Raw genomic sequence first — 72,089 nt, 5'->3', positions numbered from 1 at the left:
AGCTTGTTTATATTTGTCATCGACTCACTCTAATACCAAGTGCTAACTCTTACTCCTTCTATTAAAATAATACAATCTAATAAGACAACATATGAACAATCTTTCAAGCCCTTAGATATTAGGTAATCTATCCATGTCCTTATAGGTTAATCTTTTTCAGTGGTGTCTTTTACAAGCCTTTTCAGTCTGTGTATTTTAAAAATATACTAGGGAACTTAACCTGAAGATCCCTTATTGGAATAATATAACACAAATAAGGTGGGTAATGAAGTATTCTTCCATAACTAATAAAAAATAAACTAGCTAGTAAAAACGACAAAAACATATATTATTCCATTACCTACAAATTTTCCTCCCAAACATTTTATTTCCTCAATATTTTGACACGGAAAGAAACATTACAGAGATTTAATGATCTGATATGCAACAAAACACCTATAGATTTTATCTCCCTGTTCGTCTCAAAACAAAACAAGTGGATATATACACGCCTAGCCCATAAAGGGGTAGCTAGGAACGATTTAATCAACCGATAAAAATTGTCGAGAGTCTCCGCTAGATGGCGGGGTCAGATAAGAACTGGCTCCTGCCGGAGGCAATATAACTCTTTGTACATATGTTTTTTTATGCGAAGGTACAATATTATACGCATTGTAAGCAATAACAGGGTTATCTCCATATAAATAGCGTATCTACATAATTAGCTAACGGTGGTAATAGACAGAGGTAGGAAAAGGTCAAATAGGTAAGTTAGTACTTAATATTGTGTGGTGGTGGGCGAATAGCAGGTATCTATATTTTCAAACAGTAACAAGTAAATGGTAATAAAGCAGGTAAAGCATAGGTATGCTTTTATTTTGACTGAAAGGAATGGAGCATAACATTACACTTAAATTTTCATTTAACATCCTACATTCGTAATTATTTTACTGAACCATATATAATTTACATTTAATTTAAACATTTGGATACATAGGTAATTGTCCCATGATATCATAGATTTACCTTTTTTAAAAAAAAATTTCGTTCATCATCGTCAGCGGCCTTTTTATCGTCTCACTACTGGGCACAGACCTCCTCTCACATGGAGACACTTTGGTAAGTACGTAAACCTACCATGAAACATCATTAACTTCAGCAGGACAAACCTACCTTTTATGTACCTAAGTATGAGAATCACCTGCTAATCTATACGGACACATTACTCTTATAATTGTGATAACCTACCCCATTGGCACCTGCTTCTAACAAAAACTATAGGTAAGGCAAGACAACTGTCGATTGACTGAAAAAATACTTTATTTCGTATTAAAAAGAGGTCGCCTCTTCATCCGTTTATTTTTTGGTAGGTAGGTATGGTGTTCTTATCCCTTGAACGAGGTTGAATACAGTGATTTAATGACTGATTTAACATTGAGTACAAGAAATGTATGTCTTAGCTACATCTGCCTGTCCTAGAGTGTTTTAAATAGAATCTGTTGAAAAGAAAGATCACAAATATTTAAATGTTATTCGTCTTGTAGGCTATGAGTAGGTAGGTAGTTATGTTGTTTTCAGATACTTTAATTGCACCTACTTATTAGATATTACCAATCAGCACTACCTAATATTATGAATTTCAATGTAAATCACTCCTCATTTATTGTGTGGAATATTCATATGGTATTTTTATAACTTAGTTATTGTTAGTCGTGGTGGCCTAGTGGGCAAAGAACCAACCTCTCGAGTATGAGGGCGCGGGTTCGATTCCAGGTCAGGCAAGTACCAATGCAACTTTTCTAAGTTTGTATGTACTTTCTAAGTATATCTTAGACACCAATGACTGTGTTTCGGATGGCACGTTAAACTGTAGGTCCCGGCTGTCATAGAACATCCTTGGCAGTCGTTACGGGTAGTCAGAAGCCAGTAAGTCTGACACCAGTCTAGCCAAGGGGTATTGGGTTGCCCGGGTAACTGGGTTGAGGAGGTCAGGCAGGGCAGTCGCTCCTTGTAAAGCACTAGTACTCAGCTGAATCCGGTTAGACTGGAAGCCGACCCCAACATAGTTTGGGAAAAGGCTCGGAGGATGATGAGTTATTGTTAGTTACTTATGTATAAAAAATGTGGAGCAAACACAATGTTCATGACTACACTTAACTAAAGTGATTAACTAAATTCTAATGGCTTCAGCGATAGGGGTAACTAAGTTAAATGGTCATTTCCTCCATCTTGTTAAAAGAACATATGGGCTAATTACTTTTTATTGGACCCTATAATAGCTTCATTAAAATATTTCGATATAATTTTCACTTTAAAAATAAAAAAAACAGAAGCTTAGCGATGAAAAATGAATAGTTATAGCCTGCAGGTAATTTTTAAAGAAATTTAGTTTCATGTACCTACATAGTTTAGCTTTAGCCAAATAATGTTGTTTACTTATTGCCTGTTACTTACCTACCTTATTTCCTCCATATCGGATTCTGAACGTCGAAGCAACAATCTGTAACAATAAAGAAATAAAATATTAAAAAAGGAATGTCTTGTTTTATTTTCATACTGAATTGCCCGTCATTTGTTTTAACAAAGCTTAGGAAATTGTTTGAAGTTTTTTCTGTCTTACTCATGTCGGCTTCATTGATGGTATACTACAATGAACGGTTTTGCGTAAGTTGTAAAACCCTTCTTCTATAAAAAGTACCGTTTGATGTGTCAGAAAAATATTTAGAAATATTTTTATTTAGTTAAGGTTTTGAATTTGAAAGTGAGTGTCAGTTTTGTGTGCTTATTATTTATCGTGAGTTTTAAATACCAATAAAAGGCTTATTTACTTAGATACTGTACCTACTTAGTTAAAAAAATATTATTAGGTATAAGGTAGGTACCGAGCAATGTTCAGTGCTGTGTAACATATTATGTAATTTTACAATTGTGTACCACAGATGCATTACTGCAAATTCTATACGTTATTATGGGTAAGGAAACGCTTATTATATTTCATATATTTCATAATATTTTTATCCCGAACTTAAAAATATTCAATCATTTTAACATGTAAAACAGCACCATCTATTGGCTACAGCTAAAATTACACTGACCATTAGGTCACTACTTGACTAAAACTTTTTTAAATGCCTGCCATCTATGGGCTTGCGCGCGCATTATTTGCACTCGCGGTGCACTAGGTGTGCGCTTAGTGTTGGGAAAATACGTAAGAGGTTCATAGTGTTGTAACAAGAGGACAAGAACATGTTCCGATATTCTGCGGCAGTTATTTATTACTAATGCATAGCTGAAGTTCCTAACGTCTTAGCGGACGAATGAGTAGTGCCTGTCCTGTTAATTCTGACACTTATTTCTTTCTTAAAGGTTGGTTGTTTTGAAAGGATTTGTAGCAAGTAGGATTAGTCTGATAGGTTTGTGTAACCTACTAATCAAAGTAACTAAGTACTAATTGCGAACGTAAGTAAATCAGAAGCAAGAACACTCAGTTTCACATGAATCAGTAAAATATTAGAAAGGCAAGCCTGTTAATAAAATTAAAGAGATGAGTACTAAGTAAAGCAGGCAAGGTGGCAGGCAAGTACCAATGCAACTTTTCTAAGTTTGTATGTACTTTCTAAGTATATCTTAGACACCATTGACTGTGTTTCGGATGGCACGTTAAACTGTAGGTCCCGGCTGTCATTGAACATCCTTGGCAGTCGTTACGGGTAGTCAGAAGCCAGTAAGTCTGACACCAGTCTAACCAAGGGGTATCGGTTTGCCCGGGTAACTGGGTTGAGGAGGTCAGATAGGCAGTCGCTTCTTGTAAAGCACTGGTACTCAGCTGAATCCGGTTAGACTGGAAGCCGACCCCAACATGATTGGGAAAAGGCTCGGAGGATGATGATGAGTACTAATTAAGGCAGGTTGTGCTTCCGTTTATCTTCTAAGGAAGTGTGTAAACACTTCAGAATAATTGTTATTGAGATTGCTAAAGATTTTATTCCTACTTCCCCAATTAAAAATCTATAAAAACTGGTAGAGTCACTCCGAATTCTTACAAAAAAGGCCACCAATAGATAACAAAATTGATGCTTTGTTTACATTGATGCAATAAAATAGTTACGACGTGTTGAATAATCGTTTCCAGTTTGAGTGACCATAAATTTGTGTATTTTTAAAGTCACGCAGTTTGGAGTCAATAAAAATTTTACGACTGCGAGGGTGCACGAATAAAATTGTTACGCAGTTTACGGTAGTTTTTGGCCATTTTTTGTGTTTTTCGTTCGCATAGTTAATTACTGTGGCTAATAAATAAGCTAGTTGGCGTCAAGAAACTTGTTTCTTAATCAAAGAAATGTTTTGGTAGTTTGATCCGATGATTCATTTGAGAATCTTGCCAAGTCATGTTTGTTCCTCGGGATCTTTACTTCCTATACCTTATTTTTCACGTATTGTAATGTCGTGACCTCATTTGACTGGTTACATAAACAACCCATTACACATTTTACTACCCTCGAGTGAGTTATGGTACTTACGCAATTCGGCACGCGCCCATAAATAGACAAACGCCAAGAAGTTATTCCTAACGTTCCTAAAAGTAATCTATCTCGAGGCCTCACCGCAATATCGGTTTCTGAACGATTAACAGAGGGCGTGCGTGCCCTTCGCTTTTACGACATACTTTTACGACGTCGTAAACTCGGCCGTGTAATGCCTATAATCTTTTTCCGCGAGGCTCCGCCCTGCGTTGATAGATGGCGCTAAACACAAAACTCCAAATCACTGTCACCGAACCAAATGTTAAAGTTTTATTGTGTGTTTCGCTAATGTGGTGTGAAATTAATAGGTAATAATGCTTTTATGGGTGCTTGTGAGCTTTATAGGGGCATAAAGTCCTGGCAGGTGAATGTAGTACCCAAAGTATTTGTTTTAAGTTGACCGCAGGTGTGTTGTGCTATCGTTTGATGGCATTTATAACTTTGTGGCATTATAAAAACGAACAAGACTTGTGTTTAGATAATAGTATACTTTTATGGCGACTTGAGCACGTTTTTATGTTCCCATTTTGCACAAGAAGTGCTGGTATGTTCCGCTCACTGAAAAGAACCGTTCGATAGGAGCACATTTACTTAGGTATTTCTCTATTTTCCTTTTTAGTGTTAAACTTTTGTATCTTTTGCGAAGACTTAGACAGTTTTGTATATTGTTACATGTAAGTACTGTGAAGTTTCATCGCAATATAAAATTAAGGGATGAAATTTTCCTTCGGCGTAAATAGGCCGAGTATTCCCTAGGCAAATGTAGCAATTCGCAGTTTAAGCACTATGTTGTATAATTATAACAATTTCGCAAATAGTTGGAGGTGAAATGACAATATCAGGCGAACTGCGTTGTTACAGAAATGAACATAAAACAGTAAGTGCTGTTTAAAACATTTAGGAAAGCTTACGAAGCTTAGGAACATACAAGTTAGGCAGTTATTCACCGAAAGTAATGGTGACATTGAAGAAAATTTTCTTTCAATTTAAGCACTTTACGAAATTGAAATACTTACATAGCAAAAATGAGTCAGAACCTACTGAAAAGAATCTGTTAACAGCTGTATTTCGATCACCTTACGTACTGTTTTATTCCTTACGTGTACGATTTAAATGACAAACTCTAAATAGGTAATCACAATATTTCAAATTCAAGCTCAAAACGTTCTACGGTACATAAGTTCTACATAGCAGTCTGAACGCAACTTTATGCAGATCCTCGTATGAATGTTCAACTTAAGTGTTATTACAATACATTCGCTCCAAACTTACGCCTATCATTCCTGACTTACAACTTACCGTCTAGACTCAAACTATTTCTCTATTACCCTCAATTACCTTTACTACTCTCCTCTCTTTCAAACATGAGGAAGAAGACAGAGATAAAACTAGCAGGGTGGTGCACAAAACCCCTTCGATTTTCCATGCAGTTGAATAAAAGACGTTACGGTGTGTCGACGTCACGGTAGGATTTTTATCGATACATCGAATCGAATGTAATCTGCATTCGATTCTTTCAATCGAATAGTGCTAACTTTTAAATTCCGAATATTATTACCGTCTAAAAGTGTCTATTGCACTATGACACGCGTTTTAGATCTCGATGTAAACGTAAGATAAAGTTTCCCATGTTTATTTTGATACATAGTGGGTGTTCTGACGTCGGCACTCAAGTTTAATAACATGTGGGGGGTGATGTACTAGTCAGTTTTCCTGGATTTCCTCTTTCGTCATCGTACGATTATACAAGCTCGTTTTACTTCAGTTTTGAATATTTATTATTTTCAGTAGACATCCAGACTCGCATAGACATAAACCACCATGATTCTTATTTTCTAATGAAAAACAAACATCGCATCTTATCTCTACCTATTAGTCTAACCATTCTCTAAAATGAGACTATTAAACCAGGCTACATTTTGCTTTCAACAGGAATCTTTCTACTAGGATAACCGACAATATGTCTACAATATTCACGAATAATATTCTTCCTTACTGAAACAAAGTTCACTCTATCGATATTAAAATAACTAACCCAACTACATGACTATTCAATTTTAGAACAAAGTCCTCCAAATTAACACACACAGACGCAACAATAAACACACAGCCACCGCCCACAATTCCGTCGAGTTGTTAAATTTCAAACGTATCCATGTTTTCGCACACACATATCGTAAAATTTTATTAAAATTAAAACAAAAAGCATTTGATAGCGTTAGCTGAAGCCCACGGGAGGTAGCGCAGCGAAATTTTCAGTAATGGCTGCGTAGCGCCCTCTGCCGTCGTTTACTGGCGGTATTTGCATTATCGCGGTATTAATACCCGGTATATGAACACCATAGAGTTTTTGTTGCGGTTATTGTTATGGGATTATGTATGTAATATCAGTATGAAAGTATCTGACGAAGAATTTTTTTATGAAGATAATTTTGTCTGGGTAATATAAATTGCGGTGTTATGAACTGGGCGGTCATTTCTACAGTATTGGTCTTATTGGTTAATAATTTGCGTGGATTGCAGCGTGCTAGGTCCTTATGGCACATGCTTAGTAGAAAAATCCTTAAAATAAACTTTTCTTCTTATCATGACTTATATGAGTTGCGACACGAATTTTGTATTACAAATGCCAGTTAATAATTAACACAATTTTATTTCTATTACCGAAAACCTTTAACAATAACACTCCCACTCTTATCGTAAAGACCAAAATGGAAAGTGGAATATCGTTCGTAACAATATCTTACGGTTTCATACTGTATTCGAGAGCTTATCCATTCGGCCCATTTGAGTCGATCAAGCCAACAATAGCTTCGGCCAGACAAAGAAAGCTAGCCCCGAACTTTCCAGCGATTTAATTCAGCGGAAAAACCCTTACTGATATTTTTTTCCAATTAGAGGGATTCTGAGAAGAAAGGAATTGAATTAAGCGATGATAGCCGCTTTTATGTTTAAGTGGCAACACTTTTGTAATATGTTTAAGTTAAATTGTAGGTTACTTGAAGTAGTTTCTTATTATATTCAAGGTTTATAGTAAAACTTCAACAGTCAGGTAGTTCATTTAGATGGATAATCTATACTTAACAGCTAAACCTTTGTATTTATCAATGAATAATCTTATTAGGTATTCATGCATACTTACCTAACAACAGCAAGGTGTATCTCAAACAATTAATTTCCCTAAATTTCATTAGCAACTCTTCCAATTTGCATTTAAAATGTGCGATCACGTACCTAGGTGCCTACACAAATACCTTCTACGGCAGACTAAAGAACCGTCCGAACGCGCCATTATTTTAATACCCTTATCAAAAAACAAGGCACATTACAAAATGGCCGCCATTTTCATGAGTCTGCGCGGGAAAACGCTCGTGAGCCAGCCTGGAAAATTATAACAAAAGGCATCTACCGCTATCTTTCTAATTATAGTAAATCACCTTGCTACGGGCGAGATAAGACTGTATACATTCTATTTACAAATGTCGTATGAGTACAGGGAATGTAGTGACTTACTGCCTTTTGGTTTTGAGCGGGACATTTCGTGGACGGTTAGATTGAGACAGTCGTAAGCGACAGGAAATTTGTAGCGAGTTGAGACATTTGTTTCAAAGAGGGATTGGGCGTATTTAGGAGGGTGAAATGGCGTTTGTTTGGCGTATGTAGGAATGTTATACGACGTTTCGTAGCAGAGAAGTGAACTCGTTCGATGAACGGACCCTCGTCTAGTACAATCGTATCGAGAAGTATCACATATTGTATTCCGCAGCGATAACTTTCGAGTTGGAAAAATCGGAAACAAAATAAAACAGGTGACTTAAATGTAGTTGAGTTATGCTCTTGCAAGTTTCTGTTGTGCTCGAAAGTAAAATTGTTTTGTTCAGAAATACGTACAATGTCGATTCTTCAAAACTTTCTTACGACTGCAACTTTTATACTTGAGTGTACCTAGTAGCAAAGTAAAGTAGGTAGCTTTGACTATGACTAAAAAGTTGAATATTACAATTTCAGGAACTGAAAGACCTTTTTGTATTCCGCTTAAAGCTTATCTCAAGTAAAAACCACTAGGCAGATCATATAGGTACAAGTACTTAATTGCAAAATAAAATAACAGCCTTAGATAATGATTTTCCTATGAACTGTCCCATTATTCTGTACCAACACAAATGTGAAGCGATGCACCTCACTCCCACAGAAACAACCCCACCTGTTTACACACTTGCACCCTACACACACATAGACATACCAAACAGTATAACGTGACACCCCGTCCCCCGCTTTGGTACAACTACTACAGACTAAAGAAGGGTATGAAGGCGGTCTGTCAAAGGTCTTGCAAATTTGGTTGGTTAGTGGTGGTTGCTTTAAGGAGCCTTTACTGATTCTTGTTACTTGCTTTCATAATGCAGTGTTGGTAGTGTCGTCCCTGTTTTGGTACTTCCTATAAGAAAGTTACTTTCTGTTGCTATAATAGTGGTGTGATAGTAAAAACATTTTTTTGTGTTATTTAAAATTCGGATTCAGATTTTTTCAGTAGTTTACGAAAGCATTGTACTTGTTATAATTGTTAATTAAAATTGGCAATTAAAATAGGTAATCAAGGTTAACATTTCAATCTAATACGAATACCGTTAAAGTCTACTCAAATTTCTTGCTTCCAGTGAGTTGCGCTAGTAAAGCTCCCATACAATTTCTTAAGCAATATCTGGAATTCAACAATACAGTCGCAGGCTTAGTCACTGTGCTTTATTTTGTAATCCATCGCGTTTAATAAGTTCTTGACACCCAATTCGAGCTGACTCATACAGAATGTTAACAATAAATCGTACAAATAATGTTCTGAACAATATCGGTTGAAGATTTGTTCGAATTTGAACACTTTACGACACGACAATGCTTTTGCAATAATGCAACTCTCTAATCAATTTCAAAGCTTAGACAAGTAGTCACAGCTACACAAATCCAATTGTCTAAGGAATTCTGGGCCTTTGTACAGTCAACCTAGTTTATGGTAACAAGCCGCATTAATAACCGAATTTGACATGAAACCGATTGCAAATCGATTCCATTACTAATTAATCGATAAAATCGATTTATTCATCGGATAAAATTGGAATAGCTTTATTCAATTTCTTATTCGAATTTCAAATGTGCTGACGAGTCACTCGCCCGGTTACTGGAACGCTCCAAACGCTGTCGGACACAATGCGAGTGGCACAACAAAAACGAGCTGGTTAGTCGTAACTCTTGGTGGATAGTTAAGTGTACGAATAACGTCCTATATTGCGCCCGCGGCTTCGTACCGCCATACACCACGTAATACGATCCAATTAAATTGCTACAAATTTATGTGCTTACACTACGCGCCCTAAGGTGTCCCTAATTTTGTTTGTTTTAATAAACGACCGAGTAATGCGAGTTACAGACGTTTTGTAATCGATATAGTACCGGCTGTGGATGCTTACTGATTAGAACGGAATCTGATATGGGAAGTGTTTTTACGTGTCTTAGATTTCGAAAGTTATTGATTGAACTTTGAATTCGAAGACTTCGTTTTATTTTTATAAGCTGGCCCACATAAAAATCTAAGCACATAACCTTTGATATTTCCTTTTTATTTCAATGTAGTTAACTCTAGCCGACAGTGCATAAAATTGCTAGAGTCCTCGAATTATTACAACCATCTCAATAGGAAAAGGACAATTCGACCGTTTCTTTCAATATTCCTGTATTTTCCCTCGGAAAACGTAATCGACCGAGGACAGTAATATTACATTTTGTTATATAATAACGATTTTCCTTCCCAATGGCAATTCGTCGTTATTGGACGTAAAGTAAGAACGAACGGTGGCTTCAGTCGAAACGAACATAGGTAATAATAATATAGTTATTGTTATACCTTCCCTTAACCTAAGCCTCGTATCAGGAGTGCCGATTTCGTGCAGTCACATCTACCGTTTCGAGTTTTACGGCTTACATTGCGTGCGTACAACGGGCAGTCGCGATTAAACTGCGCACTATAAGTTCAATAGACGACAATTGCAGCTATGCGGTGAATGGGAGCCCCATTCGGAGAACGAGAGGTAGGATTGTACACTCCGACCTGGCTTCTATCTGCAAAATCAATGTGGCCATTAGCAAGTTTTCGCGCAGTCGCAAAACGTTCACGGAACGCTACCGGTCAGAAGTTACAGCCATTCGGACCGACTTTCTATGCAGATGCTGCTGTTTTAAAATGATACGCGTTAAATACAACTATTCTTTTATAAATAGAATTTATTCTTCTTTTGTTTTATAATATTGAATGAATAAGACGTATCTTCTGTCGTTTGATCATTTTGTCGGTTTAAGAGCGTCACCTAATAAATTTTGCATAAGATGATGATACCAATAATAATATCATACCTGCTACGCATGTGATGGCATGTTCGACGATAAAAATGCTAATATTTGTACCTACAACAGAGTAGAGTCTTTGTTTTGTTTTTCCTAAAATATGTGAAAAGTTGTTCCTTTACTTTCTTAGCACTTGACTGTGTTATAGTTTATTTTACAGCTTCATTTATTGTATCTTTAAGTATCTACATAACTTTAAGGAAATATAGTTGCCATTTTAAAATTCTGATCTAAAAATTAAATCTTGGAAGAATTTTGGAAAATATAAATTTGTACCTCTTGAGTAATTCTTCTTATGAGACATTTTGTCTGTCAAGAATGAAATTAGAGTTTTATGTATTTGATGTCATACAATTACTTATTGGGTGCAGAAATATGTTGTTGAACAACTAAGTACTTATGTAGTTTCAAATAAGGACACATTCTCATTGAGAATCTGACGTTTGTTGATATCATGTTAGTATTATGTATTTATCGATGAGAGAATTTATACTATAATTATAAGGTATTCACATACTAAAAATATATGAAAAATTACGTATATTTTCAGGCTTTTAAAAATTTGCTTTTTGCCTTAAAATAAGAAGCCTTTTCTTCAGTACAACTTACAAAATACGGTCAAAAATAATTTGAACAACAATCAGAATTCTCTATAATTTCACATCTTTACCACTCAAATGCCTCAAAACCCCATTTTAAAGCAACTATCGATGTGTACACGTAGCATTACGTTCGTAAGGGAGTTGGCTCGTGCTTCGGAGGGATGTGGACCGGTAAACGATGCTTCAATCGATACTGCACGACGCTTTCGCTTTACTTAGGTGTGTTCGCACTAGTTTGCGGATCAGCGCTTAATTTTACAATGTCTTGTCATTGTTAGTTTGATTACTTGGAAGAAAAGGAAATATTTTCACTTGTAACTTTTTTAAAGAAAATTTATGTTATTGATGAAGTTTAATAGGTATAATCCCAATTTGGATAAGTTATTTAATTACAAAGAAGCAGAATATTAAGCTCTATACTATTGTACAGAAGGATGTGGACCGATAAACGATGCTTCAATCGATACTGCACGACGCTTTCGCTTTACTTAGGTGTGTTCGCACCAGTTTGCGGATCAGCGCTTAATTTTACAATGTTTTGTTACGTTTTAGTGATTTGATTTTTGGAAGGGTTGCTTTAAGTTTATTTAGACAAATTTTGAAAATTATTACGTGTAAAATAGTTATAATTTAAAGAAGTCATTTACTTAGGTACATAGAAGCAGAATAGTTAAGCACTGATGCTGGGTGTTGCCAATTTTTGAAAGTTTAGGATTGGGTATAAAGTATTTTGGATTAATTAAGAAGTTAATATAAGAACAGTACAAATATATACCAATATGGAATGGTAGACATAATACCATGTGGTACGTGAAAGTTATCATAAATAGGTATAAATTGTTTTAAGCTTTTACTCAAAAACATATTACCTTAGTTAAGTAGACCAATGTAAATTCCTATTTATTATTGTATTGTATTTATGTAAACATAAAACAATCACTTGCACATTATACATATTGAACTTAGAGTCACCAAATTCACAAACACATCCACTAAACACTGAAATAACTTAAAACCAAACCGAAGGTCTTGATTCAAAGAACAACCGCTCAACTATGAACAAAGAAAGAAGACATTCTCCAACCGACCCGTTTTACTCATTAAAGTTATCTCAAGTTTTTGTAACTCAATACATTTGTCTCCTCTAAACGGTTCGGTAGCAAAAAAACTGAGTCTAGTACCAATAAGTGCGTTCAGAAGAAACGTTGAAAGCTGGTCCATTTTTCATGGCCTTGTATCGGCGATAAGGAAATAGCAAGACTAGAAAAGTATACAGATATCTTTGAGTCGCAGTTTGGCGACAGTGTTTTGTTTTCTTTTGGAAGAAGTGTCTGTGTGACTTGTTCATCAACTCGCTCAATGTGGAATTTCTGTTAATTCTCGAATTACATGGACTTTGCTTTGTTCTTTAAATTCATCAGGATTTTGACTTATATATTTAGAGTTCAATCCCAATAATGTAATCTTTTTATTTTGACCAAATAGAAAGAAATAATCTGGGATTTTATTATATGCCTCATTACTTAATAAATATTAGATAGCTATCACAAAATATTTTTAATTTAATCTCATCACCATATTCCAGCCTTAAACTACAATAGCATTACTTATTCAACAAACGTACTTTCATACGTACTTTAGAAACATGAGTTGAAAGCATTCCGCTCGATCGATGTTTCCAAGTTCAGCAATGAGACAGCCATTCTCTTAGAACCATTTTAGACTCAAAATGTCACGTAAAATGTAGTTCAATAACAATTTCAGGCGACATTTATGAAATTATTGTCTCACTTCTAATAATAAAGCTAAGTAGATACAAAGAGATTAAGACAGAAGAAAGGAGAAAATTTTCTCATTAACAAAATTGCTCGGGGTTAACATTATTAACGGGAAATAAAAATAATGGCCGACGTTCCGAGCGGAATGTGGATTATCTAATAAGGTACGTTAAAGATAATGTCGGGAATTTGTGCAACATAATATAAGGAAGGAAGGAAAGGAAATGTGTTGCGTTCGTGTCTTATTGCGCATAATTCTCCGTACTGTTATTTTAGACCAGGACTACTACAGACAACATCTATTTCTTCGTTTTCAGCGTTCTGTATAATAATGACTTTAGCTGAACCATCCTTTGTTTGCTTCCTATTTCCTATCCCCTGTTTGCCTAGTTGTGATTCAATATGGTTAATCATACATATATTAAGCTGCTATCTACTTACCTTGTTTCAATTGCACACAGCACCACAGCACTTAGCACTATAACAATGTTATTCACTGTTTGGTCCACTCGACATAATTATGTAAGTCAATGCAAGGATCCAGCAGAAAACCAGGGTCAGGTTTTCTAACTGACACATACTAAACTGCAATGGTCTCCCTTCGATACAATCTAAAGACGCACTGTGACACTGCACCGCACCGTTAGTTTTTGTTGTACACTTTTTAACGTGCTCAAATATGTAATTTTATAAAGAATATACATACCCATTTTTTTCTTTGTCAATATCCTTGTATCTTTATTTATGCAAGAAGATTTCTTAAAAACAATACCTAATCTCATCAGTTTGGTGTACCGTATCAGCTTTTTGTAATTAACTTAAATTTGAACTAAAAAAAATGCGCTCTACTTATAGAGTTACCGACTTAAATCTAAGCTAAAGTCAGTATTCTAAATACGGTCTAACCAAAAAACTTTATTCGTATAGTGAAACGAAACAATTTTCTCAATAAAATAAAAACAGAAAAGGGAATAAAATAAAAGGATGGAGTTTTCTATCGCATCCGGAATAGTTTGCAAGCGGATCGCAGTCGCCATGTTCAATTCAGATGGGCTTGTATTACGTATCGAGTTGAAAGGAACATTTTGCAATCAAAAACCATCATAGAATTTTATGAGGTGTCATAAATTTTAATTTGCCATCACAAACGTTTGAAGTCTACGAAATTATTAATATGTAATGGATTGGCGAAGACATTTGTTATAGTTAATGAAGCTATATCCGATTGCAATAAATGTCGTGTAGAAAATCATGTTTTGTTGGTTTGCTATTTTTGGAAGTAGAGAATGACATTTATTGTATGATGTCATAGAATTTATATCAATAGCAATAGGAATTGAAAGGTGAAATTCGTGATACGTAGTGAGCAATCCTGATGCAGGGTGGAAGCGTTAGACCATGAAATTGGCCCAGTCTATGCCATCAGAGCAACGCATCCTCGTTTAATCGCCGACCAGTGGATAGGATTTCACCCATTTTCATATATAACCGAATTTAATACAGAGGTATTCATTTCCCGTCTATATAAAGTTAAAACTGAAACGTCAAATAACACGCTTACCAGTTATTTGGTAATGTAGTTTTTTGGCAAAGGCTTGGCATTCGAGGTAGCGTACATGTCTACCAAAGAATGTCTTCTTAATTGAATTCCAATGTTTTTTTAAACTTGTCTTCTGCGTGTGGTCTGAGAGCGTGAAACAGTATTCAAATGAAGTACTAAATTATCAATCAGTATTTGCCTTACGTATTCATAAATACAGGCTTAACAAGCGATTTTCATTAATAAACGTATAATAATACCAGTTCCCCTTGTTATACTTTAGCTGCCTTCAAACGGTCTTAATAGCTACAATGTATAACAATGTAACTGCTTGACAATTTTCTATTTCTATCGATTCTATATATTCCGCATAAGGAGTACAATTTCCCATAAAAGTTAATCGTATAGCCACTGAATTAGTTTTAGTACCAAGTTCCTTGCTATTTTAGTGAGCATTAATGGACATTAGAATTTGCTACGATAGCTTATAACAGATATAAGGCGCCATAAAGGTAATGTCGCAGATAGCACTTGAAAAAAACTATCAACAAAAACTATAAAGGCGAAGTATCAGATGAAAGGTCGCTGTAAAAAATTGTTTAGTATGTTGAGCCTAAAATGGGTTGCAATTCGGCGCGTTTGCCAGTACTTTTTGTATTAAAATAAGAGTGGCTTGCTAAGCGATTTTCGGTCCAGCGTCGATCGGTCCCACCTATTGTGAATGCCGTAGGTCTGAAATTTATTTGACAGCCCCAGTGTCTGTGGAGAATGGAAAATGGCGGAATGGCAGAATACATTATGGACATAACTCATGGTTTGTTTTTGGCGGGGATCCGACAAACGTTATTGGTATTTAGGGGCATTTAACTATTAGGGGTAATGTTTTTTTGTCTTCCTTATTGATATATGAGACAGAGAATGTTGTAGCCGACACAGGGCTTGTTAGTTACGGTGGGAAATTAATATTGTTTTAAGTGGTGTGACTCCTGATAAGACGACCGAGGTATCGTCAAAATGAGGTTTTAAACATAAGTGGTTAAATGTTATGTTATGTTCTTCACTTTCTAATATTTTAATGATTTATTTTGTGAACATAATGCCTGAAGTGCCTGATAATCACAAAATAATAAATACGATGCAAACTTTACTTACGTTATTGTTTCATGCTACGGGCACGAATTTTCATGATGCATCTGCAGAACTTGGTGAGTTGCTGTACGCAAAGAAAACTATGTACAAAGAAAATAAGTTCTCTTTAATTTTAGCTGTTCATGATCAAAATCTTAGGTCTATGTTCTTATGTACGATATTTTGTTCTCTATTGTTTCTCCCATTATCTCGCGTAACAGACGGACATAGAGACACTTACAATTTTAGAGACTATTTTAGTATGCACGGATGTTTTGCAAGCCTAGTGCGCCTAAAGGTGAGTTTTCCAAAATTACATACTTCTTATTATTGTTTTGTATATTTACTTGTGAAAGAATGTCGGATAGTTAGAAGTCACTGTGCCAGTAGTATGGAAATTGGGATGAGGGCCAGAAAATGATCACTATTTTGATGATACTGACTCAAGGAAGATGCAAGCTAACTTTGGAAATAATCGTTCAAGTTTCAACTTATATCATGGTTGGGTCAATCATATTTCTTCATCTGCCTCGACTGCCTCGTTGTTCTAGTGCTCGAGGTCTCGGGTTCGATTCCCGGATCCGGGCCGAAATCGCTTTGTGGGTTTTCTTAAACTTTCACAAAGCAGCCCATAGTTCTGGAAGTTGGTGATTGATTCACCCATGCATCGGAGAGCACGTTAATGTCGGTCCTGCGCCTGATCTCTTTCCGGTGGTGTCGGGTTGGCGTCCAATCGGGTTATGAGAGTGAAGGAATAGGGAGTGCACCTGTGTCAGCGCAAATGCTCGTGCACTATAATATGTCCTGCGCAGCTGGCTGATCTCCTTAAATGAGAACAGCCGGTGGGGGGCGAAATCGGCCGTGGACGCCATTATTATTTCTTCATCCAAGGCTGTACTTTCCGAATAGAGATCCAGTATAAGTCGAAATTCTAATGAAGTAGCTATGACTATTATTCAAAAAATAATAAATAAGCAATTACACGGATATGGCTCATATTAATAATAAATATGGCTCATATGAGTATTTCAGTGACAATTAGTCTGAATATAAAATAAAATCCCAGTCAATCTTTCTTTATCTTTTATTTATCTCTCTAAAATATGTTTTATTTGCTGTAAACTACTAATTCTTGTTCCTTGATTTCTTATTAAAGGTGCCTCATAGTTTCAAAGTCTAGACACAATTATCTAGCTTGTGATAAATTTTCACTATTTCATTTTATGTATCCGCTAACTATAATTGGTTGATTTGATTTATAAACGCAGCTGAATTCAAATTCGTATCAATAATTCAGTTAGGTAGCGTAGGTATAGACAGACTTATCGAGGTTAATCTAAAGTCAGGTATATGCTAATCAAGGCCTATTATATTATACATATCTATTACATAGTATATACTATGCCGCTTATGTATTCAGTAAATTGTCTGTCACGGATCTCAAGATATGTAAGCAAGATTTATATACTTATCATTTATTCCTTAAATGTTTGTAAAGGCTGTGTATTATGACTATGACCTATGTATATTAGATCCTAGATTATTGATCTTGGTAAATACTGTTCTAGAAATATATATATTCAGTTCAGTAATGTATAATTTGTAAGAGGAAATGATATGGAATAGAGAGCCTTTATTCTTTTGTTCTGTATTTTATAGGGTAGGTAACACTTGAAATAAAAATAATGTATTGCATTTTGTCATATGTATTTATATTATTTATAAATATCGGTCATAGAATTACATAATTATCTACTTTAAAATGTTTTTACGTATTCATGTTTGTAATTTAATTTCATAATTCAGTATCAAAAGCATTCGTAGCTAGGGTCTAAACAACAAAAATCAAAAAACCATACTTTTATTAACTCTTTATTCTCTTGAATTTTTGAAATTAATATTACAATATTGAATGCGGGCTTCATATACAACCACCCAACTATTTGCTTATATAACACGACACAGTCACGTTGAATCGTACCATTAGTTCACACTTGACCACGTTAATTAAGATTACCAGCGTACTGAAAGTTCAAGTTACATCAGACATTAAACGATTTTCACAATATCCAATTTAGTCAGACCTTTTCGTAACAGTCGCGTACGACTCACAACCATGTCGAAAAGACCAAAATATCTTGAACTCACATACTATATTGCTTATTAGGTAATCGCTGCACTTTAACATGGTCAAATTGCACATACATAGGACACATCTCAATACATAAATACATAACGTAAAACAAAAAAATATAAACAAAAAATAATGCGCCACATAAAATTTTCACGACTATTTACATTTACTTAACTTTTAAGACGATTTTAATAACTATATTCAAAAATATAGATATAGGTACATAGATACATAACTACATTTATATTAAAGATAAAAATTGATCGCTTCTTTAGGATAATAACTAATAAACGGAAGTCTTGTTATTCATAAAGTTAAAAGAACATACTAAAATGGAAATACTATAACTTGGACAACGCAACGAAAAATTTTATAACTAACAAAACAGATAAACGACAAAACGAAGTAATTTAATGTGACAAATTTGGAATACAACTGGGAAAGGACAAAATAACTTAATGTGAAAAGTTATTTTAATTAATATTAATATTGATATATAGTTTTCGGTTAGGTATATTAATACCTATAGTCTACAAAACACTAGTAATATGGCAAGACAGCATTATGGATGGAGGACATATATAATCTATTTAGCAAATTGCTCATTGTTTCACTGTGAATTACAGTTCTTTACGAGGCAGAAACAATAATGTGTACCTGACATAAATCATCGGACGTACATAACTACACACGAATATCGTTACTATGTTACAAGTTTTACCTATTGTTATACACGAAACTTAACCGATAGTTAAGAGGAAGATGCTTGACACTTCAAAATCTGTCGCCTATTTGCACAGTCCCAAACAATAATCAAAACTCGATAAAACAACTATCTAAGTTCGCAAACGCAGAAATAACAATTTAAGTCGTATACACACTTCGTGTAATTATGAGTTTAGCTTCGGTTCAGTTTGCAGTGTGTACGTCCCTTTCAAAGAAGCTTTTTCCATTCACCTTCCAAATGACCATCTACGAACGATACTAAATAATTTTAAGCGTTTTTTTAATTCAATTACTAACCATCGGATTTACGCTTAACTTTTATTACAAGTGTCTACGATATTTTTAATAACTATGCGTTTTATAATTTATAAAGCCTACTTAACTCGAAGTTACTTAAGTACATTTTGTTCTATTTTTCATTCTCGATTTTTTTATATATATTTAAAAATAAGATGGGATAAAGTTATATTACTAACGACAACCTTAATTGTACGTAATCTTAGGGGACTACGGATTTAATGAAATAATGGGGGTGAAGTTATTGCACTCGTACTAGGGAAAATTTAATGGAACTCAATATAAAATCTCATAATCTAACTACGTGTTCATTGCTTTACGTGCAAGACATCCAACCATTTTTAGCAATTACCGTCAATCAATGTATAGAAGTCGTCGAGATGATGTCGAATTGAGAAATTATCATTATTAGAATTCTGATGGCTTTTGAATCATAATATTTATAGAACATTATTTTGTTTAACATTACGACAGCATAATTTCTGATTTATTACCAGTTATTTTAAAACTAACACGTTTTTAGAATGTAAGCAAACAAAAGTAGATTGCATTTTTTATCACTTTAACTGTAATGTTTTAACTGGTTTACAAACGAATTAAGTAAACTCGTTTATGTCTAGTAGTTTTAAAATTGTGACCCGTAATTCAAATTTATAAAAATTATGGAACTTGAAACGATTGTATGAAGTTTTCATGATTTTATATCTACCGACGACTTAAACTTTTCCTAATGATATCACGACATAAAAATTTCATGCTGCCTTTAAACAGAGCCTACAGACATACATATTTTTTCCAAATAACACAGTGGACAGATATTGAAAGAGTGATTTTTACAGAAAATAAGCGATGACTCCAATTTTAATACAGTTACCTATTAATTTATCTTTTTAATTCTACCCTGACATTAATTTACGTATAATGGTGACTATCAAGACTAAGTTTTTAAAATTCTAATTTTTTTGCTCAGTTATTACGTATAGAGTTGAAAGAACGAAGAATTTGAAAACTGGTTTTTGGACGCAGAACAAATATTTCAATGTACGTGTCAATAAATTATTTTAATTATGTATTTTGGCACAACGTGGAATTGAAAGCGAATAAATGACGTGTGGAATAATTTCAAACCAGCTATGTTTTATAAGATCGCATTTTCGCGAAAAAAGCGTACAGTTTTATATTTCACCCGAGCTCAATTTTGTTATACCGTTTGTAGGCATTTTATGTATGAATTTACTGAGCTGGAAAATTCAAATATGCATATAGCTTCGTTAAATTGCAGGAAACATAATTTTGCCACCGTTTTCGCACTCGAAAACCGGTGTCTTTTAGTTCTCGTTTCAGAAAAGGAACATAATGTCATCGACTTTCCGCTTGATAAAGTGCGACCACTGTTCATTCCGTACATTGGTTTATTTGTAGGTACCTAGTCTTAGCAATACTTCATACAAAGTCGAACCTATTTACCTATGTATAATACACTTAAACTACTCAACTTTTAATATTACGTGTAAAATTTATATTTAGTCACATTATTGTAATTTATTATATGTATCATCGTTACGTATATAATTTTGAACATCAGATGACTCGGGATGTATGGACAACGCGCCGTACGCAGTACCCTTCCATAATCTTGTTCGTTTTGTTCGTTTGCTATTTAGTTCATGGACATGGTATTTTCAATTAGAATTATCAAAAAATACCGTCTACATTTAAATATCCATAATTATTGAAGACGAAAAATATAAAACAACGCTCGTCACGACAAAGACCTATTTGCAATTGTACTTCCATACGTATTTTGTTATAAATATACATTTAAAGTTCTTATGGAATTAGCTATGCAGGTATTTTAATATTTGTCGACAATATTATACTATCGAAATCAATGGATTAAACCAAAACAACAATTTGTGGACTTAACTACCGAAGTGAATCACAATCTGGTCAAAAAGAAAGCAAAGAAATAACTCTTTCCAAATCAACTGATAAAATACAACAAATTTTACAATCATAAAAAAATGTGACCAAAAACATAACCAGTCCGCTAACAGCGGACAAATAATAAAATATACATCAAAATGTACATAATATAATATCTATTAATAAAAAATATAACATAATGGATTAAGAGTAAGTGGTAGCAATAAATACTATGAGATTCACAGATTTAAAATCTTAACTAACAATACCGAAGTTCACTCGGGCTCCTATTAAACCTTAGAGCGATTCTAACACGTTTTTGTATATTTTAGTAAAATATTATTGCAATACAAGGTGTGGTTATGGCAACAAAATAAATGCTTAAAGCACATCACCAGCCTGTCACCCAGCGAACGACACCGAGGCAAGTCCTTCGCACTAAAGGAACATTATTACATAAACCGGGGGCCGCTCTCCACAACGAGGGCGACTCCGACGCGAAAACATAAAACTAGTGGATACGAATCGACTAACGCCCGCAGGTCCGTATGGACGTAACACTTCCTCTCACACTATATGATACAGAATCAGTCAAGATTTCCTATACGGCGTCGCGGACACCTTACGTAGGGACCTTGTTCACTTTGAGTAGGTCGTTGGAGCCCTTGTCGATGGGCATCTTCATCGGGTCGTGGTGGTGGGTGACGTGGTGGCCGTGGTGCTGGCTCTCCAGCTTGGCCTGCTTCTCCTGCTGCTGCTGCTTCATTCTCTCCTGCTCCTCGCGGTCCCTGCGAGCCTGCTCGTTGATCTCCTTCACGGCTCGCAGCTCCTTCTTTAATTTCATGCGTCGATTCTGGAACCATATTTTGATCTGCCGCTCTGTGAGGCAGAGCGCGTGTGCGATCTCTATCCTGCGTCGGCGTGTCAGATAGTGGTTGAAGTGGAATTCCTTTTCTAGTTCTAGGGTTTGGAACCTCGTGTAGGTCTGTCGGCCCCGCCTTCGTGGACATCCGTTTGGTCCTGGAAACAATGAGATAACCATTATTATACATTCGGTTTTATTAACTAATAAATACTGTTTACAGCATAAAAACAACTTTAATCTGAAATAAATTACATGTAACGGTTAAATTGGAGTTTAAAAAATCGTTTTAATAGCATCATATATCACGTTCCAACAGCTTCGATTCGCAAAAGGCTTCGAGAGAAACCATTAAATTTCACTTTTATACCATTTTAGATTTTAATGGCTCATTAATATTTTATAGCGTACTAAAGTTAATTTTAGAGTTATCCGCTACTGAGACCAACCTCGATGGAAATTAATCACAGAGCAGCCCTCACGGGTATCGATGGATACGAGTTCTGCGTTGGTCCCGCGAGCTTACAATAAAAATAAGTAAAAAATCTCGCCAAGAAGCAAAAAAGTAACGGAAAGGGTTAGAAGCAAACGGCCCACGAACAATAGTGGCCTTTCTAAAAAGAAATCGCTACAAAAACTCAGGGATCCGTAAAGAAGGGTTGCGCAACTTTCTAATTCTTTGAAAGGTGTCCCTTTATTTTGATACTGTCGAAGACGTTTTCTAAGAAATCGTGAAAGTTCACCCTTTAGCGTCGTAAAAACCTCGTACGTAACACTTTTGAGATTTCAACGGTTCATTTAACTTTAATTATAATACCTAAGAATTCACGACCGGCGAATTCTCATTCGACATACATGTCTTAAAGTCGAGTATACATAGATGGGTAAATACCAAGTTCCACAAAGCGATCGGGTTCCAAGACTGGTTTTCGAGTCAGCCAATAAATAAGGTAAGATAAATAGCCTTCCCACCGTGTATAAAATTGATAGCGGACCAACAGTGTCTCGGAATGCACGACCGTGTAGGCCGGCCTTAGGTACCTGATCGCTTTAAAAGAATATAGTCACGATACTGCTAATGGGTTATTTTAATTGGTGTATAAACACTTTAAATAGTTGTCTGTTGAATTAAAGCAAGTGGATTTAAATTGTAACTTAATTAAGCAAAATAAATTATTCTAAAATTACCATTTGTAATTATTATCGTACTCGTACTTATGATTATTATGGTGATACTTAGTGTTAAAGAACAATATTTTATTTTTGTTTTACCGTTCCACATTGAAATTTCGATAAAACATTATTCAAAACCTACTTATTAATTATGCATACGTTTAAGATTTTTGTCGTTCTTTAATTCTAATGAAGTTAATTTAAGTATTTTCTTAATCGAAAACAAACGATTCGATTAAATAAAATGTTAATTTTAAATTGATTCGTAGTACATTTAAAGAAAGTAATCGGCTTTTTAATATGGCATACCTTACGAGGGCACGAAGTAACCCAATATTTTATATGACAATGTTAATTTACATTCTCTGATAAAATATAAAATACAGTGCCACTTTTTCGCTTTACTTATTACAAAGTAAGAAATATGCAGCAACTGAATAAATCAAGGAACTGGCTCGAAACCCTGATACCACGTTTACATAAGCTATAAATTACCGAAACTGCATTTTTACTGCCGCAATAACATTTATGGTTCGTGCTTATTTCAACAAAAACTTAAAAACTGTTTAAAATGTCATAAACAGACAATGGAATAATTATACTAGTGTGGTTAAGCAGGCAAGGGCAGATAACGCGCCTGTGACAGAGCGAGAACGCGATACACATTCTAATTTTAACCCTACAATGCATGATTTTTTTAAATGTTGTCAATTTAATATATGTGGTTTTATATAGTGTCTAGAGATAATAAAAAATAATCATAAAAATTAAACTTGATTAATTTTGAAGATATTTATTTTTTACGTTCCGTTCCATATGTGGTACAGTATGCATTAACATTAATATTTGGCTCTTAATTAGGAACAATGAAAATAATCGTATATTTAGGATCATAATAATAATAGCTCTATTTATTGATCAAATTTATAAAAACAATTGTTTTCTTTGTTCAAACACAACTAAACACGACACTTTTCGCATAGTATATACATTTTTCCCTTGCAATGTGGATATTTACAGCGTTCTCTTCTCGGTCCATACAGGAAGATGATCAAGTTTGTCCAATCTGACACCTCGAGGGGGGAGGATTGCTGTATTTCTTTTCTTCTTCTCAATCATGTCTTCTATGGCAAAAGACGGTCTTCCTCTTTTTGTCTTGTAATGATGGACCACACCACATACAAAGACTTAGCGATTTCCGCGATGTTGCTGCGAGTTGGTTTATTCTTTTGTTCTCCCACCCTCTTGTGCAGTAGCCAGATATAGTATATGGTGGCAATATCTAGAAAATGGTCAAACAAACGCAGATACCATTTTTAGTGCGCATATTTATTTGTAGGTACTTCCCAAGTAAGGAGTCCAATAAATCTGCTCCCTCCACATGCTGATTATAGATTTGTACTATTTTAGGACAATCCACTTTAATAAATTTTTTGATTTTTTTTTTGCAATATCGGCTAACCCTTTCAATGGGCTGTTGACCTAACAAGGACGAGGACCAAACAACAGGCTTATTATCATAAAACATCACTATGCCGACTTCCATGCCATCTACTTCAGCTACCCATTCTTCTGAATGCTTTCGTTCTGTTTTAGTACTCTTCAAGTCTTTCAGGGATGGGATTTTCAAATCTTTGCTTAGTCGACCTTTGTTGACCGTTTCCAGTGACTGGATACCTTCTCCTCTCTTCTTCCTCCTTCTTTTCTTTCTTTTATCAACGGTATTATTATTTGACATCCGATTTCTGGTAACTGGCATGAATGAACTTCTACTTGGCATGATGACGTACTTGGCTCTGATATGCTGGCTTGAGGATTTGTTTCGGTGGAGGAGTTCTTTCTGGCGAAGGGACTGTATAGTAAATAGAAGATAATGGAGCATACCTGGTAGGCTCGACATAATTTTCAAAGTCACTATCTGCAGTCATTTGGTCTAAGTTTTATCTGATTTTCGAAATGTCATCATCACTTTCCGCACTCGAAAAGTCTAGACTAGGAGGGTATATCTAAATACTGCTCAATCAACTCATTAGATAGTACCTTCTTCGTCATTATCTGTAATAAAATCCAACCAAAATAACATATAAGAAGTGAACTAATGCATGGTGTACCATATCTGGAACGTTTAAATAAGTAGGTAGATTAGTACACAAAACAGTAATAATTAATAAAATTATCTTACCTTCGTTTAGTATACACTATTTCCAATGTAAACTTATTTTTTTTCACTTAGAAATATTGTTAGAACTATTTTATTTAGATTTTTCAATTTACGTAAACCACGAATTCATATCAATCGTTCAACTTCTGTACGAATCAATACCTATCGATACCTTACGCCATCAAGTGCATACATTTGTCGTTAGTAAACCGTTGCTAAGGGCTTAAAAAATATTCCTTCGGCCAATAAATGACGCTATGTATCTTTAAACAATCAGGAAATTTGTTTATTTTTCTGTACCAGATATGGAACAGTATGCATTGTAGGGTTAAAAAGCAAAGATGGAACCCAAAACACAATACACGTATCCCAATAATGCTATTACAGTGAAAGGTCGTAAGTGATGTCCGATGACGCGTCAAAGGACCTTCTGCTTTATGGGGTAGAGTCCAAAATCAGATATCAGGAGGGTGAGCGAGCCCGTTTTTTGTTGGGGTCGGTGATATGTTAGGCAGGTTCACCCTTCGCACGGTCGCCATGACAACGGACGTTAAGGCACCTCCCGTCAGCTGGCTTCCATTATTCTCCACAGTATTGTTGTCGCGAAGAGGTTTGACTATATCGCCGTATTGTACCTGTAAGAGCGCATCTTTTTTAATGGGAACCGCTTAATGTTCCCATAGATCTGAGATAAAAATCTCACAGAATCCTACACAGGATATACCTAACAGTACGTCAAGCTCATTTGCATTGTTTTTCTGTAATTGGCTTCAGATCTGATAACTATTTGGATTAAAAGGATATTTATTACGGAGTTATTATGTTTTGTTTGTGAGTCCTGGTCATAAATTGTTGGTACCTAATCTCGAGATAAGAAAAAGAAGGCCGTGAGTTAAAAAAACTGGCATGGACACGATATATCTCTAAGAGCGAGGTATAGCATTAATTAGAGTCGTACATTGTGGGCCAACACCGGCGCGGACAATAAACATACTGCGACATGACCCGGCTCTTACCCTGCCTTTTTTCTTCGAAATAAATCTCACGGAATGCAGCTTATTTATTATTTTATTTAACTTGCCCGCCTTTGTACGAACCCGTTCCATGTATTTGATTAATGCTTACCCGTCGGATCGGGATATTAAAGTTCTGATTGTGAATTATAACAGAATTTTTGTCCAGTAAGAGGGTTATTTATGGAACGAGTAAGCCTTGGTCAGTGTCTCAGATTTGTGGAAGTCATGCAGTTAACGCAGCACAGAAATTATTGCCTGAGAGACGTGTTATGTTACTGAGGTGCTTGATGCGTTAATGCGCTACGAAATTATGTTTATAGCGTGTTTGAGTGATGCAAGTATGTGTAAATAATTTGGAGATAAAACTGGATCATATAATTAAAAGCTTGCAATAAAGCGGGCTGTAAAAGAAATCGATAGCATTATTAAGTATAGCTTATATCAATTAAATGGACATTAAAAGCTTTAAGGGCTGTAGCGGCGTGTCGCCGACACCGCACTTTATTGGCTCGTAATTCGCGAATCGTCGTAAACTCTCATGTGCGTTCGGGACGCCATCTTAAAATAGTTCGTGTTCGAAATTCAAATGTAGACTCTCTCCTATTGTTACGGATCGATGTTTGACGTTTTGTAGTGTTGTGATGTGCAGTTTCCTGCGCTTAAAGCGCTTAGTTTTAGAAGCGGAATACTGTTTTGAATACAATGAGAAATCTTCCTTTGATCTAATTGTAGTTAAGGAAGTCTTTCAGTAGGCAATATTTCATCATGACAAATAAGTAGGTAGGAACAATCTGTTATCATAATGACACTTTTAACAACATACTCTACAATTACAGTAAACACATCATTAAAATGATTAACTAAAGTTTAACGACCAAATTAAAATAACATTTTCATAATCGCGTGATAAAATTATTTCACATAACAACGCGTGACAATCGATTTTGTTGCGTCTTTTTTATCGATACCGTATCCAACTAACCAACTTATCGATGGTTTTCTTACGAGTATTTTTGAACTATGAAATTGTATAAAGACACGCACAGAGACAAAATCTCTGAAACGCATAAAAACTAGTTTTGTTTCGGTATAATTATATTATGGAGATCCATTGTTTAGAGAGGTCATTGAGTTCCGTTAGTTTACAGGCAATTAATTTAACGTGCTATGTTTTAAATTAGAATAGGTGCATTTAATTTGTGTTAACAGGCGCCTATTGACACTATTTTTGCTTAATTAAGTGAGTGAGTAGTTTATTGACTTTGATTTGAATAGTAATGTTTTTGTACCGTGTTTTCTGTGGATATACAAATTAAATACAGGACTTGTAGTTTATATCGGCAGCTGCATATTAGAAATGCAAATTCAAGTCTTTTAGACAGTATTTTAATAATTTTGTAGTAGGTTTTGATTATACGAAAATGCATATTTAACTTGAGTGGAAAAATAAATATAAAAAAGAACCTAAAGCTATATTAGTATTGAGTGTCTACATCATACTTGGAATTGACTGAAAGGACTATTTTAGCTCATTGTGAGCATCAGTTAAATCATCACAATGTTGTTCTGTACCGCGTAGGACATTGCCTTTGCCGTAGGGCTGCCCACATTAGGCAATCAAAAAACGTCGCTTCATATCGCGACGAGAATTCTAATGCGATCCACTTGAAGATAATAAAATCGTGGAATTTTATATTACAAACAGATTCAAATTATGAATGTAGGTGCCAGTTTTAACTTTGACAAGAATACTTCCCACGGTACCGAAAATCCGTAGACTTTTTCAGAATAAAAACTATTTTGTATCATAATCCAGATTATAATTTCATCAGAGTGCGCTTAGCCGTTGAGGCGTAATAGATGTACAAACAAACATACGAACTTTCACATTTATAATTTAATTCTATGTTAAACGAGGCGTGTCTCGTGTATCGTGACTTCACCTTTATCTACTAAACGAGATGAGAAATGGTGCCCTTTGCTACGGCGCCTACCTGAGTTCGTAGACAGAATTTTCCATAGTTAATGTATTACATAAAAAGTTTAGGCTACATGCTGTTTTAAGACAAATAAGTATAGGTACTTGAGCAAGTTAAGTATGGCGTGGATGTAAGGAAAACATCTAAAGGGGATGTCGCAAACATATTTTCCCTATCTCCGACTCCAAGAAACTTTGTCAAAGACAAAATATCATAAGTTTTTGGTGAATAAGATAAAGCCTGAAATTGCGGAAATTGTTGCGTCATATTTGTACAAAAACTTTGTTGTAACGTTTTACTGAAAGTTGCTGTAACCGTGTTTTTTACTGTCACAATTATTGTTAGAAAAAAGGCTACACTTTGATACGAACTGTTTAAGACACATAGCGAACCCTATTGACGATGTTTCATACATAATGAACATTTAAATAATTTCCATCTGTCCTGTTTACCGGAAATCTGTTTCACTTGGCGCAGGAAATAACTATAATTTTCTTATATAAGCTTTATCGATAGCAACATCGACATCCCTACGCCAGTTGCGCGCACGCACAGTGATGTGTTCAAGCGAAACGATCTTTGATCCAGGGGCGGCGCGCCTAACTGACGTCATCAGTCATCCCGAATAACTGACTGTTAACTAAGTACTAAAAAACATGCATTATGTAGGTGTGCTATGTGAATAGGGGAGATCTGATTACTTGATAGGAACACAATGCGTGGAATGGAACGATTTAAGTTTTAAACTAATAATTCGATACGGTTTTGGACATTCTATAAATGGCCGCTATTAAAATTGGCCTCTTGTGTGTCATAAAGGAATTATCGATAAACTAATTTCCAATTAGATAGAAGTTTAATAACCAAAAATAACTTCTGTGTGGTATTTCTCAATAAAACCTTGTTTGTTTTTCTTTGGTTAAGATCAATCGATGCCGATAGCTAGTTAATTACAAAATTGATCATTTCGTAATCAAACAGAAACCGTTTGTTCATTTCATTAGGCGCTAAACTACCATGTCAAGACTGATTGAATAATTACAGTACAATAGATTAATTTGCAAGAATATAATTCATGCAAAATCAATAGGCAGGAAAATACAGCAAGAAAATCCTTACCTCTTCAGTTAAGTATTTGTAAACATAAAGCCTGAACGTTACATTCGAACTTCGAAAATATATCAACGACATTTTGCAAAGGACACAAGAATGAAAGATTATATCCTTTATTAATTTCAAGCAATTACATTCAAATGAGAAACCTTATTGGATCCTTAGGATATCAATTAAAATTGGTAATTAAACCCGTCGTCACCTTTGACGTTGGTTAAACAAGGTAACCTATTCACCTGCTTGGAACAACTGACAGTTTAGTGTAAACAACGACTAGAAGTACCATAGTCTTCGTGGTCTGTGGTCAAGTGGAAAGGCGGCCATGTTTTTTTACCCTGTGGTTTGACTATTTTCTTTAGACGCTTTGAAATTAGCATTGGTTTTACGTTAGCTATATATAGATTTATAATTTAGTTTTCCAATTCATGAAATTAAGCGATACTAACCTTTTTATTTACTTTTAGGTATTCCGTTGCGCGAACCTACTTTTATTATTATTTTTAAATTACTTAGTTCCGCAGGAATTTTATAATCCTGTCGATATCCAATTGTAGGTATAGGAAATACAAATCGTAAAACAGATAAGCCAAAATCGATTTTCAATCAATAATTACCGGAAAATGTCGGGAAAACAAAGATCGCGTTTTGAACTAACTTGTAGAGTGCATGTAGGTAAAATAATACCAAAGTGCACAAACGTTAAAACCTACCATACAAATATAATATTATTGTTATTTTGCAACCGATCAGCCAGCAGTAAGGCAAGTAGGCACGTATTTACATAATTATAAAGGTTGTATTACTTAGATAATGTATTCATTTGCAACAATGTATTTACAGGGACTTGTTAAAATAGGACGAGGTATTTCACTTTCTCGTCTTTGATCTTGTTAAGTATGAGCGTTACTGGCTAATGTTGTGAGAGGTTCTTTAGAAGTGTCCAGTTGCTAATGTAGGGCGTAAGGAGATTGTGAAAATGGATCGCCTTTTGTTTTCAGCTAAGTGGGTTTAACGCGTTGATTTGTGACGTGAAGCTTTCGATTGACTTATTTGGTTCTATAAAGCGCTGGCAAAGGAACTATATAGGTCTATATTCTAATACAAAAAAAAACAGATTCATTTTTATAATATTTTCTTGTGTATTTTTTTATTAGTTTAAATTGTCAGCGTTGTGTATGTGTAATAGGTATTAGTCATGTATGTAGTTGAAAATTTAAATAGAAGTTACGTCATTATGATTATTGTGTCATAGTGTTTTACAGAAAATTACTTCATATTCCAATGGCCGTATTTACACGTAGGTACCTCATGTGTAGAAATATAAATGGTTTTCCGAAGGCGAAAATTAAGATTTTAACTTTAAGTTACAAATTGGAACTCTTGTGTTTTTTAAAACTTTTGTGTTTTGCAGAACTTGGGATAGTAGGTAACAAGAATCGGTTTGAAATTGACCATACTAAAATATACCTTATGGATCCTCACAGTAGAAACAGATTCTTAATATTCAGTTGTTTATACTGCACTAGAGCATGAAGAATTAAATATTTAACGAGTTTACTGTAAGGAATTATAATGCATACAGAAGCTAAATGCTTAATTCAAATGTCTTAATTACATTTATCTAACCATCTTACACAGATAAGACAGCATTACACAATGAAATTAATATTTTATTACGTGTCTCGTCATTATGAAATTATAAAAATAAACTCCAGAACACTTTATTAATAAGTTGTGAATGCACTTTGTATGCGACTATGCGTATGTTGTTGAATAATGTATTTCTTCTAGGAATGTCGCTGTAGGTTGTGTTTAGTTATTCTAGAAGGCACAGGAAAGTGTCTGCGACTGTCTTTGTCTGTTTGTCTATAAGTGATTGACTCAAAAATAGCGCCATGCCCGACGTGAAATCTATCACTACCGAATAATTTATCGACACGATCCCTCATAATAATTCACCGTACATCGCATTCATTGTCATCCGTCTAGCGTTTGTCATAAAAGCGTTTAAATTGATTATTTAGAATATACGATTTTTAAATAGACCTTCGTTATATGAATGTTGAATCTAAAACTATGTAGCTTCTTCCTAGGAAGCTGTAACTTCCCGATATCTTTACACTACATAGTAAACGATGATCTCAAAAATATTTACAGCATATGGGACCTGTCGTAATCCCGATTCGCACATGACCGGTTCCTTATGTATCGACTTGTCCCTTGGGCGCCATCACAAAATATAAGCAAGGGTTGTCAACGGCATGAGCGTAATTTTATACATAGCTTACTATGAAGCACTTTTTGGCACCAGCTTTAAGGCATTCTCGACTATATTGCGCACAAATACAGTTCAAAATGGCACGCATGTTTTATAATGTAAGAAGCATTGTATTCTAGCTTACGGATTAAAATTTACGTCGTATAGCAACGCTTTGATTGAAAAAAGTGTTTGGAAAATTGTTTCGCATCACAAGTTTCTTTGTCCAATCTCTTTCAAACTTTTAGAAATGCGCTCCCCAAATTATATATTTAGGTAAAAATTTGCTTAAGCCAAACAAGACTAAACTCGGACACAAACACCAGATTCAGATCAACACCCGCTAATTCCTTCAACTCTAACCACGAAAGGCACACAATCCTTTTCGTCTCCTCGCTATCCATGTACGTCCAGTGCACTCACACTATTATTGTATGTACGACTAAAGTGCAGCTGTGCCTTGCAAACGCACAAACGGACTAACAACCGCAGACAACCTGATTTAAGGCAGGGTCAATGCCCCTGGTCTCTCCACTTAAGACGTCCACACGATGTATTTGACAAATATGCTTGAAGCAATGTGAATGTTAGTGATTTGTAGATTATGCGGCCAGTTATCTAATTGAAGGCAATAGGTTATGGATTGGTTTATTTAGATGCTTGTTGAGTTTGTACGGATGGTTATTGTTTATTTGCAAGGTTAATCATTGGTGTTGTGAGACATTATCTGGCAGCTTTCGATGACAAATAAAGCCTCTTTGAAGATGGCGTTATAGGATTACAAAAAAGTCAAAATGTATGAAAAAATACCCGTGCAGGTTCGCAAGGCCTCAAATGGTTGATTTCAGACTGGCAAAGCTATTTGACAAGATATAACGTTTGTAAAACAAAAGAAGTTCGTCTTGTAAAAAGGTTGAAAGCTCTAACATCTTTCGTACTGCAATCGATCGAAATAAAAGTAGGTACCTACAAGTTCTTTATATATTATTCGTACTTCTGTACGTGTAGCTAGAGAATTCAGTGAGATCTATTTCGTAGTTCTTGCGTAATTCAATAAGAAGCTTCCGAGTAGCTTGCCTTTACCGAGTACTTACCTAGGTGTATTACATAAGTCATGACGATACCAAGTAGGTACCTGTCTGCCATTTCTTTCCTACATTGGATGATGGTATACTACCTTGATAGGAGAGCCCAATAGAACTCGTATACCTATATTTTAAATACTTCTTAATTTTTGTTCACATTTCAACCTAACAAATCTGTTTTTGGCAATCATAATCAAACTTCTAGTTTGCACGGTTCATAGATTTGAAATGAGTACTAATGCCTACTGCATTTATTACCTACTTAGAATTGTAATAGATTTTACATGAAAATATATAGGAAAGCTTTTGATATAATGTTTTATTATAACTCATAGATTTAGCGTCGCTTGTTTTTCAAATCCTAGGCAAGCAAAATTACTCAGTTCAATCCGTCATAAATATATTCGATCGTTAGTTTCCCAGATATTGCTCTATGTTGGTATAAATTGTATAAATATCGTAATAGAATATGTTTTAATAATATCCACGTTAATTAGAAGCTAATTAGCATAATAATTATGTAATAATTAGGTACCTCCTGTTGTGGTGTAAGTATGATTTTGTTCCCCTTCTAAATAATTTTATTGTGTTAACATTAACATCGTATTCATGGTAACTCGCATTTTTATGGCTTTTGTTAAACTGGGTACTTTTGTTAAATATTTGGGCCTTTTCAAGTTAGGAAAAATTGGTCTCATATTAAAGTGACATAGTTTTTCATAAGTTTGTAGTAGGCTTTTCAAAAAAGTGTAGTATCAATTTCAATTTGTTATTGTTTTCACTGTACCTATATTTACAATTTTCTGGAAACTGTTTTACAGAAGAAAATGAAACGACATTAATTAAAATCTATTTCGTTCCTTTGTAGCTTCTGTAAATCTTTCAAAAGTTGAAGCAACGCATTAAAAGTCTGGTGAAGAATGACATATCAGTGTCGTGTTAATTGAAATAACTAAACCAGTCTTAAAATGTAAAAAGTGTGGAAGATGTGTTAAACTATTGTTTACAGTTATAAATAAGCAGGGAGCTGTTACGTTTCAAATAATATTATTGTAAGTATAGCAATTAAAGAATATCCGTCTTACCACAAAAACTGTTTAACGTCAGTTTAAGACTTGTCTAAAAAAATGTCAAATTATGACGTTGACATAAGGTTCATTTTGGAGCCACATTTTTTTTAGACAAGTGTAAAACAGTTGTTAAAGTTTTTGTAGTAAGGCCATATATGTTTCAGATATACCTGAAGTTACTAATTAAGCCATCAGTAGACGGAAAAAACCTTGTAAGTATTAATCCTTTAAGTCAGAAAGAACATGTTTGTGATAACAAAGTGACTTTTCCTTTTTTGTTAAAAATTGAAGATTATTGCGGAACTTTGATAAAAGAGATACAAAGATTTTTTTGTGAACAAAAATAGAAATAACTATCTAAGGTCACTATTCCTGACCTAACTCAAGCATCAAGAACAGAGCATAGATAAGATTTTTTTGAAGTTATCGACCTACAATATCCAGATTATTTTTTGTTTCCATAGTAATTAAGAACATTTATTTTGTACTTATTCGACTTTTAAACTTAAACATAAACATTCTTGATAATATTTCGCTGTCAACTCGATACTCAATTAAAATTGTCTTGCATTAATACATAGAATTCTAGTACTCATTACAAAGTAAAATTACAACCACAGCATACGCAACAAAGTAATTAAATACAAATAAAACATCACGTACCTACGTAAATAAACATAAAAATGCAATAACAATCATCAATGACTCAATTATAAAGGATAATTATAATGAACAGTATAGTTTTGCAGATTGCCTACATACATAATAGTTACAAACAGCTATTTATTATAACTCCACCGTACATTGTGAACGTTATGACAGTCATTATTGAAATGGATGACTTTATTCGAGATAAATGGGTCAAGCGGTATCGCAATCGACATATAATGTTCGATTTAATTAGTCTGAATGTTTCCATTATCGAGTCACCTATAGTTTTGTACCTACTTGTAGCGGGGCATAAAGGAAATGTTACCTCTATCAACTGTTTGTATGCAGTGCGGTTAGGGGACGACTATGAAGGTCTAATAGCTACTCTTATTCGTATCTAAGAGTATATAAGTCAGTTATTAATATTGTAACAAGCGGTGTGGTCTCTTAGAAACAGATATAGATATTGATGTCTTTAAGTCGACGTTCCTATCGTTAATCAATTAATGCTATGAGTTTATTGATTTTAGAACTTATTAAGTAGTGCATTAGGCATGTTTTCCAAGTTTCTTCATATTTGCCATTATTGCTTATTTATGTAATATTGAGATTAATTTATAGCATATATTGTAAACTCTGTGCTTTATGCCGTAGTAAAGGTCAAATGTCTAATGCTATTCGCTACGCTAGTCAGCTCCGTAGCGTAGGAGCGGCTACGAATTTTACGAACGCGATGGGCAGTAAAATCAATATCACTAATAAGAAGTTATATTCAGGGAACTGAAACAGTTGAAGGATGAGATATCGTATTTAGCAACGATTATATAAAGTTTTATCTGCTGTAATAGATATATTTCTATCGTAAAACTAGTTTGAAGTAGCCGATCGCTATGTTATATTTTAAATAGAGATATCGGTTGTTCTGTATTCAAACGTTCATGTTACATTTCAAGGTAGAATACACACTAGCTAGATAGTACGGTTGCCATGTCTAAGGGCAAATAAAATGTATACAGATGCTTTGGTACTCAGTGGATCCTACTTATTTAATAAAGAGTCTACAAATAACAGCCGCGTTCTTTTTACCTAGTGCGTTAAAATCCTTCACATGACTTGAAAACTTGTAAATAAGTATGTCGGAGATGTCCATCTCCTTAACCAAAAGGAAAAGGCTTGAATCGAAGATATACGATCAAGTATTTATGTGCCTTCTATAGTAAATACTGATAAATATTTTTTATTGTAAGTAAACTGTGGGAACTATAATTCAAAGTAGTTTCGAGGATTAAAGGGTAAGCAACGAGACAGCTGCTTACGTCTCGATTTATTGACACAGACTAACTGAAAGAAAAATATTTGATACACAAACACAATATTTTGTAATACGGGGACATTTAAGGGATTAAAACGTGAACACGCCTGGTATAAAATAGAATAAAAACTATTTTTGGTATTTCGATATTTGAATTCAGTTAAAAAAAATGACTGGCGCGAAAAGAAAAAAGTTCTTGTTTCAAATAACACGTCCTTGACAAAACGATGTCAAATAATAAGAACTGTTACATCACTGACCTACTACAAAAGTAGGTACTCAAAATAGTACACTAGATTAAGATAAAATCTCCACATGCAACGTACCGTGAACAAAACAGATCTCGGTGGAGTTTAACGAGAGAATCTTTACTGTTTAAAGGCAGTCGTTGCAATGGACAGCTTAATGACTTTTGCAACGCATTATGAAAAACGATGTCAAATATTTTACTCAATATTTTCTGAAATAAATCCTGCGTGTTATTTTCTAGTTTGTTAGTTTTCTTTTGTGGTCTGTACGTACACAATTTGTATCAGCCAGTCACAGTTTAACAAGCTTCCTATTTAAGAGCGAGGGGAGCGCAAGCGCATACTTTTGACAGCAAGATATCTTTGAGCCATAGATCATTGTCATATGTTCTCAGTAGCAGCAAACAGGTTTGTATGTTAAGAAGCCACTGGTAACGTTTGCGGAATGGCCAATGAGGACGCTTCTGGGGATTGACCGTGCGCACGATTTTTTTCACTTTTTGTGACTCACGATTTTTGAGCCTGTCTTACGTTTTTGAGAACTACGTAAATCCTAAAGTGAACTAAGCTGCACATTTTCGTGTTTATAACAAGACGTCCAATAGCGGACAGTGACGTTTGATGGTGTTTTGAAGGGCAAAACCTTTTCGATCATTCAGAGTTTATACTAATCACAGTCATGAAAAAAAGAGTGCGTTTTCTTATAATTGGTAACTGAATAGATATATGAGTGTGGAGCATTTTACTTTAAATACATAAAGAAACTTAGAAAAGCTATTAAGAAATGTGAAGTAATTAAAAGATCAGCTAAATCGCTTTACGGGAAAAGTTTACATAATTCAGCGACTCACTAATTGCCCCAGCGATGCCTCGCTCTAGACTAAAAAACAACTCTGCTGGTGCATGCGAGTGCAAGTTATAATTACATTGCTTCCAAACGCCAAATCCCACAAACGTAATTATACAAAGTCTGCACTGGGCGGGCGTACACCTGACAAAAGTCAAAACTCCAACTCACACACAAGCCATTTCAGACCCTGTCTTCAAACACATAAGGATCATTTTAAGTCCGTGAAAATAAATAGGGAATTTTTAGCAAGGATTTCCCCCTTTTAAGCTATGTCTGAAATATACGTTAGCGACACAAATAAAATAGGTGCAGTCTACCGCCCACCGCTATGTGCGGATAAATTCGCTTTGCCTCTGATGTTTTAATTAAGAACTTTTTGCATTCTTCCAGTGCTGACTCAGGGAACCGTGTCTTTGTTGCTATAGGTAGTTCTACGGTTAAAAGGTTCAAGGTATTGTTTTATTTAATCTGCAGCCCCGAATGTTTGAAATATAAGTCCCGGAAACAATTGACTTACACTGCTTTAATTTTTTCGTCGTCATTATTTATATTAGGGGCCCACGTGTTAACACTATAACAGGATGTTTGTAACACCAAATTGCTTCGCTAAGTACATACTTCATTTCCTATTAGATATTATTTGTGAGTATTCGTGTTTGTAGATAAGCCGCTTGCTCGTAAGCACACTCGTGGCTCAGAAAGCGTTATTTTGATAATATATTAATGTGAAGTGGTCGTATATTCTCATCGCAAGAGGAGAGGGCCGTTTTATTTTTGAAAATGACTCCATCAGTCACAGATAACGTTCCAGGGACGTCACAAAAAAACTGTAATGCTCAGTATTATGTGTCACGTACAATTCTGAAGTAACTAAGAGTGAGTTGCACCAACTTACTTTAACGATAACAAAACTCGAACCAACGGTCAAATCTCTGGTTAAGTCAATAATGGATTGCACCATTTTAACAATGGTTAAAATGACGTCATATTTAACGATAACCGTAACCAGTCAATTTTGGCCGGTTATCGTTATTGCTAAGTTAACAAATGTCAAAATCTTGTCAAAATAATAACCTAGTCCGTTGTTTTCTGTTGTTTTATCATATTTAAGTATAAAAAAATTAAAAATGTCTTTAGTACGTGATATTTTATGGGAATCTAGTTCTTCTGACGACGAAAATTATAATGATTTACCTAATTCTCGAAAGAAAAAAGTGTATCAACCACGTGTTAATCGATTCCTAAAATGGAATGAGCAGGAGTTCTTGGATAGATTTCGGATTTCCAAAGGTTTAGCACGAGCCCTGGCTTCTCATTTAGCACCATTGCTCCAAACCAGAACCATGAAGTAAGTGCCTGTTTAATAAAGGCTTTAAAAACTATAGTGGGAATATTTGAGTCGTCCTATGTATGACTAAGGTATAACTACATAAACAATATTGTTTTTCTTTTCAGAAACTTTGCAGTTACTCCAGAGCAGCAAATAATAATGGCATTGGAATTTTACGCATGTGGTTCTTTTCAACGCTGCATTGGGGATGCTGCAGGTGTTCACAAATCTACTGTTTGTCGAATAATTCATCGAGTGAGCAGAGCTATAGCCGGACTAAGAACAGACTGGATTGCAATGCCTAAAAATATTGAGGAAATGGAAACTGAGGCCAAAAAATTTTATGAAATATGTGCATTTCCTAAAGTAATAGGAACTATAGACTGCACACATATACCAATCAAATCGCCAGGTGGTGCAGATGCAGAAACATATAGAAATAGAAAACAGGTATTTTCTCTTAATGTGCAAGTAATCACAAATGCTGAGATGTACATTACAAATATAGTTGCTAGATGGCCTGGAAGCTGTCACGACAGCCATATTTTCAACAGCAGTGTCATTAAGGGACGCCTAGAAGATGGAGAATTTGATGGTTTTTGGTTACTAGGAGACAAAGGTTATGCCAATAAACCATATTTGCTAACACCTCTACGTAATCCTGTTACAGAAGCTGAAAAACTGTACAATGAAAGTCATATTCGTACTAGAAATATTGTAGAACGCAGTTTTGGTTGTTGGAAAAAAAGGTTTCCTGCAGTGTCATGGAAACTCAGAACAAATACAGCAAGAGCCCAATGTGCTATAGTGGCAATGGCTGTCCTATATAATATTTGCAAGAAATTGAGAGACCCGATGCCAACATGTTACGACTCTGATAATGAATCATCAGATTCTGATGACAATGACCTGACCTCTGCATATGTTAGCCAGCATGACGAGCATAATAGGAATATGCTAATAAATACTTATTTTGATAGATTACATTAAGATAGACTATGTTTTAAATGAATAAATAAAAAAACTTCAAAAATAAAAATGCATTTTTATTTTTTTTCTCAGTAGAAAACAAAAAGTGCATGGCATTTTCAGATTCCCATAATTCAGAAAGATAAGGATTTTGATGAAATTTCTCCTATACAAAAAGTAAAAATGTATCTTAAAAATTTATTTTTTTCTCCCTTAAAATATCTATTTCAAGTTTAAGTTTATCCACTTCAAGCTTATGTTTTTCTTCATTGTGCCTCAGTAACTGGCTGTGTAATTCATTTTGGTGACTAATAGATAACTTTATCTTTTCCATCTCCAACTCATGAAGGCCATCTAAAACTGTCAGTTTCTTTTCCCTTAGTGCTTGTTTTATGATATTTTCACTCTTCCCTTGTTTTTTCTTTATGATACCTAAAATTGAAATAAAATATTAGGCTACACACTCAATAATTAAATGGCCTATTAGCGCAGTCGGTGGTAACCCTGCTGATGTACTAGATGGTGTGGGTTCGATCACCACCAAGGAAAAACACTTGTGGTGAACTCTGGTGTTTTTGTTATATATTTATCTATGTATGTAAGTACAAAGTTTGGCTATAGATTGTCATTTAAAAATACTTACGACTTAGTTGTGGTGCTACTGGTCTCTTTAGTGATGAATGTGGGGCACTAGCATCAAAAACTTCATCTGGGACAATATTTTCAACATTATCAAAACTTTTGTCTTGATCTGTAATAATTGTGTTGACTACAACATCCTGCAAACAAGTTAATATAATTAATTAATGCATCTAATCCAAATACATATTAAATAATTTGGAATACATAAATACCTTGAGTATATTGGGCATGTCATGTTGAATTTCACTATCAGTATTTGTGTCTAGTTTCACTTTCTGTAAAAACATTGCTTTTATTATTAATCTTTTCAATTTATTACTAAATCTAAACAGCAGATTGGTGGCAAATAGTTTTGAATAAATAGTGCAATTTATTTATTTTTTAAATTTTTAAACCTACAAGCTTAGTACTTATAAGTTTTATCACAATCACTAAATATTTGTGATGATATGTAGATAACAGGGTCTAAAAATAATCAAATTATCTTTAACAATTCAAACCCTCATTACTTTTTGTATAGGAGGAATTTCATCAAAATCCTTATCTTTGTGAATTATGGGAATCTGAAAAAAAAAAAAGAATATATTTTATAGTATCTCCTTTACACCTTATTTATAATCTGCAATAATTTACTCACTGTAACAATGGAATTTGGGGAAATAATGTCATCATCATATATAGCCTCATTTCCATCAATAGATCCAGACATAATGGATCTTAACCAATCAGTAGCATCTTCTGAATCTGGAGGAAGTGAGGGAGGATTTCCTCCACCTGTGCGTCTCATTTCCTGACGTTCTCTACTTGCTACCTGCAAAATATAATTTCTTTGTTATAACATTAGACATAAATTGATTCATGTTTTTAGAAGGTGAGATTAGTTCACTTCCAAGCAGCGGAAAGTAGGTAGAATTACCTTCTTTGCAGATCTTTTCATATTTTCAAATTTATATTTTAGCTGCTTCATGTTTCTAGGTACTTGACCAACAGCATTAAATTCCTTTGCGATGCAGTGCCATGCATGGTCTTTTTGTTTTGTACTACTCCCATCAGTTTTTTTACACATAAGTACATTTTTATATTTGTCTACAAGTATCTGCAATCGACTAATCTCTTCCTTAGTAAAATTGACACTTCTTTCCCTGTAAAAATAACAAATACTTTATTCAATGTGGTAAATAACAATAGGCAGTAAGGAATATACCATGAATTTTTCATATGGATGTTTAATTATGTTATTTCACATAGTTTTTTTTTATTTATTGTATGAACAATTAAATAAAACATTTTCTAAACAATGTTGTATGAATAAAAAGTGTGGACTGAGATATTATTTTATATAGGACCTAAGTAAAACACGCTTGATTTAACTTGCATAGGCTAAAAGTTATAATGTACTAATGTAGTGGCGCACTTTTTATCAGGTATAATAAATTTAACATAAAATTAAACTCACTTTGTCTTGAAGTCATCCATTATTACTATTACAATATCCGTGCTTGATTCGGCAAACAGACGGACACAACAAAAACACAACAATTATAATAACACAAACCTAACCTCACGAAACGAGATTCGTGAAAATAAATTTGACATAAGGCTCACAGTGTTGTCATAACAAATAATTTTCCCCGTCAGTTTTTAGGGATAATTTATCTTTTTATACTGTCAACCCCATTAGCGTTAACTGTTAACAAAAAAATCATGGTGCAACAAACATTTGTAAAGTTCTGTGGTCATCGTTATAGTTACTGCTAAAATTAATCTTAACTATAGCATTAACTACGCCTGTGGTGCAACTCACTCTAAATATTGTTCAGTTCACTCGCTGGATATTTCTGTGACGTTATTGTCATTTAAATGGGCGAGAGTCGTAATTGATTTATGCACTAGCAGCACTTGGAAACCATCTTGCTTCATAATCATACGATTCTATGAGATTGCACTAAATAAAACAGTCAACATCAATCGTTTGACTTCAGTTTTTTCATTCTTTTTGATATTACATGATTATATATTTGACATCGATATTATTATTGCAACGATAAAGAATATTATTATTAAATTATATCATGTATTCTCTTTATGTATTTATTGTTAAGTGTGCAATAAAGAATAAGAATAAGAATATTGTATGTTGAGAAAAAAATATGATTAATATTTTCGTAATTAATTGATTTTAAACCAGTTCAAGACTCGCTGAAATCAGACTCATAAATAATATGGCGACCGCAAAAAGAAACTGAGAATTGTTAACACACAAATAACATGAATAGAACTTTTGTACAGGAGCAATAAGGAAAAACAAGAAGCTCGGAACATACAACGTATTATAACCACTTACAGTTTTACAACAGTGGTTTATTGTAATTAAAAATATTATCGTTGCATATATTAAGAAATATTAGCACTTAAATGCCATTGTACGTTGTAAAAATCCAAAAGAAGTTATGAATCACAGTGACGTCCGATGTAGGCAGCGTGTGTGTGTGCGATGTTACATTTTTCCAAGCGAATATCGTTTTTATGTCTCACGCTATTGAGCGCAGAATACATCGGCGCAGATCCGTCCAAGCGTACATTATTGTATTAGGTATATCGGTCGCACAATAAAAGAGCTTTTAAAAACATCGTGTGGTATCTCTGCGGCCATACAGACGCTCGTGTTACGCGTTGTTTTGAAAGCGCATAGACCGATTACGATTACGTTTCCAACGAAGTGTCGACTTCGGGTTACGTTTTATACCGTCATTTGAATCTCTCGCTCGGATGTTTGGTCCGAAACGCTCGTTCATTAGCATTTTATGACTGATACGACCGATAAAAGTGTAATAAGACGCATTCAGCGGGTCATATGATGTGATAGACGCCCGGACCGGCACGCTGGCACACACTAGAAGAAGTTGGCACTACATTATTGTCATAGTCATTCACTTCAACGCATTCTGATTCACTCAATGGACATTATTGTACATTTCATGTTCGGATGCTGATTTTGTTTGTTTTATGCGTTTGAAAGCCAATATCCGACTCTGGTATTGCGTATTTTTCAGCCGTGATGACTCATAAGCGAATATTATATTCCAAATACATTTTGTACCTGAAGGGCTAAATAATATGGCTTGCAATCCAAAAGGGTTCAGTGAAGAAAGAAACTGAACATTAAAAGCAAATTACTGAGCATATAAAATAATTCAGAGAAGTAAATAAACATGAAATTTAAATTGTAATAAAATCGTTCGCCACTTCACAGGGCGCATGTTGCATCGTAATTGCTTCATCGTCGCGTTTGAGAAACATACATAAATGAACCATTCATATGCTCTGAATATCATCTGATATCCGTTCATTCATTTGGTGAGTATGAAGATATGGGTATGTCGGTAAGTCACAAAATAACGGAAGCTTCTTTGAAGTCCTTCCAATGGTAATGCTATGACAAAGTTATTACGCTAAACTATGTAAATGGTTTAATTATGGAGATTAAGTGGTGACTATGAGCTCCCAGAAGGTCCTTATTTCGAATTCCAGGCAGTTGGGGACAGGTGACAAGTTTCCGTGCGCCATCTGCCGGCGCGCCGATTGTCCACGCTTCGATCTGTCCTCAATAGCCTCACACCCCCAGCTAGACATAAAGTCAAACAGACCAGGGGCGCGGAAGATCGTAAAGTTTTTTAGAACGTCTCTCGACAAAACGCGAATCGTAAAAGTAATTGGAGCCCATTCATATTAACAGACATTTACGAGGTCTACACCATAAAACAGAGATTGTCATCGAGACTTACGCAATATCAGTGCGAATGGGCGATCATGTCTTATTAATTCGTTTTGTTAGCTGAATAGTTTTTATTAGTATTAAATCATCTGCACCGGATATGTTCTTTTGAATATTTATTAAAGTCGTTGAAATTGGCACGATTTCTATGAGACGTCTCGGAATGTTGTGCGGAAGGGCACCGATTATGTTATAATCGTGTTTATTTTATATCGGCACATCTGTCGCGCGGTGCGTCTTATCTGGGATGTCATATACGTTACTGTTATGACGTCGTATATATCTATACAGCTTTTCCCCGATCACAGATAAATAGAAAGGACATTAGGCTCGCAGCTGTCGCTCGCCCAGCTCCTTGGGGACTCTCGCAATTTTCCTACCCTTAGTTTAATTCGAATCCCGAAAGGTTTTCCTCGGAATATTTATTATTATATCTTTATTAACGTTCGCGTTTCGTTTCGTCTCGTTTATTGCGAATAAGATTTGTGTTCCGGACTCGTTCAGTGAGCGTCAGAGTGATAGTTTTTATGTGTTGTTTTATGTTCGAAAGCTAATAAAATATGCACCTGTCTAATAAATATCAGTGCGAACGTGTTGCGATAACAGGGTTCCACTCTCGCAGTTATAAATTATGTCAGTGGGTGGATAACTTGAATTTTTAAGGCCCATTTTTGGAATGAGTCCGTGTTAGTTTTAAGATATTCATAAGTTTTAAATTTAAATATTTCGAAACGATCTACTAAGTCTAATATCGTATAAAAATAATTTAGACCGTGTGGTTATCGGATTCTAATAGTTTGTTTACAACGCGGTTCCTCTGTAGCTAATCAGTGAACAATAACAACTTCCTCATTGTGAGGAATTAAAACATTCATTTGTTCACTGTTGAAGTTATTTTTATCTACTACATTTATTTAAATGTCTTCACTGAATCAATTGAAGTTGATGTAGGTACATTTTTTATATAGGTACTTTATAGTAGATAATATCTACTAGATATGCACTATGCAGCAGCATCATGCATCGCATATCGCAATAGATATGTGGCACATCTAATAAGTAATCTAATTACAGAGTGAGCCTGAGTGCCTCTAATATTTTATTCGAACCCTCTCCCGCTTGTTTATATCAGCTATATTTTAAGTCGAAACGCAATATCGTAACGTAATTTAAAACGAATTAGTTTACCCCTGCAGAGCTCTCAAATTTGAATACGGTATGGATGCTCGCGCCCCATCACATAGGTACAATACCTTTAAAAAACAAAGGGCGCAATGCTGTTATATTTTATAATTTCAACCCCGCCTCCCCAAGCGAGAAGCGAAAATGTTTTTAAGAATAGACCCCCTAATGTACCCGATGTCTAGGTAGAGAGCTTTCGCACAAAAATGACTGCTTTTATCTCCCGAGAAATTGTTGTTTCGTCTGATAGTGTCGGGATACGACTATTTAATGGCTCCACTCTTTGGGATAGAAGAGCATTATTCTATTTTCTTAGGTCTCGGAAATCCTGATGATCTGAAATAGGCTCATGCGCACTTAGACTTAACACTTCAACTCGTAAATTGTGTTAAATTTGGGGAGAATGCGTAACATTTCGGAGCCCATTTCACGGTACCTAGGTAAGTAGTATATGGCTCCACGAGTGTGAAACGCTTCCAATTACAAAACTAAATCCGAAAACAAATTGCTTGCCAACCACATTATCCCCCAGTGGTTCACCCCACGGTCAGACTGGCCAAAAATGGCGGCTGCTGCTAATAACTCCCGTACGAACGGACAGGGCGGAGCGAAGGGGTGTTATGGGGTTGCAAACATGCAAATTTAATTTGCTCGTATGCACCCAGGCGGTCGACGCCGACAGAGCTCGTTAGCTCGTCTATTGTACACTTATTAATTCAACTGTATAATTTATGGCGATAAAATGTTCTACGTCGGAACACTGTGCGTTGGGTACATAAATTGTTTTAATTGAAAGTTAATGCGGGCGAAGATTATTCTAGAGATATACACTAACTGCTAGATATCTACTGTTTTTAATTAAGAATAAGCTTTGCTATGTTTCCATTTGTAAATAAAGTACAATGTACCCACATGCACACTTATATAGGGGGATTATACAATACTTTAACATTATCCTGTATACGAAATGTTTCGAAATAATCTAAAATAAGACATCAAACAGTAAATAAAAAACATTGCGCTAAACCAACTATGATCGCTGAAATCTAGACAAACAAAGAATACCGATCTCACGTATCGGTTGAATGTTCAATTTGAAGCTTTATTCTCAACAGATAGAGTTGAATATTTTCTGGCATGAGCCACAATGTTTAAAAATTTCTCACAAGTACATATATCGTTAACGTGCCTTGAATGAATAATACCATTACACAAAGAGGTTTAAGTAAGAATTTGCAAACTAATGAACAACTGATATCCATAAACGAGTTTAGAAATTGCTATGGGTTGCTATTGCCATGCGGTCGCTATGAAATTTCATAGCAATTTCTGCAGCACATAAGCTGTTGAAAAGCTCATAGCAGGCCAGAGTGTTATTTTCATAGGTACTTCGTAATTGTCAGTTTAAAGCGTTTTAATTACGGAGTCGCTATTTCAAGGGTGTAATGTGCCCTTAAGCGCCCAACGACGGAGCCTCCCTTATGTGCTTGTAAACTATGATAGGGCCACGTTCCAAGCGTGTTGCCGCTTAAAAGGGCCAGTTTCGTGTTTGTATTACAGTGTTAAACAGTCACAGTGTTTACCCAGTTAATTATAATAGGCGATAATTTAACTGTTTATATGTATTTAGAACATAGTGTAAAATAATTTTGTGTTGCGACATTAAAGTGAAAAATATTACTCTACCAGTAGATATGTAAACAAAGCATAACTCATGGTCTGTCTTTTTTCATTTTAAATTAATTTCGATGGAAAGCTTAGATAAAAGAAGGAGCACCGACGTTGATACTAATCACCTCATAGATACCTCATTCCCGTCACGCTACTTATCTCCTCAATCCATTCAAGTATCTCGTTATAAATCTTAAGTATTTAATGAACCAGAAAATATCTAAGCGCAATTGAGAGGCTTTAATAACTCAAGAACGCGCTTAATATTTCCCCCTAGCCCCCACCCTTGTTATAAGGCGAGTGATTAAATCGCGCCTCTCACGCGTTCCAGCGACGCCGTCCGCCATTTGCAATGCCGCAATTATAATTAAAAATTAATCCAGATTCATGAAGTTTCATTAAAATTCTTCTCTGTAAATTTTTGGGTTCTAAATCAAGACATTAATATGAATGGAAATGTGTTTTAGGATCTCTTCGGCTTATGTAGTCTTGAAAATATTTTATACAACCCACTTCAGTTGAAAACTGGGAAGTTTCTCCGGCTTATCTCTTCTATTTATTATTATATACCCAAAATATGCAAAAATGATAGAGAAATTCAAATTTGGGGAGTTATTTAAGGCGCACCTTTACTTACATTACAGGGTCGTGATATAAGGCCCTTAACGCGGAGTTTCAAGTACACATACGCGCTTGGGTACGCTGTTACGTTCATAAAGCTACACGTGGAATTGCCCAACATACAGTTATGTTAATGTCGGACCTCTCTCACCGGGCCAAAAAAGATAGGATTGCAAATTTGCGGCGGACAATTTATGATGGCCGTACAGCTCCCCTCGGGGCGTGGGGGTAAAATAGACCTATTGGCATTTGGGTGAGCTAGGAGCGCTCGTTGTCGGCCAAAATGACCCTAAACATTTTATTTGGTAGCATCGCTATTCACGTAACGTGTCGGAATGGCTCCGACTAATCTTGAGCCACCATTTAGGGGTGTTTTCGCGCGTTTTTCGAATAAATATGTCTGGAGATTACACGCGTTCGCATGGGGCTTTAACGAGAGTGTGTAGTATAAAATTATTTGTTTTATATTTGTCGGTATACGTACATACGATTCCAAGTGGAAGCCGTCAGGAATAACAAGCAGATTTAGTCAAAAATATGGAAATGATTGTGGTTATATTACGATCTACCTATTTTGTAGATAAGTACTGTTAATATTTGTACCCTACTTGGTATATAGGTAGGTACGTGTCCCATTCGCATATTATCTGTATCTTCACAGCTAGGGTTCGCACTTAATCCATAGATTTACATGCGTTTGCACCCTAAGGCTACATCACATTACACAGCCGCAGGGTGCAAGAAATTATGCGTTCGGAGTTCGCTCGAATCCCAATTTATTGGCAATCGATTAGCACCAGCCAGAGGGCTTTGTTTAATTGGAGTGCTACTGTGATTAGATTAAGAGGCTCTATAGCAAGCTTGTATCGCTTCCTTAAGTAATGAAGCGCAAAGGTAAATGTACAACCACAAACATTTCACTCGGTAAAATTCAACTAGCGTGTAAGTGATACGGTCTTTTTATCCGCAACTGCACTTTATCTTATGTGGTATATTCTTCGATTTATTTCAGTTAAATAAATATTGTATATGGAAAAGAATAGGAGCATATTGTGTTTACTACGTACACCATAATAAGTAGTTATCTGTATTCCCACGTCGATATCTTCCCGAATGTAAATATGACACCACATAAAGTGAATGTTTTATCGGCTGCCACTACCATTCCAATTTATTCTGGTCATTTTTGTCTATTCGAGGGTGACCAATTTTTAGGGGAGAATTTATGAGTTTTATTATGACATTTTTTGGGGTAATCCCACCTTGGAACTAGATTCGTGTGGCCACCTTTCGATTGAAAAAATGTTTACTGAAACCTGCTTGATTCATTGTGAACTTGAAGTTATTGAATCGTTCAAATGGGTTAACTTTACGGGTCGCTTCACAAACTTAATCAGTTACAGTTAACATTCTGATTTACTATGTGACAAAGTCTTTCAGAATTCCGACAAGAGCCTTTTGTAAAAGATTTGTAAAACAAATTACTTAGGTATCATTGTCAGAGGTTAAACAAGTTGAGTTCGTGTGAAACAAAAACAATTACATATTATGCTTACTGGTTGTTTAAATGTTAAGTACTCATACGTAAATGTTGAACATTAAGTGGCAAGCGACACGTAAAACCAATAAATTTGTATCAGCTTTACAATTTATCAAGTAGATATAGATCGGTAGTGTTCGAAGTCGCCTTCCCGCATTGTAATCCGTTGTTTAGGACAGTATGCGGAGCGGAGGAACAAAATATTCTGATCTCGTAGCAAAGTAACGCCCTCAGCCGCCGGCCCCCGCTATTTATACCTCTGTTATTGGCACTTCTTCAATGTCAGACGCACCCTGCGCCTGTCCCCTGATCCCCTAAACTCCACGGATGCCCCTTCATGTCCCTCCAACATACATTACACAACACCACTCGAATGCTAACGCCTGTATAAAATTATATCAATTGCATGGATTTTATTGTCAAATTACAATTTCAAATTCGGCACCTCGTATATCATATGCAGCAAAAGGGTTAGGCGTTCTATCTCCTCTGCTCCCACTTGTGTTTGCCCCAACTACAAAGTAGCGGTATCTACCGACTCATTGAAATCTTGTCGTCCATAACGCAGATACATATCGTAATGTAAACATGGAATTTATCGCTGCTCAGTATCCGGTCGGTGGATACTAAGAAACATGCTAAATAACCGGTATTATTAAAAAAATATAGATATATCGGCTTAATTACGCCAAAGGGCTGGCCACTCTTACTCGTAGGCATGCTCCATTGATGTATAAAATCGTTTACATTATCGATTATCAAACAGAGCGTATTTTAAGATTACAGATGTAAGCATAACTATTTATATCGAACGATTGAGCTGCAACACGCGTATCATGTTTGACTTCATGAAAATACGCTGTAGGTTTGTATATGTGGGTACAACTACACTAATACTTTTATATATTTTCTCTATTTCTCTTAACATACATTGACATAATATCAAGAACTCCACCCAAGTAAGTAAGACTGTTCGCAATACGTTACAGTACCAATGAGATTAACCATTTACTTAATTGTTTACATTAGCTAATGAAGGCTATCTTCACATCTGACTAAGTAAATCAAATCTTTTATTGGAAGAAAAAAACAATATTAACTTGTCTTCTAAAGTTTCCAAGTTAAGTTTACCGGAAACTTATGTTAACTGCCAACATAGACTCATGTAACGCATTATTTATAAGGCATCCCATAGAGTCTATAAAAAGTGAAGGGGCAATGTATAGCAGACCAAATAAAACTTCCTTTACATAAATAATAAGAAATATGAATAAGTAGCAAGTCGTGGGTGGTAACCGCTTGTAATTAACAATTCTTGATTACAATTTTCCAAGCTTCATTTCCATAAACTGTACGCAATACGAGCAAGGCCTAGATTAAATCCATAATTCATGTTCCCAACATGAAAACAACATGAGAATGACATCGCAGATGCCATATACCTAGATAAAGTCATTAAATTGTTTTAATTATTAATTCGAGTGGAACGTACTGAAGGCGGTTAACCTCAAAAGGCCGGCGCGTCAAAAATCTCCGTATCGTACAATTAAGCTTCTCTACAATAAAATCACGTTTTAATTTCTTATTAGTGGCGATTAAATTACTTTAAATGTCGCCGTAATTGGCTCGGCGAGCCATAGTTGCTTATTCCAGCCAGGACGAAGCGAAGTGATTTCTCTTGTAAAAATAACAAAAAACCTCTTTGGTATTCCTTTTGTATTTTGTGTACGGGAATGTGAATTTGTGGGTCACACGAAATGTGGTTTATTTACTTAATTATGACGTCATTTGTTATATGTAACGAGCAAGTGGACGATTTGACGGCGTGAAAACGTCAAAAACGTTGTTGTGTATAGTTTCATAATACTTGAACATGCATATTCGTGGCATCTGTTTGATTTTACACAACTTTTGACATAAATCTGAACTAAATGTCCGCATTAATTTTTATTAGCTCTCTAGGAGGACGGAACCAGAAAAAAAAACGTTTATTTATAGCTAGTACGGCGAAGTAAAAATAATGTGTGAGACAGCTATATTGTATTTTATAAAAGGATAAACGTCTATTGACTACCGAGCTTTATGCTGTCCAAGATTTACTGAACGGTTTTGTGATAACAATAACTTTGCTATTGTCAAGAGAAAACACAGCACATACATTTTAGACTTAAGGTTCTTCTAAATTCAAATTCTCTATCATTAAAATGTATCAAACCAAAATGCCTACACCGAGCTATAGGGCCGAAATGAGTACCTATACCTAGATCGCTTCCACTCCACTCTCGACGGCCAGTATCATAAAGAAACAAAACGATGTAAGTACCTATCGTGATACGTTCCGAACAATGGCGGCCCGTATCGAGCCTGAGGTGTCGCCCCATTGCGCAAAAGGCCTTACAAAGGTGAAACGAACCCCCACTCCGCCCCACCATATATCAAGATCCGTATCTCAGATTTACGGAGCTCGCTGTGACCGCGATTGTATCTCTCAGATTAATGCGCAGGAGTGTCGCACGGCCCTAACGGCCTGTAGGTAATGTTACCTGCCTTCTTTCTACACCTAATTTACTGTTTCGATGTAACTTCAAGTTTGTATTTTGATTGAAACTGATAATGTAACGTGGTTAATTGCCCATTGCAGTTATCAAGTATCTCTATGAGTCTAGAAATTGTTTAATTTATGGCGTATTTGTTTATGCATCTATGTGTACGTTATGATTGCGAATGTTTTTTAGATAGACAAGTTTTCATGATGATGTTGATGAACGATATTCAAGTTTTATATGTTTAGGTCGTACTTTTGTGCACTCATACAATGGTATGCTAAGGAAGTGAGAGAGCTTTTTTGTTTTTGTTTGTTGAAGGTCAAGTTTTATTCTTATTTACTTTTTGTTCAATATTTTAGAATTATTAGTGAGTAAATGTGTTTCTATCGAGCTACATAATCCTTCGAGAGCACATAAAGAGGAATGTTTGGAAGCTTAGAACATAATCTTAGTTTACATCTATTTTCCATAACCGTTCAAGCTTAGTGGCATGAAATGTCAGTAAATCATCTCCGGGCATGTCGCCCGGCTTCCTCGTACGTGTGTAATGCGCAACTCTGGTCAGCGAGCCAATTTGTTTTTATTGAGACTACCCTCGAGTTATGCAAACTGGTCGGAAACGCTGAGCCCGCTGTAAACAAACTTAAACGCGACTAATATACGTTGACCTCTCCGGGAGCAGGACGCATTAGTGACCGGGCGGCACCGCGCGGATCGGACCGGACCGGCTCTCGTTGCCTGGTCTACCTTTAATCTCAAAGCGAATGTTTTCACAAGCGTCTGCGTTTGGCCTCCGAGGCCGCGGTCAGACGTGTGTAAACAATACTCTACGTTAATAGAGATATAAATTGTACGCATTCCATTTAATCCCTTTGAGAGCAATCGACGCCTATAGCGTTACGAAACGTTCGCGTTATCGGCCGAAACAGAAGTGCTGCAGCGATGTTTCGTCACTTATAGTGGTCTCCCCGACTTAAGGCCGGTTGTGTGTACCAAACGTCAGATCAAAACTCTCCGGGGCACTCCGAACGAATCCTAAACCAACATCTCGTACATTACGTTCATAAAGCTCACGATTCATTTGTAGCGCCATACGTTCTAAGTAATGGTACCGTCAATTTTGATATAACCAATAAACTGTCTAGAAAGTAACATTAGCATTAGTTGGTACCTAAATTTCTAGTCATAGCAGACGAATAAAATAAATTCGTAGTAGCGAACTGGCAGACGACATTGTATCTATATTAGCATAACGTAGCTGGCATAAACGGAGCAAACTGAAGCTTTCAGAAAGTTCGACGGACTGCTGAACAATGCCTCTGTTCACATTCTTGTAGCTATTGAGTCACGTCTGTGAGCGTTATGTACCTACTAATAACACGCTGTATTACATATATAACCCTATGTATAACTGCGTAGAACATTGTTGTTCACCCGATTCCAAATGAAAATGGTTTTACAAGGATTTATATAAATATGGAATACGTTATCTGATCTCGAGATGTACATAAATCAGTCACAAAGACACGTAACATTAATTCAGTAGGATAATGTAAATACATTTATAGGTATTTATTTATTTATTTTGAGTTCCAGGTAAACGTGTTGAGTGATAAATATTTATGGGCAAACTGTATTTTTAGTACCTGCCTGCCATTTTTGTTCTTGCGAATATTTAAAAAGATGACTAGCAAATCTTTTTCTAGACTAGGAAAAAGATAGCTTTTGGTTAAGAATTTGATTGGTATCGATTCCAATCACGTCTAGTTTGATCGATTGACTGCCAAGTTAGCACTATTCATTAGAATATCTTCGAAACTTGGCAATAATCGAGACGTGTACGAGCATATTCATCGTCGATTTGTCTACTTAATACATAATTAATTAAACGTAATTTCCGATTAATTTGTAGCGCGAAAATGTAGCTCGTATTGGCAAAATGTTTGCATTTACATGACAATACATTTGTTTGTATGGGTGGGAGTTATAGTGCATTCATAGCATTATGCTGTTATGTGACTGTGCCAGCATTCATGTTATTACCATTGCGATGTATAGGTTTACTCGCGAAGTATAGTTAATAATTTAGTATACTTACTTTTACATGTCATAGTCAGCCTGTTGACAATTCTGAACGCGAGTGCAGAACAAGACTTGAATTAGATTTGTAGGGCTGATGAATGAGCCACAATGTTAGAATGTTTGTAATTGTGTGCTTACAGAGTAGATAGCATTTGTTATTTTTAGTTTAATTTTAAAAAAGATTTTGTGATCAATTTTTATGCAGAATAATGTCCGTATTAGATACCCAATACTATTTTTAGAACACATAAATTAGGAATCAAATAATGTTCAATGATTTCAGATGCAATAATTTGAATTGATTAAAGATAAACGATGGATTAAAATAGATAAAGTTTCAGCTTGCAGTTACTTTGTATAAATTAAATAAAGTATGTTGTAGAGGTACTTTTCAACATCCCGTAGTACCGGAGTATGCGCGTGCACATTCACAATTGTTTGAATGCATCACTTGCAGCAGGTTTGACTGCAAAATGTAGATATTATTTAGCGAATTTAAACAAAACACGTTGATCGATAGGCTGGTTGGCAATAAAATATTAGTTTTATTCCAACAGGATGCAAATTAAAATTGCAAAGCGACACCTTTAAACGCACACATTATCGTATAAAGTAAACTGGAAGCTTGAACTTTTGAGTTAACCTTATCACATACGTATCTATTCAATGTTTTATATGTTACCTATAGATATTATTTTCTTGCTTTGTTTATGATACACTAATTAGTTCTGAAACAGAAGAGGAAAATGATACTTTTATGTCTTAGGTTAGTGTCTTTATATTTACCTACCTATAGCAAAACAGCCTTAATTCTAAGAATTAAAACAGGACAAACAATAAAAAATATGCGTCATTACTTCCTCAAAGCGAGTTTATCATTAAAAAAAATAACTCAGACGAAAAGTTGGTTACGTCCGCGGTTTTCTTTTCCTCTCAAGAAGATCTCAGAAGCGAGCTGTAAGAACCAAAAAATGCGATTAGTTTGCAGTATTTAATAAAATCGTTAGTTTGCAAGTCCGCTATATCGCATCGCTATATATGCAGTAGCGCTTCCCCGAACCGTTGAAATACGAGGCCCCCCCAGTACATTCAGCAATGTTTATATAATTTAAAGAACCAGTTTCATTCATAAAGTGTAATAAAAAAATTAGATCTATGCTTTGTTTGTTTTCATAGTCAGATTGGGTACTATCAATTTTGTAAGATCATTACAACTGAGTCCACGGCACGCGTACAATTAATATTTCAAAATCTTCCTTAGAAACTGTTCTGAGCGGTGATTGAGACCGTACCAAAATTTATCGAGTAATTTTCGAGATTATCCTGAACAGGCGCACTGACAGACAGACGGTTGGACGTTGTTTTCTTAATGTGTAGTGATGAAGTGTAAGATAGTTTTACTGTTTTTGTATAACGGTGGACTGTACAAAGAACTTGCTGGTATAATTTGGACTCTAATGTTATGTTGTTTTAGTTTGATATTCAGTATATTAACTTATTTATAACTTTGTATTTGTTGAAGATATTTTTAGGAAATGATGACATTCATATTAATTTAAAATCGATACATAACACTTTTCACTTCTCTATTAAATATAGATAATATTTGGATATAAGTAGATAATGACTCATAGTGCAATGACAGCAAATTTACAATATTTAACCTGTTAACGGCTTCTCGGTCGAATATACCATAATAAATAAAGCATATTAGTAATACGAATCTGAATATTCATATTTGCATGTTCCCACTCAAAATTTAATATCTAGTATTATTTAAATTAATGTAGGTACTGGTGAGGACAGCAATGTTGACCGACTTAATGTTTGTATCTGGCTGTTGAACATAGTTTTAATTCAATGTATTGGAAACTGCACATCACTGTACCTACCTACTAAAATATTCGCGTTGGTCCTAAATACTTTATCATACATAAATTTTACTAAATTGTCCAAAATTATTATCATATCGAAAACTGGACTCCATCTCATTGAATTTACAGGTAAATATGTTGGTGGTCCAAAATTACACTAGTTTAAGTAACTGCATTCCATATGCTTTAGAGAAGATTAAGAAACCTAACATTAATATTTATAAACCCAAATTAACCAAAGGATATCAAACACATAAATAATTTGAATTAAACTAGACAAATTACTTAGCTTAGTTCCGCTTATCTCTGTTTATTACATAAGAAATACGAAAGATTGCACTGGACTAGGGTCAAAGAACTCTCAGATTTTTACACCAAAAATAGTAAGTTACGTAATATGAACATCAACAAATACAACCTTGGTAATTGTAATGTAGGCACATGCGTTCAATTGTCTTGTTTATGTACTGAATAGACATGATACAGTGGGCAAAATAAGTGAATATGTTCAAGATTAAACGGTGCCATTGACTTTATTTAGAAGCTGCGATCTTGAAAAAAATATCAACTGACACAAACTAGATTTTAGCTGTGATAAGAATTTTTTATTTTTTAAATTAGGAATTGGCTCGATGTTTGTTTTTTGAGTTTCCATTATGCAAGTTTAGATGATAAACTATTTTGTTTTTGCTTCCCTACTAAATTAATCTGATGACTTTATATTTTAATTAAAACGTGGCGATGAAATACAAACACTTAATAAGCAGCCTGATCATCGAATACAATGACAAAATTATATGCAGTTATTTATATTAATAATTAAAAGCTTGCTGACGTTGAATTATATAGTCCAAAAAGGACGTGAATGGCGAAACAAACAAAAAACTTTATCTCGTGCATTGCTTTATACCTCGACGCTCTATCTTTTTGTGAACGAAGAATAAGGTACAAAATAAGACATTTCAAAATTAAAAACTGTGCCTTAAAATATCAGCACAGTAGAGTAAGTTAACAGATAGCAGAATATGGCGTCGGTATCCACAATTGTATGCATGTGCACTGTACAGGGTTGACTTATTTGGCGACGCGACGCTTGAGTCGTGCTCGTGCATCTACGCATTCTCAATGCGCAACGCGACAACGCGAGTTGCTGGTTAAATAGACCATTATGGAAATTAATTTCCGTCTAAAATACTTTGGCGCCTACAACCCATAAACGTCCACTACTCATATTAAAATACTCATCTGTAACTATCGCATCAAATTACATTAGACAAAATTATTACACTGTTAGTGTTGAGCCGTAAAATATCGAGAATACAACTTGATAGTAGATTTTAACGCAAATATTAGAAAAATTAAAACCATAAATCCTCGATTGGTTCCAAACAAGTTTACATGAAGATGTTAAACGGCGTGAATAAATCAATCATTGTGTTTCTAACTCTTTGACTTTTTTAACGACTTATAAAAGTGTGTGGCGCGTCTGTCGCTGAGGCTCCACAGATGTGGGCCCAGCTGTTTCTATGAGTGTCACGTCCACGAATCTGACAATGTGTTTGTACTACACTACGCCACGGGCTTGGCTCGTTAAATTTTTATTGCCACAAGGTCGCCACTTTATGGTCAATTCTCAACAGTTATTGTTCGCGGACTAACTTTTTTTTACAACACTAGCGTCAATCACTTTATAACGGTGGAGTTACGATTGACAGTGATTAAGCCTTAATTGTTATGACGCTATAAAACTCCTTTTTATATGCTCTGTAAGTGTTATGATTATCCATTTTTCACGTTTATACAATGTTTGTATTTTTATACTACCTACTGTTAATAAAATGTGTCGAGAGCGCACTTTCACAATCGAATAAACGTATGTAAAATGAACTGGTGAAGTGATAGATTTATGTATCAAAATGAATTTAATGTTCATGACTGTTTCGCGCACGCGAGATGAAGGCGCGCTAACGTCATGGGTTGTTTAGGTTCGAAGCTTGCTTCGGGCCTGTGAAGTGTGAACACAGTGTGATAACAAATGTTGTTTTGACTACGATTTTGGCGATATCGACTTTCGCACACCAGCCGCAAAGCGTCCGTAATAAAGCAATTTGCGGGCGTGCCAACAAAACAATGGACCCCTTTCTAAGCTTGTTTTAAAAGCTTTCGACGCCGTGATTTAAAACCCTTTGACTTAAACCTTATTTGTAAACATCTTGTTAACACAAAGGATTGTTGTTTACAACAAAAACGAGAATTTGCACAACCCCATTGCCGTGAACCCTTTGTTTAGATTTTTCAATAAATTCGCAAAAAAATGTGAAAGTCACTTGTCTGTTGGACATTATTTTTATGGTTCAGTAAGTCAAATTGTAGGTACATGAAACTAAAAAAAACTAACAATATTATGTTTTGTTATAAGATTTTATAAAATAATCACACGTAAAGAAGGTCTTAATCTAGGCAGAAATAGTAAAACGTCTTCAAACTCGCTCAGTCACAAAGATTGCGTTTGAAGGACCGAGATGTTGCCATCAACTAAAAATTTATTGTTATAGTATTAAAGATGGGGGATTTAAATGCTACCCGTGCTCCCGGCCTGCTTATTTATATTACTTTTGGGAGGAAAATAAGCCCGCGTTATAAATATGAAAGGAAAACGGCTAAAGGAAATAATTGCACAGCTTATCTGTACGGAACAGAGGTCGCCCAAATTGAATGTCCCTGACCATTTTTGTACCTTTATGGACGGTTGCATAATATTGACCCACTATTAAGCTTTTGTTCTTGGAGAAAGTTTGTGTTTATTGCGATCCTTTTAAACCCTTTTCGTCACTTTTTTGCAATAGAACAATAGATTTGCAAAAAGACAATTGTTGTTGTTTTCAATGGTAAAGAATACAATAAAAGAGAGATTTTTTCGCAAAAAGTCTCCTTATAAACGTGATATAAGATGCGTAAGACAGGTAGCATTTTAGGGTTATGCACCTTGGATGTCATTGAATTTAAAAATGCATTTGTAGGAAAAGAATTCGTTAAACATTAAAACAAAAATAATATGACAAAATTATTTTTGTCAATTAAAAAAGGTTTGATTGCAATAATTCCACGAAGCCATATCAAATGAATAATTGCAACATAATTTGACATCAGCCTTCAAAGGATTTAAATTAATCAAATCATCACACATTCGACAAAAATGCTTTAAAATGCTTTACCATAATAAAACCTAACCAATGGTGAATAAGTTAACCCAATAAAGGTTCTCTAAAAACAGGCCATAACTAATTTCATTTATCAGTTAGGACTGAATGAAATTCATGTAAATTGCAATAATACGTAGAATCAGTAATGGACTAATGTTGTGACAATAGGTACGCCTTTATGTTTTGTCTATAAAAAAAAAAAAAAAAAACAAAAAATCCCCGATTAAACCCTGAAGATTTATACCTACATAGAAAGTGAGTATCTATTTATCAATCACATAAGCAATTACACAAAACATTGTTTCAGTGTAAACAATTTACTAGAAAATCATCAAGAAGTTTATTTAAAACATTCAGCATATAATCCTGTCACTATCAAAAGTGGTTTCAAAAGTTTCTGCTATTAAGGCCTATAAATCCACTTTTCATGTCCAAATATTAGAATTCCTACATAAAATGGCAATGGGCGATTAAAAGCATTGTTCGTCGAATGTGTGTTAAGATTCCTCCTAAACTAAATATACTTAAAACTAAAAGAAAATAAATTTGAAACGATAAATACCATTGAACTCACCGCAGACCACCCGGTCGAAGGGGCTCATCCAATCTGGAAATGGAAAATCTATTATCAATCGTATTGAAAGTTCTTTGTTTCGGCCAAGTCGCATGCACAACATTTAAAGCTAACACAATACAAAATAGGTCGCTTAAACGCCATTATGCTGTTTATTACAAACGGAACTAATTAAAAAATATTACTAAAAAAATATGTTTAACATAAAAGGAACATCATAAATAATGTCAGAATTAAAAGGGAATCTTGATATGACATATCAACAGCTTCAATTATTGTTTGTAACATCCGCAGAAATATTTAAATCACTATTGAAAACATACTAATGATTCATAATTTTGGCTTTTCCTACATCATAAAACACAATTTCCTAGTAATTTTCTTACAGCTTAAAAAACTACTACCTACTTAAGTAGTTATCTAATACCAATCATAACACTTACATTGTTATAACCGTAAGAACAAAATTAGAATACTCCAGGAAATTTACATTGTAGATTTGAAAAAAATCCATTAATTGTGAATTACTTTGATGGATAAAGTGGTCGTTAAATTTTTACAGTCAAACCACATTGTAGTTTTTCTGTCTTACCACGTTCAAACGAAGTACCTATCAACTACTAGAACAATTGACTGTTAATTACGTTTTATCGTGAATCTAAATTACGAGTAAACATTTTTAATTACGCTTTATCAATTAAAGCTGTTATTTGGTTTTTATTGAGCGCTGTGTTTTAAATTGTTCGGTTCACTAAGGCGGTCTGAAAGCCACAATTTGAAGTGACGTAGATATGTGGACATTGTTATCCTAAATGTATAAGAGTGACTCATGTTTAGCTTTTGATATCTTGAAAAATAAACATGTAATTTTGTGATAGGTATATGAGATTTTTATTCTAATTGTCTGATAACAGATAATCTAACTGTTACAAAAATATACATTTTTTCATCTGCTATTTCGGCACAAATTAAGTATTCACATTGCAGAAAGTATTTTTAACACAGACCACTAATACTTATTATACGTTTTGGAATAAAATTGTAAGCAGCTTAATCGCTGAAATCGAAAAAAAACATGGAAACATGTCAAGCAAAACGTATAAGTAATGGCTTTATTTATAAGCAAAAGGTTAATAAGTTCTTAGACGTTAAGCTATTTTTTTACGAATTTGGAAATAAAATGCAAAAGTCTAAAGTCGTCTGGAAAATTACACAAATGCCTAGTTCTAGTTTTACTTAGGCTTATTGCTATTTAAACGCTCATACTGAATCTGCCACTGGATTATAGTCCTATTAAAATTTTCTGGCATTTAATCAAAATACTGAAGTTATTACTACCGAAGATCTAAATAAAATTGTTGTAGACAAAAAAATATTCTATTAAAAACTATCTTAGCCATCAACACCGCAAATATAATGACTCACAAAATAAATTATAACGTCCAATTAAGAACGCAAGTTGACTCCGGTTCTTCGGCAGCGTTTAAATTTAACGAGTTTTACCTATCGGAAACATTTAAATTGTCTCGAATGAGTGCAATCGTTAATTACACCGCGAATGCATAAAAAAATCCATTATTCCAATCGTATGCCATACATCGATTCTCGAGAATTCGCAACTCATTTGAAGATAACAACAGGCTTTCGGTTTCCAATCGAAAATTAAAATCGACTGTCGAAACTTTCGAAAGCCGGTGTAACCCTAAAATGGAAAAGGTTAAGAGTTCTGTATCAGTCCCATATTTCACCGGGGAAAGATAATGATGTTATTTTTCAAGCTGAATGTTTTTTATTGTTTTTTGGAAACGCTGCAACAGAGTAGAAGGTCGTAATTATGCGCAAGTGATTCAGGATTCTTTGAAATATTACAATCAACGTTAAATTATATTGCCTAGTAAATAAACAGCTAGCGTCAACCTAACTAATGGAATAATAGTTTGTATGAACAATACGGTATTAACAGTTTAATTAATAACGTGCTACAAATAGCAATCAATAGTATAAAGGGCTTTTGATGGCATGTGGGTTCCGATTGCTCACGCCGCGCTGCGATTGGCTGTTAATGCCGGCCATATTTGTTTGGCGCATGCGCTCTGCGCGCCGCACACATGTGACTGGTGCTCTTCTTTTCCGCGGTTAACAATGTTTGCTGTCAAGTTCGAGCTGCGTTTTAAGTTAAAATGACTCGTTGCTTGTTTTTAGAGACTTTCTTTTGTAACATTGTAATTACCTACCTATTTATTTTTACTATCGATAATTATTTGCAGTATTGCGTAAAATTGGATCTGCTGGGCATTTAATTCCTAATGTGTAAATAAATATTTCTTCTTAATCTTTTTTATGTTTGAAACAGAACCGACTTTTATCCGCTTGCTTATTTTTCCATTCAACACTAGAACGTTGAAAAACAAGAAACATTGAATCGCACTAAAGTTCATTCAAACTAAAACTCGCGTAGTGTTTGAACGTAATACGCTCTTACACTGTCAAATTGTTGTAGAATGTTGCGCGTTACGACGTATAACTGTCGGCCACTGACAAGTCCGCCATTTTAATTTTGTGAGCGCGCGCGCAAGCACCTGCCACGTTATTTTTGTCTTCTCGAGACGAATTTTCACCTACATCAGCCCGGACATTTTTATATGCCAACATTGCCGACAAATCACAAAAATAGTCCATTGCTAAACAAAAACAAGATGATTATAGGCCATTTCGTACAATTTCAGTGATCTACAACGCTGTTATGACGTTTCATTGGCTTTGATAAGTTTTTTTCGCATGACAACTATTACGGTTGGCGTCGGTCAGTGCCAAGAGCATCAGTATGAGATAAAAAACTTTTAATTCATGATATACTTCTTTTCTGTATCCGTCTTAGATATTTTTAGTTGTATTTTTTATAATGATTCGTTTTTATCTAAGTAATTTAATTATGCGGTGCTGGTCTATTTTTGATGTAAATAAATTAGAGGTAATTTTATAAAGTATATAAGAATAATATTTAAAATAAATTATTTTTCTTTCCCCAGTAGGTACCTAGGTACAAAATAATTTACCTAATAAACCTAATAATGACTCATGGATACCTAAAAATATTAGTTTTATTCGTATGTCGCCATGTGTAGGTAAAATATTTTTTTTGTACCTAAATGGTTTTAACTTCATTGTTACAGATCTCTAAAATTGGATTCCTATTACTCACCTATGAAAATGGATACTGTGACAAATAAAAATTATGTGTAATGTTCTTTATTGATTTATACAGATATCATACTGTGTTAAATTGGGGTCATAATACGATATCGTAGATAAAATCACACTAATAAATAAATATTAAGTGACTTGTAATAAATAAATATTGGGCAACCAATCGATTACCTATTTGAAATCATTCGAAATCTTTAAGACACATTATAAAGATATGTTTAAATTAAATATTGAAATAAATAAATGTTGACCAACCCTACAAAATTATTTTTCAATGTGACATTCATTAGTCACGTCATTTTAAATTATATTTCTAATTAATAGGTTAATTTTTGATTTAACCCGTTTCCAAGCTATGTATTTTATTTGAAAACATATATTTAAAACGATAAAGAATATTTATTGGTAATTTATTTGGTAATTAGTACGAATTTAATTTTGTATAATGGTTCGTTTTAGCTTAACTATTTTTACTGATTTATTTGTTTTATAATGTCTTACTTAATGTTATCTACCTATAATGTTTCCGTAAACTATAAAATTGATAAAATATAAAATGGGATTAACCTGCCCGATGCAATACATAGGAACCTATTATCTACCTATCTATAGGTATATTTTAAATATAAGTTTGTACATACAGGCGTAAAGTAACAACATATTATATGTTGTGTATATAATTTGTTATATTAGGTATACAGTTCTGGCAATAAACCTAAATAGGTAAAACCTTTAGTAAATGAACGCATATCGCACTTGACCGACATTTAATAAGTAGGTATCATGCTTTTTCATACTAAACTAGTGATGTAATTTCAGTTTGACTTAAATTAAGTGCTAAGTAGGCATTATGCTCCATAAATTGCTACTTTAATTCAGTTTTTGCTTGAAACTGAAGTTTTTACTGAATATCAATGATCAGGCAAAGCTATTGTTTCGTTAAGATTAGTAATGCGATTAGGTGCCTGTCTAGATTCTCCTTTGAAATGTAATTTATATTCTGATAAAATGGCTTAAATATCTTATAGTTGTAATTTAAATGTTGATTGGTAATAGAAGTACTAAATGTAGGTAATATTTATTAATTTAAAACCATTTTCGCGTAACAATAACTCTTTGAAAAAATTAAATATTTTACCATAATATTTTTATAATAATTACCTAAAGGTAATTGCAATTACCTAATTGAACGCTATTGTTTGAAAAAATCGATGAAAAAATCGATTAAATCTATTTTTTATCGATACCCAATTGAATGCGATATTTAACCCTGTAAGGTAAACGTACCAATACTCGTCGGATTTCGGAAATCACCGACTTTGAAGCGCCACTGTGTGTTAAATATTCAGTAGAAAATGAAAATTTTTGCATGACGTGATAGGGTATTTATTCATTATTCTAAGTAACTAATGTTTTTTAATAATTTTCATGGGTTTATGTACTTATTAAGGCAAAAGTAAAAAAAGGGCGATTTGTACCAATAGTCGTCTGATTTGTACGGATACTCGTCAAATATTCCCAGTACTCGTCAACTTTTAATGCTAATGTAAACTCTCTGCTCTTGAACATAAGGTTCAAGTTATGTACATTTTTTTTGTGCTTGAATTTGTTAAGCATACTTATGCCTTTGAAACATTAGGTAGATAGATATAAAACCAAATCCCTATTTAGAATAGCAGGTCATAATCTGTTAGAAGAGCAGGTATTCAATAAAACAGATACATAGTTGCATTTTAATTAATATTCCTATCTATCAAATGCTTGGAATCACAAAATCAGTCTAAAAATATATTTCGTAATCAATCATATAATCATGCAGTCATGTGCATATGTAGCACGAGTAGAATTATTACTATTAAAATATTTAAGAAAGAGTATACTGTCCCCCACCTCCGGCCAGCCGGAGTGAAGCATGACGGGGGATAGGTCTCCCGCCTCTTGGCTTGCCTTCATTGGCCGACCAGAGTGGAGTCGCTAGAGCAGGGTTAGCAGCCCTGCTCGGAGATTAGGTGCCTCGTGGTAAGTGATGAGTGGGCCGGTGATGCTAGACCCGCAGGGAGCGCGTGATCTGCATTTAAAGTCCGCCGAGGTATCCTCAGCCTTCAGCCGCTCATGTACCTGTTGCCCTCTTGTTGCGATTTAGCGACTGATTCCCGGGGGCCCCGTAAGTGAGGTGGCGAGTCTCCACCTGCCATTTTTACATGTATTTAATACATTGTCATCGGCAGGTGCTATAGTTCCCGTAGTTTCACCATTCCTAGTCCATTATTAGCATCCCATCACAATAAAGGGCTTCAGCGAGTTGGCTTCAGCCCCACGTTCGCCTTCCAAAAATCCGGAACTCTGTAGTCCCGAGGTCTGGAAGAAATATCTAATAATAATCTTAATTAGCCCCGCAGGACATCTGAGGTGGATGACGGGGAGTAGCGACCCCGCGGGGCTATATTTACCGAGTACTCCTGGGTGAGTATGCTGTCCCTGTCCTGCTTCACTCCGGCTGGCCGAAGTGAAGCATGACGGGGGATAGGTCTTCCGCCTCTGGCTTGCCTTCATTGGCCGTCCAGAGTGGAGTCGCTAGAGCAGGGTTAGTAGCCCGGCTCGGAGGGTAGGTGCCTCGTGGTAAGTGACGATTGGGCCGGTGATGCTGGACCCGCAGGGAGCGCGTAATCTGCGTTTAAAGTCCACCGAGGTATCCTCACCCTTCAGCCGCTCATGTATTGCTCCCTTGTTGCTATTCAGTGACTGATTCCCGGGGGCCCAGTAAGTGAGCTGGCGAGCCTATCCACCTGCCTTTTAACATATATTTTATACATTGTCATCGGCAGGTGCCATAGTTCCTATAGTTTCCTATATCCACTAACATCCCAACGCAATAGCCCAAGTAGTTTTCCTCCATAGTTAACAATAGTTTAGCACAGAACCGGGGATTGTCCTTGGGTTCATTTCTATAGTAGGTATATGTATACAAGGATAATCATCGGTTTTGTGTCACCATTTCATTAAAGTTGTCCCAAAAGGGCGTTTTAAATTTTCTTGCTGCATCTCATGTTGTGGCCCCTTGATTTACAGCTTCTATGACTTTTAAAAGGCCCTCTTGCTTGTAGTTTCTTTCAGTCATGATCTGCTATTAAAATAACGATCATGCAATGACTAGGTACATACAATTTTAAATAAAAAAATCTTACTTAAGATTACTCTTTACCCATCAATATCGAATACGACAAGCAAATAAGTGACAGGGATGGAAGCTACGTCATCTTAGTTTTAAAACTTATTTTAATATTTTTTTGCGTCGAAACTAGTTGAATGACATAATTTTTATTCAGGCGCTATTAAGGTACGTTAGGGAGACGCGGCACAATACGCGTGACGACATGCAGTTATTTCGAACAAAAAGGATAGTGTAAGAACAGTCAATTTTGGCTTGCCACAAATTGTAATCCAAGCGTAGTAGAAACAAAGGCCAACACAGCACAAGTACCCAAAGCGGTAAATGTGTATCGCGTGTCCTTAGTAGAATGGCGGAGGCCTACAGCGGCCAATATATACCTAAAAAAAAAACACTCGTAGAAAGTGCATACTTATAGAAAACAGGGGATTTAGCCATTAAGAAACATATTAATTGAATCGAATAACATGACTGTGTACGTGCATCTAGAACCAGCAGAGTAAAATGTACCCCTAAGAAAAAGCTTAAAAGAAACGCAGTTTTATCAACAAATGTAGTCTAAAACTTAAATATGTTTGTTCTAGAGAGTTAACAATTTTGTAAAAGTCCCGATATTAGCTATTTATTCGCATTTTGTACTGTAAAACACAAAATATCCTCACTATGACGAGTTTAGGTGCAATTTTTGAGCATGTCCCAGTAGTCGTCATAATAATTCTAAAATTGACGGGTTTTGGGTCAAATGGGAGTTTTAAAGTACCAATAGATGTCACATTAAAAAAATATATCTTCTATGTTAAAAGTATTCCAAATTGCATATTACATCGTTAGCAAATAAACTTAACTATCTAATTAAACAAAGAAACATACCACAGACCCCACTGGAGTTATTTAAATCAAAACACAAAACCACGTGCTGAGTTTCACTTTTGACAGCTGAACTTCACGAAAAAACTTTTTTGTTAGGGCACACACCTTTCGAATAACATATCTTAGACGCCATGACCGTTAAAACCCCGTATTGTCATTTCAATTGTGCACTATATTATCAACAATATGTTGACATATAAACCAGCCCATTTTAAGTTCGGTAGAAATAATAAATAAAAGTTTTTAGATTAATTGACGACTATTGGGGCATGACGACTTCACCCGCGTTTACCTTAATAACCGCGGAAGATTGATTGCTAGACAATAAAATCGCAAATAAAAATAATCGAGCCATTGTATGCAAAGCATACAGGCACTTTGGGTCTGTAATTGTTCGCCTTTTTTGAGTACTAAGTAGACCTCACAGGATTAAATGCTATTAAACTCTAAATTCGTAAGTACGTACCTATTGACCTACTGGTATGTTTTTCTAGGTAACTGTTTCAGTTTTTCAAAACAGATATAGGTAAATAATATGACTCTTAATGTGGTATATAAGGAATTCCATATTGAATTTGGCTGTAACTGGCTTAAGTATTTTTATGTAAACAGGTTAGGTACTTACTAAACATGTAATATTTTTTTATTTAGGTACCTACTAGGTAAATGCCCACCCAAATTCTTGAATTATTTTTGAGTAGGCTGATAGTTTGATTTGTTGCTATTGATATTATTATAAAATACCTAGTACCTAGAGCGTTTTGTGGGATTAAAATTCAGCTAAAACGATTAAATCTAATAGTTGTGGTACTTTGGGTTTAATAATTTTAGTACCAATCCGTATTACAGTTAATAACCATTAAAATATTTATTTAATCACCACGAATTCGATTTAAATAGGTAATTATTATATTAAGAACTTATTAATGAATAAAAATAATTTAAATTATGCTAACACTAATTATTGGCATCATAAAAATAATTGAGCACTCAAAAATAAGTTTTAGGTATCAAACGAGGTTCTATGTAAAGTCTTAAGACCCGCCCTCCCGCCGTCGGCAATGGGCGGGTCGAGCGAGCGACGGCGACCGACGGCCGATGATGCACGAAAGCGAACCAACCGAATCGAAGCGCCCGCGCACCATTTACGACCTCCATTCATTGTTTTATTACCTGTTTATACCAAAACACCCTTATACTTTCTTTAATTACCATTTTATATTCCAAAAAACGAATTATATTAGATATCTTCTAATTATTATTTTGGTATGCAAAGACAACCAGCTGTTAAAACTTTATCCAAAATATTATGTACCCATAAAAGATACTTATAGTGATTCATTGACAATAAAAATAATAATAGTCAATTTTATTGCATTTATATTGCACAGTTTGAATTATTTTATTATTGAGTAAGTGCTAAAATCGTATTGGATTGGGTTTAATTTGCAAAAAATAGAGGAGTTATTACTTCTAATTGGAATAACAAATAAACTATTTTGGATTCCATTTTCTAGTATTTTTATTGTATGTTTTGTTTTTTAAACCTGTGATGTCCTTTGTTTTACGTTGATATTCATTTAATTAGCAAATCCTTACAAATAAATGGTAATTTAATGAATTGATTGACCAATTTGTAGTTTATATTTTATGTAACTAATATTTAAATAGATAAGGAAGTGAACACAAAAAATGCTACAAGCGAACCAACTCAAATTATTATGTTGTAATCGTTAAACAAATAATATAAATATTGAAACAAAAACAACAAAATTCTAAACTAAAACATTTAAGCCAAACCAACCGCTAAGTAACAAACGGTCCGATAAGACTGCCTATAAGTAATTAAACTTATCTTAGGCTTTACAAGCAACACAAAAACTGATTCATAACTATTGTTTCAGGAACGTAAACATCGCAAACTGTCATGCAGTGAAGGAGTAAAACATTTACCAGTGATGGACATCCAGGGGTACCGCGGTATGTCGGGCAGGGGCTGGGCAGAGCCTGGCTGCGAGCAAGCCGCTCCCATGGCGTCCACGGTGGCGGCGGACGCTGCCGACGCCGCAGAGGCCGCAGCTTGATGATAGAACTGCGCAGCGGCTGCCATGCTGGCCGAGGCTGCCGACACTGCCGCTCCACCGTTGTGCTGACCCAGGGCGTAGTTCACCATCGGATCACCTCCCACAGCCGTCGGGTATCGACAACTCTTGTCATCCGCCGCGGATAAACCGCCACCAGCAGAGAACGGCACCGAACCTCCGAACTGCTGGTGATGCGACACGTATGGATACATCCTCGCCGGTGCGCCCGGCGATGCCGATGATGAGGACGAGGACCGCTGCGGGCTGCCGGCACCCGGCGAGCCTGCCCCCAGCGCTGCCGCTCCCAGTCCGCCAGACAGCGAACTTGACAGCGACGTCGATAGAGACGACGACAGCGAAGATGATAGCGACGCCTCTATAGGCGACGCCCCAGCACCCGCGAACAAATTCTGGTGGTGGAACTGCTGGTGGTACTTCGGGAGCATGCTATCGATGATGAACTTGGAACTCATCGCTCGGCGGCGACGCGGCGCGCGACGATCGCCTCGCGGGAGATGCGTTTATCGCCGGCGATTCGGATCGATTCTCGCGCGTGCACCTCTACTATGGCCGCGGATCGTTTATGACCCGCGTATGAGGCTCTACGACTCCGAATTCCCCGTCGTGGCGAGCGTTACCGCTGCCGCGCGCCGCGCTCGAGACAGCAAAACCCGCCACGTGCGTGCGAGCGAGACGCCGCGACGATCGAGGCCGACCCGCCAGAACCCTCTCCGTCTCATTAATTCCTACCTGCGTGGCTTATATTAGAAAGAGATAAAAGCTATTCGCTAACGACCATTTCGACGGCCATTGTTCGTAATGGCGCCGGGCGCCCCGCACCTCCGCGCCGACCTCGTCTACACCAATAGTGATCCGGTGCAGAACATTCACCGCCAATCACAAACCATTCCGGCACTTCTAGCTGTCAAACTGAATGGCTTTAAACAGAATTGCAACATTACTTTTAATATTAAATGTTTTTTTTCGTAATTATCTGGTACTGAATAAAATTTTATATTGTAAAATTATTTTGCAAACCTGTAAAATTTTGTTATTTTGATCGTTTTAACAATAATATAAATATTTTTCACAAGTATGTAATATTGACTTCCTGAATGACTGCAAAGTATAATTTATGAATGTATGACAATTTCCAAAAACAATATTTATAAAGAAAATGTATTTTTTACGAGGTAGGTAATATTATACCGTTATTTTTGAAATAATTACTTTGGACGCCTTTAAACTACTCTAATTCATTTTTATTACGTCTTACCCTACACCTGAAACATATTTTGTGGTCGCAGGTGTTATGAACATTGAGTTTTTAATTACTTACCTCTATTTTAATTGTGTTTAAATTCATTACAAATAAATAGTAATTACTCTCAGATTTACATTATTTTTTACACATTTTCTGTTACCATAATTACTTTAACAACAATGTTTATAATTATTTATTTATATGTTACCCACCAAAAACATTTTTATATAGGTACCAAAATGCATGATAGAAAAACGATCTAAATCTAAAATATTTTATTTGAAACATGAATTGTTCTAAATTGTGTTACGCCGGCCACGTGGACGGACGGGTACTATCCATCTCGTTTCTTTGAATATCCCTCTCTCCGTCGCACGTTTCATTCATACGTATTAGTCGTAACTACGGCGAGCACATGTGCAATAACCAACTTTACGACTGTTAAAATAAAACCGTTTATTGCCTGAGAAATTTATTTATTTGTTACAGTTTTGATTGTAATACGTGTTTAGTGCATGGTTTTTATAGGCTTAAGTTGCCTTTTCAGCTTTATCAGGTCGGTGGTACGACTGTGAGGCAGTAGAACATTGCATAAGTATAGGTTTTATGTTGTTATTGTGATGTTTTCACCGTAAACGTATGGAATGCATGATATGGCCAGTTAAAGCCGTTTATTTTGCGATATGAGCAATTTTTTTATTGATTTTTAATGAGGTTAATGACAGTTTAATGTATCGCTCCGTTGAGGAAACTCTTTAGACCGTTACATTTTGCATTTTGCGTAGATAAAAATGTTTTGACAAGTAGATAAGGTTTTTGTATTGTATTATATTTTGCAGATATAAAAACATGTTCAAGTTGGTAGATTGCCATCTCGAAGTATTATTTCTTTTGGACGGCGGAAACATTCTTTAAACAAGCATGCTTGACGCATGTAAATATTGCAAAAAATGGTAGGTACTTAGGTACTTACTATAAATAAAAATGAAACGATCTAATTTTTATAGACAGGGAATGATATTTATAGCCCTTCCTTCTACATTAATTGTGTTTATTTTGAAAATTAAAAGGAACCTAATGCACATATGGCAGAAGTATAGTTGGGTACATCAGAAATACTTAAGTAGGAACTTAGACACCTATTGTAAAATTAATACTACACAGATAATGTTACCTATAGGTAATAATAAAAAAATAAGGAAATAACCTAGCCATTTTACCTATAAATATTTTATTCAAGCATTTTCCTTATTTAAATAGATTTCCCAATACGTGTCATATACCTAGCTGTAGGAACCAGTATTTAAGTAATAAGAAACAAAATAGGTAATTACTTATTCGCTTAGGTATACCTAGTACTTAATTGTTATTTTCAATAACTTATTCCTATAAGTATTTTGTTATTAGATTCTCGAGGACATCTCATTGGAGAGAAGAAAATAATTGTTTGCTCTTAAGGTTCATGTTTCAGACATCACTTAATGGTATTTTCAAATAAAACTAATTAGCACCTTGATCCCTAATTCTAATAAGATTTCCAATACTAATTGGGAATGTTGTGGTTATAAATTGGCAACACTGTTATTTAGTGTTACTTATTGGAACATCCATTATTTTGTACGAACTGAAATTGTTGTTAGTGCCTTGGATGCTGAAAATGAGTGAGTTTAAAATCAAATGTGATTAGAAATCTGCCTGTGCTGCAATAATAAATTACAATGCAGAAACTCTTGAATGCCTCTTACATTCTTAGCAATCATATCTTAAGGTAACTAAGTAATTGCTAAAAAAAGTCTTAAAAAACAATTTTAAGAAAAAAAAAAAAACAGTTTTATTCTTTAAAATCTTAGGTACATTTCAGATCACACTGAATCTTATTTACCAGCACCGAAATAATCTAACAAATAACTATAAAAATCGAACAACCAACCCAGTTGCTTCCAAATTGGTTTATTTACAAAGTCTTACACAGAGTACTTTGTTGAGAACTAGTTCAAGACTACTTATACGGAGCAAGTACCAAAAAAGGCACGTACGTACCCTAAAAAGAGTGCAAGTGCAATCACCCTTATTTTATAGACGTATCGGTGTTCTGCAAACTCCATACTCGAAGCCGCAAAGTCGTCGGTGGGTGGAGCACCGTCCATCGTAAAAGTGCTTCAAGTCTTTAGAAAATTTACAACTATCGCTTGAGATTTAACGACCAGTTTATAGATCCAACGCTTTTAAATTCGATATAAAGTTGCTTTGTCTCAATGAAGGTGCTATCAACGTGACAAATGTACCACTTACGCTGTGTAGTGTAATTGTGGGCCATGTTTTATGTTAAACGGCTATTAGATTTTTATTTCACTCCAGTGATTTTTACTGGACCATTTTCAGCTTCTTTTCTGTCTTCAGGCCAATTTTCACTGTTATTAAATCGTCATCGTATTTTTTTATCAAATATACTTAACACACCCTCTATGGAAAACGCTTTAACCAATTGGTAAAAAGCTTCAAATCTTAGACATATATTTTCATATTAGGAAATTCACACAGTCAAAACTTTCATCACCGTAGGTTGGAAATCGCAATGGTACAATAGGTACAATAAAAATTCAAGAGAAATAGAATTTTCATATTTCCTCAAACTCTGCACAAGAAAAATATCAAGACCTTTCATTCTTGTTTTGTTGATGGG

At 35.0% G+C, this 72,089-nt stretch overlaps 3 protein-coding genes across 7 annotated transcripts; 1 reads left to right on the top strand and 2 right to left on the bottom strand.

The window, feature by feature from the left end:
• Nucleotides 1-17,802: 17,802 nt before the first annotated feature.
• LOC124634230 (homeobox protein abdominal-A homolog) lies at nucleotides 17,803-68,757 on the bottom strand. 4 transcript variants are annotated; one of them, XM_047169682.1, is made up of 3 exons: nucleotides 68,012-68,757; nucleotides 58,801-58,860; nucleotides 17,803-22,046 (listed from the first exon to the last, which is right to left on the bottom strand). In XM_047169682.1, the coding sequence occupies exons 1-3, from the start codon at nucleotides 68,613-68,615 to the stop codon at nucleotides 21,649-21,651; spliced, it is 1,062 nt and encodes a 353-aa protein (XP_047025638.1). In that variant the 5' UTR covers nucleotides 68,616-68,757; the 3' UTR covers nucleotides 17,803-21,648. The 4 variants fall into 4 exon arrangements, with proteins under 4 accessions (XP_047025638.1, XP_047025639.1, XP_047025640.1 ...); XM_047169683.1 differs by having other exon boundaries at nucleotides 58,813-58,860; XM_047169684.1 differs by having other exon boundaries at nucleotides 58,801-58,845.
• On the top strand, nucleotides 37,682-39,172 carry LOC124634229 (putative nuclease HARBI1). The gene is made up of 2 exons (XM_047169681.1): nucleotides 37,682-38,151; nucleotides 38,259-39,172. The coding sequence occupies exons 1-2, from the start codon at nucleotides 37,931-37,933 to the stop codon at nucleotides 39,121-39,123; spliced, it is 1,086 nt and encodes a 361-aa protein (XP_047025637.1). The 5' UTR covers nucleotides 37,682-37,930; the 3' UTR covers nucleotides 39,124-39,172.
• Nucleotides 39,159-41,692, bottom strand: LOC124634231 (myb/SANT-like DNA-binding domain-containing protein 3). 2 transcript variants are annotated; one of them, XM_047169686.1, is made up of 7 exons: nucleotides 41,201-41,692; nucleotides 40,661-40,886; nucleotides 40,382-40,555; nucleotides 40,254-40,307; nucleotides 39,957-40,019; nucleotides 39,746-39,881; nucleotides 39,159-39,534 (listed from the first exon to the last, which is right to left on the bottom strand). In XM_047169686.1, the coding sequence occupies exons 1-7, from the start codon at nucleotides 41,218-41,220 to the stop codon at nucleotides 39,293-39,295; spliced, it is 915 nt and encodes a 304-aa protein (XP_047025642.1). In that variant the 5' UTR covers nucleotides 41,221-41,692; the 3' UTR covers nucleotides 39,159-39,292. The 2 variants fall into 2 exon arrangements, with proteins under 2 accessions (XP_047025642.1, XP_047025643.1); XM_047169687.1 differs by lacking the exon at nucleotides 40,254-40,307 and having other exon boundaries at nucleotides 41,201-41,691.
• Nucleotides 68,758-72,089: the final 3,332 nt, after the last annotated feature.

The sequence above is a fragment of the Helicoverpa zea genome, chromosome 11 (assembly GCF_022581195.2).
Source record: "Helicoverpa zea isolate HzStark_Cry1AcR chromosome 11, ilHelZeax1.1, whole genome shotgun sequence".
Classification (NCBI taxonomy): Eukaryota; Metazoa; Arthropoda; class Insecta; order Lepidoptera; family Noctuidae; genus Helicoverpa; species Helicoverpa zea.
Note: the sequence above shows the minus strand (reverse complement) of the source record. Positions and strands in the feature narration are given on the sequence as shown.

Excerpts from the sequence above, each read along its gene's own strand:
- LOC124634229 (XM_047169681.1), top strand. The coding sequence starts at position 37,931 with ATGTCTTTAGTACGTGATATTTTATGGGAATCTAGTTCTTCTGACGAC. Across the intron at positions 38,152-38,258 it reads CTCCAAACCAGAACCATGAA|AAACTTTGCAGTTACTCCAG; the intron begins GTAAGTGCCTGT and ends TTTTCTTTTCAG.
- LOC124634231 (XM_047169686.1), bottom strand. The coding sequence starts at position 41,220 with ATGGATGACTTCAAGACAAA. Across the intron at positions 40,308-40,381 it reads CCCCAAATTCCATTGTTACA|ATTCCCATAATTCACAAAGA; the intron begins GTGAGTAAATTA and ends TTTTTTTTTCAG. Across the intron at positions 39,882-39,956 it reads ACATGCCCAATATACTCAAG|GATGTTGTAGTCAACACAAT; the intron begins GTATTTATGTAT and ends ACTTGTTTGCAG.
- LOC124634230 (XM_047169682.1), bottom strand. The coding sequence starts at position 68,615 with ATGAGTTCCAAGTTCATCATCGATAGCATGCTCCCGAAGTACCACCAG. Across the intron at positions 58,861-68,011 it reads CCCCTGGATGTCCATCACTG|ATTTTCCATTTCCAGATTGG; the intron begins GTAAATGTTTTA and ends GATTGATAATAG. Across the intron at positions 22,047-58,800 it reads GGTCTGCGGTGAGTTCAATG|GACCAAACGGATGTCCACGA; the intron begins GTATTTATCGTT and ends CATTGTTTCCAG.